Source organism: Oreochromis aureus, linkage group 20 (genome assembly GCF_013358895.1).
Source record: "Oreochromis aureus strain Israel breed Guangdong linkage group 20, ZZ_aureus, whole genome shotgun sequence".
NCBI lineage: Eukaryota > Metazoa > Chordata > Actinopteri > Cichliformes > Cichlidae > Oreochromis > Oreochromis aureus.
Genome location: NC_052961.1, coordinates 36581400 through 36653488, shown reverse-complemented (window position 1 = coordinate 36653488; position 72089 = coordinate 36581400). Strand labels below are relative to the sequence as shown.

At 42.4% G+C, this 72089-nt stretch overlaps 1 protein-coding gene across 4 annotated transcripts; it reads left to right on the top strand.

Annotated features, from left to right (window-relative positions):
• The first annotated feature begins 24268 nt into the window (after window positions 1-24268).
• On the top strand, window positions 24269-69361 carry arhgef10lb (Rho guanine nucleotide exchange factor (GEF) 10-like b). Of its 4 annotated transcripts, none has more exons than XM_039604911.1 (21): window positions 24269-24435; window positions 29889-29997; window positions 31294-31397; window positions 33863-33940; window positions 34275-34328; window positions 37771-37887; window positions 42775-42867; window positions 46202-46372; window positions 47017-47162; window positions 48114-48280; window positions 53093-53208; window positions 55253-55380; window positions 55501-55601; window positions 56125-56246; window positions 63745-63831; window positions 64156-64373; window positions 65076-65233; window positions 65357-65499; window positions 66587-66758; window positions 67308-67424; window positions 68123-69361. In XM_039604911.1, the coding sequence occupies exons 2-21, from the start codon at window positions 29901-29903 to the stop codon at window positions 68707-68709; spliced, it is 2976 nt and encodes a 991-aa protein (XP_039460845.1). In that variant the 5' UTR covers window positions 24269-24435; window positions 29889-29900; the 3' UTR covers window positions 68710-69361. The 4 variants fall into 4 exon arrangements, with proteins under 4 accessions (XP_039460845.1, XP_039460843.1, XP_039460844.1 ...); XM_039604909.1 differs by having other exon boundaries at window positions 34275-34454; XM_039604910.1 differs by lacking the exon at window positions 24269-24435 and adding an exon at window positions 29075-29300 and having other exon boundaries at window positions 34275-34454.
• The last annotated feature ends 2728 nt before the right edge of the window (window positions 69362-72089 follow it).

The following is a 72089-nucleotide window of genomic DNA, read 5'->3' as shown; positions in this document are numbered from 1 at the left end:
GATAACCAGCCCCTAATTGCAGATAGACAAGCTTCTACTTTGGACAAGTTTTAACTTCTTTACAGGAGCAACAGAGTCCAATAATTCAAGAAGTATGTTTTTGAAGTTCACAGTCAGTGTCCACACACAATTCATGGATAAAAATGGGATCCAACACAGAGAGATGTAAAGCAATGCTTCAGGGCTAATATGACGAGAGGACCTGAGGGGTGATTTTCCTCTCTCAGAAGATGGAGATTTAGGAATTAAAACAAATAAATAAAAATAAAATAAAATTGCTAAATGGTCTAAAATAGGTAAAACACAATTTTCAGTCACCGATACTTTCAGTCCATAACCTGAGAGAGAGGGAGAGAGATCTGTTGTGGAACAGCGGGGACGCTGAGAAACCAGGACTACATGTTTCAAACTAACAGTGTGAGGTGTTCTGCAGTAAACTGAAATAACTGACAGAAGGACCTGAGGTGCTGCATTTTCTCAGTAAGTGAAATGTGTGTTTGTAAGCTGATTAGTAACTCCTTGGCTAGCTCGCTAAGATGAACAGTCAGCTGTCTGTGCAAGGTGTGGTAGGTAACTAATCAGAATGAATATACCCTGACTGAAGCAATCACTCTGTGCTTGAATGTTCATTAAAGTCAGTGCTGTAGTTCAGACATTAACTCTGCTGCTCTGACTGAACTGAACTGAAGGATGTTCAGACCTGCAGCCGAAGATGAGGCAGTGAAACGGTTAACATGAACAACGGAGAAAATCCACAGGCTGCTCAGTCACTAACTACCAATCATTATTGTGCTTTTATTATAATTATTATGATTATACTGCAAGAATAACAGGCTGGACTAATCTTCAGCTCCTGTGCAGAGCTGATTATTAAATATGTACAAACAGCAGCATGTTTCTGTCTCCACATCTGTAAGGACAGTAACAAACTTGTACTTCAAAAACCCCTCATTAATCATTAACATTCTCACAGGATTCTTCACTCACAGACTGCCTGTAATATCAGTCTCAGGTTCAAGTCGATGTCTCAGTTTGTTACTAATACAACTGATGTCCACAAACTAAAAGAAACTGAATTAAAAATAACCAGTATTTATGTACTGAAATTAACTTACAGTTATTTGGCAACTTAAATTAAAATTTGTTTAATTATTCCAGTGATTAATAAACAAATTTAAAGTACTGTGTGTATTTTTTTGTACTGAGTTCAAGTAAAAAACAAACATTATTCTCAACTAGAAAAATTTGCATTTCCTGCGAAAATGCTGTGTGAATGCTGTAAAGCTGAAGCTGTCTGCTGAAAACAGCTGAAAATCGCTGAAGAAGCTGAAGTCAGTATTTGAAAAGTAGTTGAACTTGTAATCATTTTGCTCAAGCATAACAACTTAGCAAAAATGCAATAACTTAGAGGAAAAATAATCACTTGGCAGAAATAGTACAACATAGCAGAAGTATGGTAATTCAGCAGAAATATTTAGCACAAAAATAACAACTTTTAAGAAGTGGTGTAACAGTATAACATAATATACAGTAGTATAATAGTATAACTTAGTAGAAATGTAACATAGTAGCAGAAATAGTATAATTTAGTAGAAAAGTAATAACTTAAGCAGAAATATTGGAAAAGCAAAATGGCCAGCTGAAAAAAGCTGAGGTTTTCTCAAAACTACTTGTTGTTCAACTGTGAAAAATTGGCAGAAACATTAGAAAAACAAGAAGGAACAGCCAGCAGATACAAAAATTACAAATATGGACACACATGCACACAACTTTTTCCCGCCCAAACAGCTGCACCTGCTGTAGCCCTTGCACGCACACACACACACACACACACACACACACACACACACACACACACACACACACACACACACACACACACACACAGAGAGAGAGAGAGACAAAGAGAGACACAGGCTTTCTGCAGTGTATTTCTCATATAGAGGATTTCCCCTCGAACAAATGGCAGATACACAATGGTAAGGCAAAAATGACATGCCTAACAATGTTTACAAATATGTACACACACACATAGAAACACAGTGACACATAACCCACATCCAGAAAGCAATGTTTACAAACATGGATACAAACATAAACACAGACATAGAAACATACACACACACGGGCACACAGAGACACACAGAGAGCATGGGGTGTCCTGTGTGTTTCTATGCCAGTCAGCCAGTCTGAATCTGCTCAATTTGAATCCACCGATGAAATGCTGCCCCCAAAGAATAAAAATTGGATCTCACACACACACACACACACACACACACACACACACACACACACACACACACACACAGCAATTCTGAAAATATTCAGTTTTTTTCATTTGAGATTCTTGATTTTAGACATTTAAAATACATAATTCCACTCTTCCAGTGGTTTAAAGAATATGAACTATTAATACTTATTCAGATGATTCAGATGTGTTCTAGCTCTAAATTTTCTTTTGCCGTTAGACAGTTTTTCTTATGTACATTTTCAAGCTGTTCAGCTAGTTTCCAAGTTCTTCTGTGTGAATTTCAGTTCTGCGCTTTGGCTGTCAGGTGAATGTTTCAGTGTATTTCAGCCCATTAAACATGTTTTTCACCAAAGATTTCAGCAATTATAAAAATTCAACTCAAACTATTCAGCTATTAGCATTCACACTGCATCTACAGGAAATGCATCTTACATACCAGTTTCAGTTACTGTTGTTCATATTTCAAATTGTATTAAAAATAATAACATCAATATGTTATGTTACTGGATTACACTTACTGGACTTGTGGAAGTATTTTGAGAACCATAAGGGACTCTTCGAACTGTTTGAAAGAAAAAAAGTCTTTAATATAGATGGAGACTCATGTAGATATATGAATGAGTTTATAAAATTGAATTTCTATCATGGTATGCTGTGACAGGCAGGACGTAGGACCCAAACACAGGACTCTTACGTGGAATGAAACTTAATTCAGCAGCTTTTCTAGCTGGAAAAACATTTTCATTAGAGATAAACATCACAGGAGGCAGGAGTCTAACACAGGACGGAAGTGACGGACAAGGTAAGCGACTCATGTTGTAACTGACGTCAGACGCCGGAGATTTTGGCGGAAAATTAAAGCGAATGGTAGTTTAGAATTGAACAAATTCCTTTAAGCTTCAGTATTACCAAATACACTTATCAATTGTCTTATAACTAACAATATTTGTCTAAATCATCTTCAACACCCTGGAGAACAACGGGGAGAGTTTAAAGGCTCTCCAAGATTACATTGATCAGTGCTTCCAGGATCTCGTGATGAAGAAGGCCCAGTGTGCATCTTCCCCAGCCAAATCTGAGACGCCGTCGTCGAAAAGATGTCGCCCGGCAGATTCCCCCGGCACAACATCGCCAGCCGGCAAAGATATTGTCGACATACTGGAGTCAATCGACAAACGATTGTCCAGTTTCGATGCAAGGCTGTCCTTGGTGGAAATTCTTCACCGGGAATTTAAATCCTTGCGAGAATCCCTGGAGTTCAGCCAGCAGCAGGTGGAAACGCTCGCTGCTGAAAATGTCTCACAGACAATGTTACTCAGCTAAATAGAGAAAATAAAAAAATAAAAGAGACAGTTATTGATCTACAAGCTCGTAGCAGGTGTGACAGTCTTGTATTTTCTGGTATTCCAGAAGTCACTGGAGAAGACGCGGAGACTACGGTGAAAAGCTTCATCAAAACCCACTTGAAGCTGCCGGAGGACACGGTGAAGAACATCGTCTTCGATAGGGTGCATCGCATCAGCCCCATGCGGGCTGCGACCGGGAGACCACGTCCTATCGTGGCCAAATTCGGCCACTTCAAACAAAAGGAACAGGTGAAAAGTTGCGGCAGGGAATTAAAAGGAACGGACTTCAGCGTGAACGACCAGTTCCCCAAAGAGATCCTGGAACGATGCAGGGTCCTCTTCCCAATCCGACGCGGCTTCATCCAGAAGGGGTCCCGCGCTGTCACCGGACAGCGGGCACTGGACCGGCTGTACGTGGACGGACAGCTCCACCGCGACCCCGACATCACTCCGTGGCTGTATTAACTTCACACCAGATAAGAATCCGCTACACCCTTTCCCCATCCACTCACACTAACTTGCATTAACATCTGTTTAACTTACCAGTATCAAATCACATCTTAAGTGTGATATCATAGCAGAATTTACACCGTCACTCTCCGTCAATGGTTTGATTGGAATGTTTCCAGTTTTGTTTTCTTCTCATTTTTTCTTCTCTCTTTTTCCCCCTCTTGTTTTTATGCTGCTCACCCTTGTCCTTGGTTTCTTTCTTTCTTTTTTCTTTCACTGCTTCGATCACCTGCTTCCACACTCATCCACGAACAACATCCTTTATTTTGACACATACGCACAGCACGATCACGCACAGTCATGCGCTCAACGGCAGCACATTTACATCAGTCACACAACGCACACAGACAAACAGGATACACACACTTAAGTCAAGCGTACTCATATTAGTAAATATGCACACACATAGTCAGACTCAGGGAGCATCTCGCCACACATTCTTTCTCTCTCTCCCTCTCTTTATTTATGAACAAGTGATGTATTCTCTCCACCTGTCTAAGCAACACACACAGCATACACCCCTAGTTATACACAGACATCTATGGGTGCACTAAGATTCGTTACATGGAATATAAATGGAGCTGGCTCCAGAGAAAAGAGGTTAAAAAAACTACAGGCAGATGTTGTCCTTTTACAAGAGACCCACAGACCTCTTAGAGGTTCGAATGAACTTAAAACACTCGAGTTTCCTAATGTGTTCTCAGCTTGTTATAATTCTAGACAAAGGGGAGTAGCAATTTTAATCCATAAAAATATTAATTTCACAGTACTCAATACAGTTATAGATCCAGAGGGCAGATTCTTAATCATTAAACTATCTATACTTGATAAAAAGCTATGTATTGTAAGTGTATATGGTCCAAATGTTGATGATCCCTCATTCTTTCACGGTTTTTTCAGTGCACTCTCTGAACACTTAGATGGCACACTTGTTCTTGGAGGCGACCTCAACCTTGGTCTAAATGAAGAAGTGGACAGGCTCAACACAGCAGGAACTCAGCGTAACTGGCAGTCCACAAATATAATCAAACAGTATATGAGCGACTTTGGTCTTTGCGATGCATGGCGCTCCCTTCACCCCAACAGTAAGGAATATGCTTTTTTCTCACATGTCCATCACTCCTACTCTCGTCTGGATTATTTTTTGGTCAGCAGCTCACTGCTGAGTGACATTTCAGACACTGAGATTCACCCTATAGCTGTCAGCAATCATGCTCCTGTATCTTTAACACTAATGCACAAGAATAATACTACGCCAAGTAAAAACTGGAGATTTAATACATCACTGCTTAAAGATGAAGACTTTATTAAATATTTTTAAAAAGAGTGGACTTCATATTTAGACTTTAATGACACTCCCGGAACATCAGCTTCTGTTCTATGGGAAGCAGGGAAAGCTGTGGTGAGAGGTAAGATAATTTCTTTCTCATCACATAAAAAGAAAGAAGAAAACAACAATATTCAGGAATCAGAAAAAAACCATCAAATCCCTAGAAGAAGCCTACGTGTCCCACCAAGATCAGGAAACATTGAACAAAATACGCAAAACAAAACTAGAATTAAATGAGATAATTGATAAAAAAAACAAAATTCTTAGTACAAAGACTACGCTTACAAAATTATGAACATGGTAATAAATCCAGTCAATTTCTAGCAAACCAGCTAAAAATAAATAAATAAAAAACAACTTTATGTGCTGTTCAAGATTAATCTGGGAACACAGTATATGACCCGAAACAAATAAACAACATTTTCAGGGATTTCTATAAAACGTTGTATTCACCACAAATAAACCCATCTAAAAAGGAAATTGATCAGTTTTTAGACAACATAACTCTTCCAAAATTATTAGACACTCAAGCAATGGCACTGGATTCACCACTGACATCAGGTGAACTCCAGGAAGCCCTGATAAGTATGCCCAATAATAAGGCTCCAGGTCCAGACGGCTTTCCTGCAGAATTCTACAAAGAATTCTGGACGATTCTAACACCAGTTTTTACAGAACGTTGTTGAAATCAAAGGGCAGACTTCCATCAAATATGAATTCTGCAAACATTAATCTCCTGCTAAAACCAGGCAAAGACCCTGTATATCCCTCAAGCTATCGTCCAATATCCCTTATAAATGTAGACCTTAAAATAATCTGCAAAGCTCTCTGAAAGAGACTAGAGAAAATAACCCCCCCCCTTTTAATTCATCCTGACCAAACTGGTTTCATAAAAGGTAGGCACTCATCAACAAATACATGTAGATTACTTAATTTGATAGACTACTCATGCAGTAAAAACCTTGAAACTACAATATTTTCTTTAGATGCAGAAAAAGCATTTGACAGAGTTAACTGGAAATTTCTGTTTGCAACTTTACACAAATTTGGTTTTGGAACCTCTTTCATTAACTGGTTTAAAATAGTATATAATTCCCCAACAGCTTATGTCAAAACAAATGACCAAACATCCTCCAGCTTCTGTCTCCTGAGGGGCACCAGGCAGGGATGCCCACTCTCCCCTTCACTGTTTGCAGTTTTTATCGAACCACAAGCAGCAGCAATTAGACAGAATTCAGTAATTAAGGGCATAAAATGCAAGAACGTGGAACATAAAATCAGCCTTTATGCGGATGATGTGTTACTTTTTCTCCAAAACTCACAAACCAATATCTCTGGGGTGATTGCATTGATAAACTCTTTTGCAAGAATATCAGATTACTCAATTAACTGGTCAAAATCTGCAGTCCTTCCGATTAATTGCTCCTTCCATAATTCTTCTTCTACACCACTGCAATCGGGAAATATAAAATATTTAGGTATTAATGTTTCTCCCAAGCTTGCAGATCTAACTAAATTAAACCATATCCCACTTTTAAAGAAAGTAGAAGGCGATCTGGCTAGATGGAAATGTTTACCCATATCACTCATGGGAAGGGTCGCCGCTATAAAAATGATGGTATTACCAAAAATAAATTATTTATTCTCAATGATCCCAACTAAACCGCCACAAGATTGGTTCAGATCTCTAGATTCATATATGTCCAAATTCCTTTGGAAAAATAAACCCCCACGTATAAGCTTAAAAACACTACAAAAGACCAAGGATAAAGGAGGATTAGAACTACCTAACTTTCAGCACTACTTCTTAGCCAGGCTTCAATTTGTCTCAGGATGGCTAAAACATACCCTCTTAGATGAACCTTGGCTAGATGTAAAACAAGCACTTTGCAATAATCTAGAGATTTCAGACCTACCATTTATCAGCTCAAACATCCAACGACATGAATGCTTCAAAAGCGTCAGCATCAGCTCTTCTCTGACAGCATGGTGGGAGTTTCTGAAGTTGACAGAGTCTTCATTAATCCCATGCAAACGTACACCTATCTGGAACAACCCTGACATATTACAAAACAATAATATGATAAACTTTTCAGATTGGAGTGGTAAAGGAATCAAATATTTAGAACATATACTAGAAGGAACAGAATTTATTTCTTTTGACAGACTAGTTACACAATATGGGATCAACAAGAAAAGATTTTTAGAATATCAACAAATTAAATCCATAGTAAAAAGGAAATTTAAACCGGGTCAAGTTGAACTACAAACACCACCAAGTGTGGTACAATTTCTTACTCTTAAAACCCCCAAATTACTTTCCAAAATATACAGAATGCTTTCTAAAACAGATGAATCAATATCACTTCCTAATGCAAAATGGGAAGCGGATTTATCAGTTAACTTAGACCAAAACTTCTGGTCTCAGATTTGCTTAAAAACCTTTCATTTAATTAGAAATCCCAGTCTTCAATTAATTCAATACAAAATACTACATAGAGTGCACTATACAGGTCATCGGATGTTCAAGATGGGCTTTACGTCTACCAACAACTGCTCACACTGCCAAACCAATTCACAGCGGGGCTAGGGGAGGGTCTGTGCTGACGGGCGTGGGTTACTGACCTGGTAGCCTGGCTGCCCCTGGGTGGGTCCGGGACAGGCGTGGGATTCTGGGGGTGCTCCGTCTCTGGGCTGGGGCCCTGGCTGGGCCTTGGGGGCTTGGGTCCTGGTTGGTGTGTTGCCGGGGTTGTGGGTGGGTGGGTGTATGGGGGCCCAGCCCTGGCGCAGGGTGCCGCCAGTGCATTGAGCCACCTGGGGGGCTCTTCAACTGGTGGTGGAGGCTGTAACATCTTGCAGGAGGTCTCCTCTCTTCAGGAACTCACTCTGCAGGAGGGGGAGATATAGGAGAGGTGGAGGAAGATCTCAGCCTGGGCGTCTATTGTCTTGTGTAGTCTGGAAGATGAGTGGATGACGGGGTGGGTGCAGTTTTGTCTGTGGTGGGGTCGGGTGGGCTGTCCCGGGCTCTGTGGGGTCAGGCGGCGCTGCTGAACTGGGCCCCGGGCCCCCTTTCCCTGGCGGGTTGCAGAATATCGGGGTGCCTACTGGGGTCAGCGGTTGAGCTGGCCCCAGGGAGGGGTCACTTGCCCCTCCCTTCCTTCCCTCCCCATCTCCAGCTGCCTCCCTCTTCCCGCTCGACCACAACCACCCACACATGCAGGGCCTTGGGGTAAAGATGTGTCACCAGGGTGCAGGGGAGGCATCCCCCCCTCTGTCCCCTTCTGGCTGCCTGTGCCTCAATTTTATCCCACAACTTAGACATTCACATTACTCACACTCTCATAACACATACATATAGGATCTTGGGGGTGGGCACGCTACACGGCATCCAAAAGACCATCAGTGTCATGTCTCGGCTGTGTGCAGGCAGGCAGAGAGGAAGGACCCAAGATGCAGGACTCACGGAAGCGAAAGTGAATTCCGAACAAACAGCGTTATTGCAGGGGTTACTGAACAGAAAACTAACTATACTGAAAAACAACTACACTGGGATGATGGCAAACAGAACACACAGGGAGTGAGGGCAGAAGACGTTAACGACGCGACACCGAGTAGGGGAAGACACAGACACTAAATACAAGAGGTGAACGGAGCGAAGAGGAAACAGCTGGGAGACACGGCTGACGCTGATTACACTGACGAGACAGGGAGAGCACAAAGCTGAACGCACTGACATAGGACACAGACATACAAAATAAAACCGGAAGCACACGACAGAGAGACACAGACGCAGACTCATAAGCAGGCATCATGGACAGAGGGACAGGCAGAGAAGACTAAGCACAGGAAACCTAAACTAAACATGAGGGCACGAAAACGAAACCTAAACCAGAAATAATAATAATCATCATCATCATCATCATCATCATCATCATCTAGCTAAAGAAACAGAATACATTTATAATCAAAACAGTATCACCAGAGAAGAACTAATGCAAAACTAAACCAAAACATAAGAAACACAAAATGCTGGGTCGAACCGACCCAGGACCGTGACAGTACCCCCCCTCAAGGGCTGGCCCCAGACAGCCCAACAGAAACACAAAACTGTCCAAAAAACAGAAAACAACCCAACCAGGGCGGGTGGCGGGGGTCCAGGAAGGAGGGACGGAGCCCAGAAAGACCCAGATGGTCAAGTTCAGGAGGCCGACTTGGAGGCCGACAGTGCAGGAGCCCAAAACAGTGCAGTCCCGGAGGCCGACCGTGTGAAAGGCAGCGGCAGTGGGGCAGGTCCGGAGGCCGCCCACGCAGTAGACAGTGGCGCCGAAACAGTTCTGGGGGCCGACCGTGTGGACGGCAACAGCGGCGGCAAGAAAGCAGTTCTGGGGGCCGACCGTGCGCATGGCGGTGGCGGCGGCGACAGAGCAAGTCCGGAGGCCGGCCACGGTAGTGATGATGCCCAACAAGCAGCCTGACAGATTACCGATGATGTTGAGGTTGCAGTTTGGGACCTGAAGGTGGCGTGGCCCCCGCAGCACCAGGCGAGGTGGAGGCCGAGCCAGACGAGGCAGAAGCGGAGGCCGGGCCAGACGAGGCAGAAGCGGAGGCCGGGCCAGACGATGGCGAAGCAAACGATGAGGCTGGACCAGACGAGAATGGCGCTGCAGGCGACGGCATGGAAACCGGAGATGGCGGCGCTGCAGGCGACGGCGTGGGTGAAACAGCTGCTGCTGCCAGCGACGCTGATGCAGCTGATGAGGAGGCTGCTGCCGGCGACGCTGATGCAGCTGATGAGGAGGCTGCTGCCGGCGATGCTGATGAAGCTGCTGCTGCTGCAGGCGGCGCTGAAGCAGATGAGGAGGCTGCTGCAGGCGGCGTGGATGAAGCTGCTGCTGCTGCAGGCGGCGCTGAAGCAGATGAGGAGGCTGCTGCAGGCGGCGTGGATGAAACTGCTGCTGCTGCAGGCGGCGCTGTAGCAGATGAGGAGGCTGCTGCAGGCAGCGCCGTGGATGAGGCTGCTGCTGCAGGCGACGCCGTGGATGAGGCTGCAGCTGGCGAGGATGATGAGGCAGGAAGCTGGCTAGGTTCTCCTGAACCTCCAGCTGACGAGGCAGGAGGCTGGACGGGCTCCTCGGGCCCTCCAGCTGACGAGGCAGAAGGCTGGACGGGCTCCTCAGGCCCCCAGTGAAAACAGTCTCAGAACCAGTGGGCACCGGGGCCCCTGGCACACACAGGACAGAACCAGCAGGTGCGGAGACCCCTGGCAGAGACAGAACAGAACCAGCAGGTGCGGAGACCTCTGGCAGAGACAAAACAGAACCAGCAGGTGCGGGGACCTCTGGCAGGGACAAAACAGAACCAGCAGGCACACGGGCCTCTGGCAGGGACAAAACAGAACCAGCAGGCACACGGGCCTCTGGCAAACACACAGCAGACTGCAGCTGCACAGAGCATTGATTCTGCTCAGGCAGCGACGGCCAGGTGCAGTCCTCAGCTGGCTTCTTAACCTCCAGGGGTCCAGAGTCTGCTGGGGGCTGAAACCCAGCCTCTGGGGAGGCCCTGGAGTGTATCTCAGTCTCAGAACTGGCCAGCTCTTGAGGAATGTTTACAGCCCTGTTGGGCATGTCTGTCTGCTTAACACAAGTGAGAAAAGAGGGCTGCTCAGCAGGAGACTGGGTCGATAAAGGCTGAAGTGACGGTTGTGGTGTGAATGAAACTAGTGAAGGAGCAGATGATTGAGCTATAGGTAACAGAGTAGCTAACTGGGCAGCTGACTGAGCTGAGGGCAGCTGAATAGCTAGCTGGGCTGCTGAATGAGCTAACAGTTGAAGTGGTGTTTGTAGTGAACGTAATGCAGGGGGTGGTATTGGCTCCCCTGAGCCTCTAGGGCTCGGTTTAACCAGCTGAATGAGTTCAGAAGAAACAGTTCTGCTTAGGCTTCTCGGCTCTAAGAGCACAGGGCGGAAACAGCCCGTTAAGTCTCCCTCTCCATTCTCCATTAATAGGTTCAGCAGTACATGTCAAAACTGAATTCAAACTGTCCGGGGTTGGCTTGGTATCGACAAAAAAGTTCTTAGTTGGCTCCAACAGAGGGTGCACAATCAGAGTTTTGCCTGTACATTCTGATTCTTCAGCGGAAAAAACATCAACGTAATCAGTCAGGGAGTCTTTTCTTTCTACAGGGCCGGGGTGAATGTCCATGGAACAAACCGCCTTCACCTCACTACTCTTAGCCGTGAGAGGAAAACAGTCCCCATTACTATTCGCAGGTGAAGCAATAGGGGTACAGTCAACGTCACTCACCATTGCCTGCAGTTCTGACGAGTGATTGGGCTCCGGTTGTAGTGAGGAATGACAGCGGTGGCGCCGCTTCCTCCTGGCGGCAGGGGCTGAGGCCACAGGAGAAACTGGTGATGATGGAAAAAAGACGTCCTCGTCCTCGTCCTGCGACCACATCGCCGCCAAGCAGGAGGCAGGTGAATTAAGCCCTGAGCGGCAAGTAGTGGAGCTCTGTGGCCGCGGTGCGGAAATGCCTCTCCCCCGTGACGATTGCTGCTGTGCGGCGGATGACTCCGCGGAGAACTCCGTATGTTGTGGCAGCTGCCGATGCGACGGCTTCGGCGAAGAATACTGGGCGCGGGCAAAGGCTGCAAGCTCCCAAGCTTGTAACACCTCATGAGTTTCATGCAGCTGGTCCATCAAGGCCATGTATTCTCTGAGCTGATGCAAATGAGGATTCCCCTCCAGGATCGCCTTGATAGCGTTAATTCCAATCGCCATCACCTTAGCATCCGTTGTGTGGGAAATCCGCTTAACCAGACATTGAATGCGGGAGATATCACACTCCCGGGACGAGCCCGCTGGGTCCAGGTTGTGGTCGCGTCGTTCTGTCATGTCTCGGCTGTGTGCAGGCAGGCAGAGAGGAAGGACCCAAGATGCAGGACTCACGGAAGCGAAAGTGAATTCCGAACAAACAGCTTTATTGCAGGGGTTACTGAACAGAAAACTAACTATACTGAAAAACAACTACACTGGGATGATGGCAAACAGAACACACAGGGAGTGAGGGCAGAAGACGTTAACGACGCGACACCGAGTAGGGGAAGACACAGACACTAAATACAAGAGGTGAACGGAGCGAAGAGAAAACAGCTGGGAGACACGGCTGACGCTGATTACACTGACGAGACAGGGAGAGCACAAAGCTGAACGCACTGACATAGGACACAGACCTACAAAATAAAACCGGAAGCACACGACAGACAGAGACACAGACGCAGACTCATAAGCAGGCATCATGGACAGACAGAGGGACAGGCAGAGAAGACTAAGCACAGGCAACCTAAACTAAACATGAGGGCACGATAACGAAACCTAAACCAGAAATAATAATCATCATCATTATCATCATCATCATCATATAGCTAAAGAAACAGAATATATTTATAATCAAAACAGTATCACCAGAGAAGAACTAATGCAAAACTAAACCAAAACATAAGAAACACAAAATGCTGGGTCGAACCGACCCAGGACCATGACAATCAGGGTGTACAACCTCACCCCTGGCGTCGTTGCCCACCTCTCAATTTTAAATACACGTAGACATTGAGGGCTATCAGGAGGGGCTATGCGCTTACCTGCTGCCCTCTGGCAGGTAGCTCCCTGCCCTCCTGGGTTTTAAATGCACCTTAGAACACACATGCATCAACACTACATATGAGTGGGCGGAGGGAGGTTTGGAGTCTTCACACACCCCCATTCTCTGCGGCCTGTTGGAGCGGGGGGGCTGGGAGGAGGAGTTGGCTGTCCGATTGGGGTCTGGATTGTGGGGCCTCCCTGCTGCTGCCAAGTCGGGGCAGTCTGCTTCTCTCCACCCCAGGGAAAAGGGTAACACTACCTGGGTCTGGGTGCAGTTTCCCCCTCCAGGGGCAAGGGTACCTAGACCTGGGGCTTAGAGTACGCTTGGGGAGTGTGATTGTGTGTACAGTGTACAGTGTACCCTCCAAGGTATGGAGGCCTATCTCCCCCCACCACTTCCCCTGCCAGTGGCAGACGCCCTCAGACATCGGTGCATTGGTGGTTCTTTGTGTCCGGGGATGGGCGTCCAGGTACACACCGGCTCACTCCTTGGTGGCTGTGGCACCCCACACCCTCTAGCAGATCATTACACGAAGGAACCTTTTAAATACAAGCGCGGTGTACACACGGGTGCTCACACACACAAACTACACCCTTTTTGGCTCCTACCTCAAAGCACACTGTGCGCTGTCGATCTTACGTGCTGCACAATAATGTTTAATATTTAGTATTTACTGTTATATTCCCATATGTTGTTTGTTATGTTGCTCTTTTTTTCTTCTGCTTGTTTTCTCTTTTTTCTTTCTCAACAGGTGATCCAGGTGATTGATATATGTATTTTTTGTCTGCTTATTTTGTTGGTTTTTGTTTTTTGCCCTTTATCCCCGTCCCTCTTCCCCACTGTTTTTCTTTCCCTCTTTCTTTCTCCCCTTTCTTTTCCCCAGTCAAGTCTGTCCCGTATTTAGCAAGTGAAAATAAAATAAAATAAACAATAAAAGGTGAGTCAAATAGACCATTACGGCAAGGCTGGGATGGTCCATTTGGTAAAGTAAATCCGTTGGGCATCTTTCTTTGCCTTTAGACAATAATTCTGATGGCAAAAGAGCCAAACGGGACAGGCAAAAAAAAAAAGGGAAAAAAAGAGATAAACGTCACAAAAAACAAACCAAAAACTCAAAACTCATATAGAAACTCAACTGGACCCAAGAAACTCAAAACTAAGAAACAAGAACTAAGAAAACAAATCAGGAACTATGAACAAGAATTAAGTAAAGAACACGAAGGGAAAGAAAAAACACCCAGCCCACTGAAAACTAAAGAAATCCCAAAAACATGAACAACAATCATAAAGGAACATATTTACAGTTACTGGAACACCAGTGCTGGGTCACAGACCCAGTAGGGTGACAATTTCAGTTTCAAAGTCAGTCAGTGTCTTTTGGTCTGCAACAACAGCAGAACAGACTTTTAAGTCTTTTGAAGAAGCCCCTTTTCTTCTTCTTCTTATTGATCTGAAGGTCTTTGGACTTCATACTGGATTCAGGTTCAGGAAAAGGTTCCTCACAGGGAACATCAGAAACTGGCCCAATTTCTGAAAGAGATCCTTCGATCTTAAGATCTTCGCCTTTAACACTGGACTCGGACTCGGCAAAGGGTTCCTCACAGGGAACGTCAGCCACTGCCACACTTTCTGAAACAGGTCCTTCAATCGTAAGGTCTTCAGCCTTCAGACTAGATGAACTTTCAGCAAGAAGTTCCTCATAGGGAACATCAGGCTCTGGAACACTTTCTGAAAAAGATCCTTTGGCTGGTGGAACATTTGCCATTGAAAGACCGTCAGAGCGCTCTTCATTTGTGTTTTTCACATCAGGAAGACTTGAAGGGGGCTCAAAGATTTCAGATATCCGGATCATTGCTACATCAGCAATGGTCTTCAGCAACACTGGTGCAAAGTTTGCAACTTTGATAGACAGAATTTCTGGAGGAAATTTCTCCCTGATCTCCATCAGGAGTGACCATATTGTCTCGGATGGAGCGGGTGAAGATGGCCTGTGTTTCCATCGCCGTGAGACTCTTGGAGACACGATCTAAAGTGGCCTTGGTGACACTCGTGGAGAGGATGCTGAGACTCTGGGAGGCCATGTTTAGGAGGGGACGAGGAGGAAGCTCCCAGAAGCCCTGGAGAACATGGGGAACTACCTGGATCACTACCTCCTGCGCGGTGAGCAGTTTGGTGTTATGCTGTTCCTGCTGCTTCTTTTTCAGGATTTCAATGTAATCCTTCACCACGCTGAGGAGTTTAGGTGTTCTGTAGAAAAACATTATAAGAATTATCTTTTAAACATATTCAAAGCATCACTTAAACATTGAAACACTGTAGGTGGACTGTTAACCCTATAATGCTGTTTGTATCATACTTGATACATGAGTTTCTGAGACCTCTATCTCATCAACATGATCAATACTTGCCATAATTTCAAAATGTTATGGACAAAACTCTTTTTTTGTCTTAAGGTGGCGTTCCCTGAATTTTCCCTCAAAACTACTTGTTGTTCAACTGTGAAAAATTGGCAGAAATTGTAAAAAAGCAAGAAAGAACAGCCAGTAGATACACACAATTACAAATATGGACGCACACACACACACACACACACACACACACACACACACACACACACACACACACACACACACAGGTGCTTCTGCAAAGTTATTAGAAGTTCAAAAACTTTTTCAAATACTGACTTCAGCTTCTTCAGCTTTTTTCAGCTTTATATTTTCTGCTGTATCTATGACAGTCAAATAGCCTGGATCTGCTCAGTTTGAATCCACCAATCAGAGCTGCTGCTTCTGTCTGCTTCATCAGGTTGTGTAGTTGTTCGTCTCAATACAGCTGCACCCCTTGCTCACACAGACAGAGACACAGGCTTTCTGCAATGTATTTCTGACATGGAGCATTAACATAACATCTTAGCAAAAATTTTGTGACTTAAGAGAAACATAATAACTAGTCAAAAATACTATTATTTGGCAGAAACACTAGGAGATATGAAGATATGACGATTCGAAAATGCCTCTCATTGGAGAATTCCAGCGGTGATTTCGAGCAAAGTCTCCATCGAGTTTCTATGGAGAGTTTTCAGACTTTGTGTTGCTCTGAGGAGATTTGCCAAAACTCTGTAACTCCCACAAAAATGAGAGTGATATTTTCTGAAAGCCAGCAAAAATACCTACGTTTTGATGTATAATTTGTGGGGGTTAAGTGAAAATCGAGGGAGTAGCAAAAAGTTGTTCGGACATGAAGAGAAAATTCAGAAAGGTCCAGTGGGCCACTCTAAGCCAACTGCATAGCAACCATAACAACACATGTATTTTCTGAAAAATCACAATGATGCAACTGAAAACCTAAAGAGGGATAAGATTAAAATGGCAACAGATATGAAAAAGCTGAATCATACATGAATAGCCCAATAATTTGAGAACATTTTAAAGTTTGAATGGTTGTTCTAGGTGAAAGTATAATAATGTATACTTTATTGATCCCCGTGGGGAAATTCCTCTCTGCATTTAACCCATTCACTCAGTGAGGCAGTGGGCAGCCATTGGGCGCCCGGGGAGCAGTGTGTAGGGACGGTTACCTTGCTCAGGGGTACCTCAGGGTAGCTGTTCAGTGGATTCGTGTAATTCTCAAACACGTAGCCTAAAGCAGATAACTCGTAAGCTGGAGAGGAAATGGCGTGTCACAAATTTAGAAGATCATCATTTAGCCTGGAGAAATAGTTTGTTGCTTTATAAGAAAGCCCTCCGTAAAGCCAGAACATCTTACTACTCATGAGTGATTGAAGAAAATAAGAACAACCCCAGGTTTCTCTTCAGCACTGTAGCCAGGCTGACAAAAAGTCAGAGCACTGTTGAGCCAACCTTCCCTTTAATGTTAACTAGTAATGACTTCATGAACTTCTTTAGAAATAAAATTTTAATCATTAGCGAAAAAATTACAAATAATGATCTCACAGATGTAACATTATCTACAGCTACTTTCAGTACCATTGATATTCATTTAGACTCTTTTTCTCCAATTGATCTTTCTGAGTTAACTTCAATAATTACTTCCTCCAAACCATCAACGTGTCTTTTAGACCCCATTCCTACAAAACTACTCAAAGAAGTCCTGCCATTAATTAATGCTTCAATATTAAATATGATCAACCTATCTCTAATAATCAGCTATGTACCACAGGCCTTCAAGCTGGCAGTAGTTAAACCTTTACTTAAGAAGCTGTCTTAGCTAATTATAGGCCAATCTCCAACCTTCCTTTCATATTAAACATTCTTGAAAGAGTAGTTGTCAAACAACTAACAGATCATCTGCAGAGGAATGGCTTATTTGAAGAGTTTCAGTCAGGTTTCAGAGCTCATCACAGCACAGAAACAGCTTTAGTGAAGGTTACAAATGATCTTCTTATGGCCTCTGACAGTGGACTCATCTCTGTGCTTGTCCTGCTAGACCTCAGTGCAGCGTTCGATACTGTTGACCATAATATCCTATCAGTGTTGGGAAGGTTACTTTTAAAATGTATTCCATTACAGAATACTGAATACATGCCCCAAAATGTATTCTGTAACGTTACTCAATGAGAGTAACGTATTCTGAATACTTTGGATTACTTTGGATTACTTTAGGCGTTGAAAGGCTGCTCCAACGGAACTTATTTTTTCCAGAGGAAAACACGAACACAGTGTACAGTCGAGTCTTAATAGCTTACTTACAGCTGGGCTTGTCAGGCACTCTTCTTGGCTGCAGTGGTTATTATTATATTTACATGCTTCCAGCTCCCGTTTTTGCTCCGTGACAGCTCGGACTTTTCTTTTCTCTCCCTCCCTCGCTCACAGACACATAAGTGTATGGCAGTCCATTCTCGCTGCAGCATGGACTACACTGCCCATGAGGCTACATTCTTTAGGGCCATGCCTGTAGCATTCTGCCTTTTAGCTTAGCACAACAACAACAACAAAAAAGCGCTCTCTCACCCAGGAAACACGCAGAGAGAGAGAGCGCGTCACCCTGTAACCATGGCAACCGTAACGCTGCCGCCTGGAACAACAGAACATAGCTGTCAAACAAACCCAAACAGTCCTGACTCGCGAGAATATGAAACAGGAAAGTACCGCCGTGTAATCCATTTATTTCACCAAAGTAACTGTATTCTGAATACCACCTTTTTAAACGGTAACTGTAACGGAATACAGTTACTCATATTTTGTATTCTAAATACGTAACGGCGGTACATGTATTCCGTTACTCCCCAACACTGTATCCTATTAGAGCGATTAGAACATGCTGTAGGTATTACAGGTACTGCACTGCAGTGGTTTGTATCATATCTATCTAATAGACCAAGTTGTGCATGTAAATGGAGAGTCCTCTTCACACGCTGAGGTTAATTATGGAGTTCCACAGGGTTCAGTGCTAGGACCAATTCTATTTACATTATACATGCTTCCCTTAGGCAGCATCATTAGAAGACATAGCATACATTTTCACTGCTATGCAGATGACACGCAGCTCTATCTGTCCATGAAGCCAGATAACAAACACCAATTAGTTAAACTGCAGGAATGTCTTAAAGACATAAAGACCTGGATGGCTGCTAACTTTCTGCTTCTTAATTCAGATAAAACTGAGGTTATTGTACTCGGCCCTGAAAATCTTAGAAATATGGTATCTAACCAGATTCTTACTCTGGATGGCATTACCTTGGCCTCCAGTAACACTGTGAGGAACCTTGGAGTCATTTTTGACCAGGACATGTCCTTCAATGCACATATTAAACAAATATGTAAGACTGCTTTCTTTCATTTGTGCAACATCTCTAAAATTAGAAATATACTGTCTCAGAGTGATGCTGAAAAACTAGTTCATGCATTTATTACTTCTAGGCTGGACTACTGTAATTCATTATTATCAGGATGTCCTAAAAACTCGCTGAAAAGTCTTCAGTTAATCCAAAATGCTGCAGCAAGGGTACTGACAGGGACTAGAAAGAGAGAGCAGATTTTGCTTCTCTTCATTGGCTCCCTGTTAATTTGAATCAACAAAATCCTACTTATTAGAATAGAATAGAATAGAATAATCCTTTAATTGTCCCACAAGGGGAAATTTGGTTGTAACAGCAGCCAAAAAGACACATATACAAACTGTCAATAGAAAATTGTATTTTTTAGTCAGTATAAGCTTTTAATGATATAAGTTTACTTGTGATAGACAGTGTTGGGAAGGTTACTTTTAAAATGTATTCCACTACAGAATACTGAATACATGCCCCAAAATGTATTCTGTAACGTATTCCGTTACGTTACTCAATGACAGTAACGTATTCTGAATACTTTGGAATACTTAATATATTATCATGCTGTTTACAACTACGTGAATGTACTATTGCTGTGATTTATTACTGTTACTGAAGGTCCGAAACGTAGTAAAGGGACCTCGGGCTAATACGTCGGGTTCGTGTCGGGCTGGTAGCCGAAAACTAGCTTTACTTTGTTGTCTGGGTCAACTTTGCTTGCGGGAGACAGAGAGAGGCGTTGAAAGGCTGCTCCAACGGAACTTATTTTTCCCGGAGGAAAACACGAACACAGTGTACAGTTGAGTCTTAATAGCTTACTTACAAATGGGCTCCTCAGGCTCTCTTCTTGGCTGCTGTGGTTATTATTATATTTACATGCTTCCAGCTCCCGTTTTTGCTCCGTGACAGCTCGGACTTTTCCTTTCTCTCCCCTCCCTCGCTCACAGACACATAACGGGTATGGTAGTCCATTCTCCCTGCAGCACGGACTACACTGCCCATGATGCTACATTCTTTAGAGCTATGCCTGTAGCAGTCTGCCTATTAGCTTAGCACAACAACAACAACACAAAGGCGCTCTCTCACCCAGGAAACACGCAGAGAGAGAGCGTCACCCTGTAACCATGGCAACCGTAACGCTGCCGCCTGGAACAACAGAACGTAGCTGTCAAACAAACCCAAACAATCCTGACCCGCGACAATATGAAACAGGGAAGTACCGCCGTGTATTCCATTTATTTCACCAAAGTAACTGTATTCTGAATACCACCTTTTTAAACGGTAACTGTAACGGAATACAGTTACTCATATTTTGTATTCTGAATACGTAACGGCGGTACATGTATTCCGTTACTCCCCAACACTGGTGATAGAATGCTGCATGATGATCATTTCCTAGCTTAGAACTGATTGTACTTTTCATTGTTTTGGACTGATTGTTCTTTATAAAACATGTTCTGATATTTATCTGAACCTTCCCACAGCGATAGTAAGAAGTCAAACAAGCAGTTCTGACCACACACACACACACAATCACATACGCATATGCTCACGTCACTGAACAAATGTATTCATTTTTCTTCTGTATAAATAAAGGCAAGTGCAAGAGCAGAGCGCGCACTTCACAGGGCCCCCACTCTGATGTGAGCGTTCTGTGAAACGCCCTTGCAAGTTAAAACTGCAGCGTCTGTGTGTGTCTTCACTCTTAGACTCTCAGCTGAAGAAGTGTCATTTAGAATAAATCTCTTGACACAAACAAACAGTACACAGGACACAGAACAGAAACATACACAATTTTTCTTACATATTTACATTAAGGACAATGGTTACTATATGCAGAGTACTGTACAGTTATTAAATTAAATAAAAATAACTACAGATAAGAGGCAAACCAGGTTGTAGTGCGAATCGGTTAATTAACTTATTGCAGTTAAAGCACTGATGTAAACATCTATGTTTGTTGGGAGCAGTTTTGATTGTACAGTCTGACAGCTGCAGGGAGGAAGGACCTGCGGAAACGCTCCTTCATGCATCTAGGATGCAGCAGTCTGTCACTGAAGGAGCTCTGCAGTTCAGCAACATTTACATGCATGGGGTGGGAGACTCTGTCCATCAGAGATGTTATTTTGGCCAGAGTCCTTCTGTCTCCCACCACTTGCACTGGGTCCAGGGTGCATCCCAGAACAGAGCTGGCCTTCCTGATGAGTTTATCCAACCTCTTCCTCTCAGCTGCCGATAAACTGCTGCTCCAACATACCACACTGTAAAAAATGACAGATGCCACCACAGAGTCATAGAAGGTCTTTAAAAGCGCTCCCTGTACTCCAAATGACCTCAGCCGCCTCAGCAGGTAGAGTCTGCTCTGACCCTTCCTGTAAAGAGCATCAGTGTTGTGGCTCCAGTCCAGTTTATTAATCAGGTGAACACCCAGGTACCTATAAGAGTCCACTATCTCAATGTCCACTCCCTGGATGTTCACCGGTGTCAGTGTGGTGGGTCTGCGTCTCCGGAAGTCCACCACCAACTCCTTGGTTTTCCCGGTGTTGATCAGCAGGTGGTTCTGCTGACACCAGTCAACAAAGTCCAGAGTCCACTGTCTGTACTCTGAGTCGTCCTCACCTGTGATGAGGCCGACTATGGCAGAGTCGTCAGAGAACTTCTGTAGATGGCAGCGTGGGGAGTTGATGGAGAAGTCTGCAGTGTAGAGGGTGAAGAGGAACGGTGCCAGCACAGTTCCCTGTGGGGCCCCCGTACTGCAGACCAGCGTGTCAGAGACACAGCCCTGCAACCTCACATACTGTGGGCGTTCTGTGAGGTAGTCCAGTATCCACTGGGACATGTGGTGGTCCACTCCCAATAGCTCCAGCTTGTCTCTCAGAAGTTGTGGCTGGATGGTGTTGAAAGCACTGGAGAAATCAAAGAACATGATCCTCACAGTGCTTCCAGGCTTCTCCAGGTGAGTCAGAGCTCGGTGCAGGAGGTAGATGATGGCGTCCTCCACCCCAATGCCAGGCTGGTAAGCAAACTGCAGCAGATCCAATGAAGACCTCACCAGGGGGCGCAGATGGTTTAGAACCAACCTCTTATATGTAAGGGCTCAAATAATGAGGCCCCATTTTATAATAAGGACCTATTAGTACTGCATCAGCCCAACAGAGCACTTCACTCTCAGACTGCTGGATTACTTGTGGTGCTAGGGTATTTAGAAGTAGAATGGGAGGCAGAGCCTTCAGCTTTCAGACACCCCTTTACTTTTACGATTGGTCTTACGATTGACGCACTGAGTGTTTTTTTTCACCAACCCATTTCACTTGCTATGTGTTTATATACCATGCTGCATTTAATCATTAGTTATTATTAATCTCTGGCTCTCTTCCATTGTGTCTTTTGTCCTATCATCCTCCCATCACTTCCAACCAGTACCTCCCTGAGGCTGGTTCTGCCAGAGGTTTCTTCCTGTTAAAACAGGGTTTTTCCTTCTTCTCCTTCATCTGATTGTTGGTGTTTTCTCTGTATTATAGTGGAGTCTTTATCTTATAACATAAAGGGCCTTCAGGCGTATTGTTCAGCAGTTTGTCCACCAGATGGCTCTCTGCAACCTCCAAGCAGACATCCATACTTTCCAATGCTACAACAGGTATTTGGGACCCCACAGACATAACAAGCAGCTGATGAGAGCATAACTTCATCCAACAAATGTTAATGGGTGGCTGTAGCTCAGGTGGTGGAGCAGGTCACCTACTAACCAGAAGGTTGGTGGTTTGATCCCAGTCTGCATGCCAAATATCCTTGGGCAACAGAATGAATGCGTGTGAATGTCAGACAGAAAGCACTTAATAACAACATAGAGAAAAGTACTTTAAGCACGGTGTGTAGAGTGCTCAGAGTACAAATGCGCTATATAAGAACCAGTCCATTCTGCCCGAGGTTTCTTCCTGTTAAAGGAAGATTTTTAGCATATTCACCAAATATGCACATAATCAGTCAAAAGCCAAGCTGAGGCAGTAAGTTTTAAGTTTGTTTAAAGATTTCAACACTTCTGGCTGCTCTCAGGGCCTCCAGCAGACAGTTGTAGAAGCTCAGGATGTAAAAGCTTAAAGCTGCCTCTAAGGCTTTTTGTTCTTTATGTTGGAATGTGGAGCAGATTTGTGCTAGAGCCAAACAGGTTCAGATGTGAGCAAAACGTATTTACTGGAGCCTAGAGACTAGAGAACTGGTGCAATATATTCTCTCCTTCTGATCCCAGTAAGCAGTCTGGTAGGGTTCTGCATTGGTTGTAGCTGATGTAATACATTTTTTTTATTTTATTTTATTTTATTTTATTGTTATATTTTATATTAGAGAGCAGATTATTACACTGATCAAGACTGCTAGATATAAAAACATACATTAAGTCCTTTGTGCTGCTCAAAGAGAGAAAAAGCATCTTTAGCAATATTTTGAAGTTGAAAAAAATCAGATTTTGTGATAGACCCCACATAACAGGTTTCATGGTTGATTGGTCAAGTCCTAAACAGAGTTAATAATATGAATTTAAGGAGAAAAGAAGAGAAAGAAACACGTAAGTTGTTCGCTCTTTTTTTATAACTTCGACAGTATGTTGTGTCCAGGTGTGGATGACTTTTGAGCACGTTCAGAGACCCGATCGTCTTGGCTCCAAAAGCTGGAGCTGCAGTGAGTTTGAGTGTTAGGATGACCCGTGTGACTGTGAGGCTGCTCCTCCAACCCACAGCAGCAGCAAGGTAAGTCATTACAAAAAAACTATAAATATGCTTACTCTGAAAACTGCATGTGAAATCATTTAACAAGTCTTCACTAAAGTCATCGCCTCTGTCAGTGCGCCCCAGGGCAGCTGTGGCTACAGTGTAGCTTGCCATCACCAGTGTGTGAATGTGTGTGAATGGGTGGATGACTGAATGTAGTGTAAAGCGCTTTGGGGTCCATAGGGACTAAGTAAAGCGCTATACAAATACAGGCCATTTACCATTTAAAGAATTAAAGTAGATTTAATATATTTTGCATGACAGAAGGTGCTATAGAAACAGCATTCATGTATTATTGTGGTTGGAGTTGTGGTTGGAAAATTTCCCAAAATGATGAACTGAAAGAGAGAAACTGCAGAGTTGTTCATAATTCTCTTTAATTTTTTCATTATAGGCAGATTCAACCTTTGTGGAAAAAGTCCAGCAGTGTAAGGATTAGCTTTAAATTATTCATAGTTTTTCAGCCCAAAAATCACTTTGCTAAGGAATAACCACATCTCTTTTAAACTTATGTGTGAATCAACCCGAGAATGATGAAAAGAGGAAGTGATTTATTTCTGGCAGTCCCTCACCATGTCAGCACTTCTGTCTTCTGCTTTTGTCACCATGTGCTATACTTACTGTTGGACTTTCGCTGTTCAGCTCAGTGTTTTGAAAAGGGTAAAATGCAACTTGTGTAATTTGACTTAGTTAGTGTGGAGAATTTGTAAAGTTCGGAATACTGAATAAGGAGTTCATCAGCTGAGTCAACACAACACGGAATCTCTTTACTTTGGATAAATAAAGTGGTTTGTGTGTACAGAAGGTAGGTGTCTTAAAACTACATACAAAGGAAGTATGAACAATTGCTAGAGACATATATTTTGATTATATTTCTCTTAGAGAAAACATGCAACCATAAATATTAATGTTATGCTTTTTTATTAGATTTGTCAATCCATGTTTTAAGATGTTAAAGTTCATTTTTGTCTGTAGTTTCTTGCCAAGCCAAGTTTAGACCTCAGAAAGTGTCAGGTACAAATACATTTGCTTCATTGTGGATGTGTTTCTTTTGAGTGATGGCCCTCTACCCTCACATAAAAGTAGCTTTCATTTAGTTAGATATAACAGTTTCCCACATGAACCACAGTCATTTATCTGCCAAATGGAAGGTTTGTGATTTGATCCCTAAAACAAAGTGTTGAAAACGAGTGTTGTTGAAAATGATGCATCATCACTGTGTGTGGGATGCATTGACTGTCTGAATGTGACTTGTTAAATGTTAAAGAAAATCCCAAATAAATCAAACTTGCACATTCGCTCAGGGTGAATGTATGTAAACTTCTGTCAACTACTGTACGTGTAGAAGTATTAATCAGATCAAACTTTGCAAAAAACCTCAATATTGTTAAGTCTATTTAACAAAGACCTAGACAGTGGTTTGTTTCCCCGGTATGTGGGAAACCTACTAACATGTGTCTTTAGCTGTACTTCTTGCCGTATTGTGTGGTGTTTATTGATATAAGTTATCAGGCGCGTCAAAGTTAAACTAATGCTGTGTTTCTGCCTCCTGATGTTCAACTGTCAGCTGCCTGCAGACGTGCCGGGGCTCAAAGACCTTTGTGCTGCAGGAGAGAGCTGGCTTTGTGTATCAGTACACCTCACTTTGCCCACATCAGACAGACCTGTGACACTAACGTACACTGTTAGCCTTTGCAGTAATTTCCATAGCTTAGTACTGCAAAATCAACAGTAAAAAACTCTAAAGGATGTTAGCAGTTTAGTACTGTAATTTGCATGTAATTGTGGGAAAATTCCATGAGATTACATTATTTTTACGGTAACTCACCGTACTCATGGAAACAGCTGTAAAATACAGCAAATGTAACAACTGGTGATGTTACTGAGATTATACTATTACACCATCCGGATTTCTGTTGTTTTCTACTGTAGATCTAAAAGTAATTACTTAAATCCTCATTCAGAGTGTATTACCATAAAATGTGATTCACTGTGAAAGTAGTATAACATATAAACTACAGCATAATTTTTAACTTAAGGAGTAAGTTGCAGCCACACTAAAATTTAATTCCTTGAACTGAATGGAACCTCATATATTAATAAATGTATTTGTTAAGTCAAACAATGTGAAACATTAGTAATACTATTAATTAATAGTATACTTGTAAGGTTAGTATTGTGATAGAGTCGCGTATATTTTAATTATACTCTTGTAGACATTATGACATTATGCTAGTACAATTATGGTGAACAAAAAGTACATCTAAAAGTTAATTTCAAGAATACTGTTATGTACTAAAACGCAAATAATATATAGTCCCAAGAAGCATTATTAGTATACGTACTAGGTAAGGTATACTTGGGAAATATAATTGAAGTATACTTATTTTTGTATGGCCAGCAACAAATACTAATGGCTACATTTAGAGTAATGTTTAAAAATGACTTAATTTAGCAGGGTGTTCCTTTTTCTCTTCTTATTCTTTCTGGACCTTCATTTGTTTTGTATAAGGTGGTACTTTTAAGACACCTCTGCCTAACTACAGTGAACTAACCTAATAATATGCTCTGCACATTATCACAGTTTAGCGCGTTGGGTTGTGTTTTTAAATCAATTGTTACGTTTTCAAAGCTTTTAATGCGACAGGTGCGATAGCCGACACCACACCTTCACCTGACGTACAACGTGACGTATGACGCACACGTCGGGTATTCACTTTCAAAACAACAATGGGGATAGAAAATATTGCTCGAGTGGTTAATGCTCCTTTCGCTGGTTGCCAACCACCATTAAATAACAACAAGAAGAAAATATTGATCTGCTTCTCTTAGTTTTGCACGTTTAAGCCGCAATTCACACTCAAACAAAGCTGCAAAGCAGGAGAACAACATGACCATCAACTATTCTGTGCCACAGATCCAGTTCGCTGCAGCACAGAGTGATGATGAGACCGTTAACATGTGCAACTTAGAAGTAGTCAGAGGTAACTGGATGTTCAATCGGGTAAAATGCAAGGTTGATTGGATTATATCTGAAGATCGTATGCTATTCGTGATAACTCTGCTAGACTCCAAATTGCTCGTCCATGCGGGAGTATCCCAAAATTAAATGAAACCACTTAACACTTTTTCCTAAAACGGACTGACATGGGACACATTAAAGTTGGATCGGAACCAGCTAATCAGTCTGAAGGTAAGTGTTTTTCACTTATTCGAGAGAAGTCCGAAATGCGTTCTTATTACTGTTTGTTTTGACTTTTAAGCTACCCTACCAGGATATTTTCATTCAAATGCTAAGACAAAATGTCAATAGCTATGAATGTGGAGACTCAAAAGACTAGTTAGGTAATAGTTGCCGATGGATTTATGAGACTTGATAGAAACTTGGACGTTTGCAACAGGTGAATCGGTGAACTACCGAGGTTGCGCCCAAATGCTTAAAGCTGTTAGCTGGTCAGTGTTTTCAGGTGTGCTTGTACTACCTGTACGGTGCGGAGTGCTGACTAAGTCATGTTAAACCCATTAAAGCGTCGAGCTCAAATATCTTTTCGTTTTTGTGCACTGCTCTCTTGTCGGCACACATTTTCTGTTTATTGAAGCCTTTTGTGAATAATTTTGATCATGTAAAAACTGGGAATTGGTCCCTATTGACAATACTCTTATTTTTGCATTGTATATGTCATTCAGGAAAGGTAATTGGTCACTGAACTTTTGCAACTGTGTATTTCTAAATTTTGTGGCTTCAGTGCACGCAAATTTATATTGTTCAGTTTGCATGTTAAAAGCCTGCCAAGCACCCCAAGGCTGATTATGCTTGGTAAGAAGTCATTTATGAAATAGAGCTGATTAGACCATATTAAAATTTCTGTTTGGCACAGGAGCTTTTCGTGGGACACAGGTATCCAGTCTCTGTTTTGTTAGCTCAAATCTCTGTAATTTCCTTTATAAACCAAGGTTGTTGGACATGTGTCTCAGTGAATCCAGCAAAGTAACAATATCAAATTTCACATTACATATTACTGATCAACATAGTAATCTAGCTACACCAACAGCAAAAATACTGAAGTCAATACTGTAAAGTTTAACAGCAGAACAAACTATAAACTCCAAAATAACCATACAGTTGATTCATCTCCGGTAATTTAACTGGGCTGACTCTTTGTTAGGTGTGTTTAATGGGCAGAATAATTCCCAATTATGTACAATTATAATATGTTAAAACGGACTTATGTACATAAGGCCATTAATAATTAACTGTACATAGCTATTTGCTTTATGACTATCTAGACAGTGTGAAGAAGTGAAGTATTGAAATTATTTTATGTTGCATAATGACAACATGTTGCCCCTATACATTTAAGGACAAAAAGTTCAATGACCGCCACCTGCTGGATGGTGAGTGCAGAGGGGCGTGTAATTGTTGAGCTGGACAAAGAGAACATCTTTGCTGATGCAATGTCAGTCTTCTTTGGTTCATTCTATGTATTGAACCTGGAATACCAGGAGTCAGCGTGTGCAAGGTTTTTGTAAGGATAAACCCTGAAGAGGGAACAAAATGTACCTCCAAGGTTGGGACAAGCAGAAAGACTGGGACCACTGTGAAGCGAAAGGTTGTTCACATTAACCCTCATGTCACAACTTTCCTCCAGTGGCTTACTGAATTTGAGTGGAGAACTTCAAATTAGGTAACTGTTTTTGCCATTTTAATGAATTTCTTGTATAATTTAAGTGACCAATGTGTTGTTACCTGTGTCTCCACAGATGATCCATGGCCCATGCTTTCTGGACATTTACACAAGATGAGCAACAATGAAGACAAGCTCTCTTGCCATCTTGCAAGACGCTGTCTCTGTCCAACAGGTTTTTTGAGTGCAACAGTGTTGATTTTTTTTCCTTCTTTTACCCGTTTGTTAAAAATTATTGCAGCTACTTACACTTTAATTGTCACATGTATTGGCTCACCCTACAAATCAATGAACTCAGTCCACAAAGCAAGATCAGGGTTCAGTGCAGGTCAGTCAAGTTCCTTCACACCACACACGCTCATCCATGTCCTTGTGGACCCTGCTTTGTGCATTGATTTGGTGGTGTGAGCCAGTATTTTGGACAAAGTGTATATAAAGGCAGAAGTGTGGGGCTTGATATTATATTCATTACAATTCAGTTTATTTGTATGGTGCCAACAAAATGAATGCCAAGGCACTTCACATTGTAGGTTTAAGACCCTACAAAATATAACTAAGAAAACCCAACACTTGAGCATATGTTGTCTGCCATGATATGGATATGACATAATATCGTTATTGTTTGTACAACCATCTGAGAAAATAATGGATTACATGGTTTAGTAAAACAAGTGCTTCCTCAATCAAAATATGTTTTCAGTTCTTTTCAGTTTTTGATTTTGGAAATGTGTATTTCTGCAGAGGAAAATCAGAACTGAAATAAAAAGTGGTGTAAAGCACATGAATTATATTTTGTGTGTGTGTGTCTATCTATCCATCCATCCATCCATCCAGTTTTTTTGGAACCCTCCAGTCTCTTACAGTATGTTACTGTTAACTGAAATTACGGTAAATTACGACCTGTTAAACAGTAAATGACCGCCTGTTGGGAACGGTATCCTCTAGCAGAGATGAATATTTCTGGTACTGATGATGCGTGATAACGGTAAGTTACTGGTTAATATATTGCAGTTTATTACCTTGCAGCGGGCTTACAGTGACATACCGTGAATAAACGGTAGTATACCAATTTCTTAATCACAGTATGATGTTACTTTGTTGACGTAATTTACGACATAACGACATAACGGTATCTCACTGGCGACAGTGACGCCAGTGAGATACCGTAAAAAAAAAGCTACGGTGCGTTACCATAATTTGTCCAAGAGTATTATACCACACCAGCAAAAAACGGTATCATCCTGCAGAACGGTAAGCTGCCGTAACACGGCGTCACGGTATGACGCTGGCAACAGTGACGCCAGTATGTTACCGTAAAGTGGCGATGAAAAGTCTAACAGTGTAGTGCTAGTCACTTCAGCTGTTTGTGTCTTCCATCTTTGAACAAACTGCTTTTTATTCTGACTGTTAATCAGATAATCTAAAATGACTTCAGATAGATATGGTGTTATTTGTCTTTTGCCAGAAATTAAAAAAAACAAAACAATAGTATTTTGATACAATACAAGTGGTTTCATTTTTTCTGATTTGAATTTGAAGTAACCATGGTTACACATCTGTTCTTGCATTGCAGGTTCAGTAATTGATGAAAGCAGCAAGGAACGGTACGAAGGAGGGTTTAGGAAGAAGAAAGTTAGCGATGATTCGCAAAGTGTCATTCCTACAGAGAAAAGACTCTACAGGTATAGAATTGGAGCTGGGATTAATACTAAAATAATTAATTGATGATTAAAAATGAAAATGAAAATGATAAAGTTCTTTAAAAAGTTTATGGCCTGAGTTGTGAGTTTGAAGTTTTCTAAGATTCAAGTCTATGATGTTCATTTTGTAAATAATGGGCCTATTTGAGTCATGATTTAGAGTGTGGCTACCTTGTAACTAATAACATGTCACCATATGTGCAAACGTCCTCTGTCACAGCCAGCTCATTACCAGTCACTTTTGGATCCAACACCAAGGGTGCCAAACCAAGGGTGCAAACAATAGTTAAAAAAACAGCTGATGTCACCATTACTATTTCTACTTTTGTACAGGGTACGGCAGAAACCTGTCAACATTCTTTTTAACATTTAGCATATAGAATAATAAAAATTATCAATACACGCCTTTGGAACTTAATGTCTGGGGTTCAATTCCCAACCGGTGCTGTATGCGGTAAGGCTAGACCCCCCATGCTAATGTAGCCTATCTCAGATATGAGTGGGAAAGAGATAGCTGAGATACCATCATGGAAGAACAGGCCATTGCACGGTGTGTACCCCTGGCAGGAGGTGGCTGACATCCAGAAATCCTACCAGTGGCTGGACAAAGCTGGACTGAAAGACAGCCCAGAGGCACTAATCATGGCAGCACAGGAACAAGCTCTGAGCACAAGATCCATAGAGGCTGGGGTCTATCACACCAGGCAAGACCCCAGGTGCAGGCTGTGTAAAGATGCCGCTGAGACAATCCAGCACATAACAGCAGGGTGCAAGATGCTAGCAGGCAGGGCTAGTGGCCGGCAGACCAAGTGCTAGCAACATCAGAATGGAGGAACATGAAAAGCTGGAGAGGTACCAAGGGCTGAGAGAAGAACTTAAGATGTGGAGGGTGAAGGCAACAGTGGTCCCAATGGTAATTGGAGCACTTGGTGCAGTGACCCCGAAGCTAGGCAAGTGGCTCCAGCAGATCCCAGGAACAACATCTGAGATCTCTGTCTAGAGCGTAGGAAAAGCTAAGATACTGAGCAGGACCCTCCAGCTTTCAGGCCTCTCGTTAAAGACCCGAGTTTGAAGGATAAAGACCGCCTGCAGGGGCGAGGGGGGGAAAGTGTGTATGTGTGTATGTGAGTGTGTGAGATTTATAATAATAAAATGCTTATTATATGAATAAAATATTCAGTAATAGTGATGGAAAAGAAGACAATAGTTAATAAATGAGCCAGGAAAGTCAGTAAATGACTTGTGATGCAAACACTGTCTGGTTGTTTTATTTTGCAGGTGATGGAAAAGATGATGCAGGTTACATGGATGTGTCTTTGTGTGAGGTAAAACACCCTCCACCACAACTCTGCCCCATGCCAGAGGGACTCAGCAGTCAGCAGGTGTGCATGTGAGCATGTGTCCACTAATCTGTATCGAGGGGCGCTCCATTTATTGCGACTTATTTAAGGCTGATGAAACTGGATTTTCCTGTGATGCTCTGATGTCAGTTCACTATATATTGGTCACTTTATTAGTTGAATAAACCCAACCTAAAATCACCCACTTAGGAACATTGTTACTGTTTTCTGTCTTTCACAGGAACTCTGTATTTGATCTTATGGTGGCAGACTATTGTCTACAGCTGAGGACAGAATTAAAACATAACAAGGATTGTTTTTGGGGAAAATTACTGTGTATTGTGTAGGGGCATTTCTTCACCAGGAGTGATGTTTAGAAGACAAACTTGGAAGACAAAGCGATGACACAGACCCAGTTTTGCTGCTGACTGCTTGATGTTTTCTCTCAAAATCTTCACATATCATCCTTCTTTCTTCATGATTCCTTTCACCTTAATGAGATTCATGTCCAGATGCACTAAAGCATCTCCACAATACTCCCATCGCTGTGCTTCATCTTTCTCCAAACATAAGCAGCATCTTTGTGGTCAAAGAGCTCTAGTTTTGTCTTATCTGACTAAAGGATGCACTTCCAGTATGCATAATCTTTCTCCAGGTTGTCCTTAGCATACTTTAGTCTGGCTTGACAGTGTCTCTTCTGCAGAAGTAGAGTTTTTCTTGGTCTGGAATCAGGCAGTCCATTTTTATGCAGAATTTAGTGTTTATCTTCTTTCCTTCTTTAAAAATACACCTCACTGTTCTGGGGTCTTTGGACACATCTCTCACTAGTTTTCTTCCCAGAGTCTTCCTACCTCTGCCAGGCTTGTTCTGTACTGTGGGGCTATCTTTGACATTTTTGATACTTCACACTTGGAGACGCTGAGATGACTTTGTATACCCATCTCCTGCTTTGTGAGCATCAACAATTCTTTTTTCCAAGTCTGAGCAGATTTCTTTTGTTTTTGCCATGAGGCTTTCTCAGGTGAGAAGCTCAAACCCTGCTGATTTTTTTTTTCTAAAATAATTGTTATTGAGTGCAAAAAACAGTTTTTGTTTTTAAAATAAAACTAGTAGGTTTAGAAATGCTATGTTGACAATCCCTTGCTCTCTTAAAACACAAACTTCATAGGGGTCTAATAATTTAGTCCTAATCCTTTAGTCGTCACCCTGCCAGGTGGGTGGTCAGGTAGCATAGATATCCAAGTTTGGGAATGTGATAGCTTGAGATCAAGATGACATAGAAGCTCCAAATCAATACCATAGGTGTATCTACTAAAAATCTCAGGTGAGTTTGAATGTCAGTGACCTCGATGTTAAGGTCACAATAAGTTTTCTGCTAATCGTATGAATGCAATAATAAGGCACGGTCAATATCATAGATTTGTCATACATGTGTCTATAGTAGGAGGCTGAGGGGTAGCCAGTATTTTAATATTCAGTTACTTAGTAGATGAAAAGTCATTGGACAATCGACTGAAAGGCAGTTTCAGTGCCAGGTGCTTCTGTGTTATTCCATGACATATTCAGCACATAAGAGCAATTCATGCCAAATAGTGAAAAAGTTATTATTCTGTCAACAACAGATGATTATCCTCAAAACGACTTTGAAAAAGACCTGATTTCACAGTTGTGACCTTAACCTAATGGAGATTTGTATATGGACTGGTACCTGTACGGCACTTAAAGTGTTTCTTTTACTACAGGTCACATTCATAGTTTTCTAGTTTTCACACACACACACACACACACACACACAGTTGCACAGCTACTGATTGATGCATCAGGTGCAATCTGAGGTTCAGTAGCTTGCCCATGGACATTGCAATAGTGTATTGAGGCAGCCTGGGATCTAGTTACCAACCTTACAGTAGATAACTACTTTATGCTACTGAGCCACAGCTACCCACACTTACTGCAAGGTGAAAGTTATTTAAGCATTCTTAACATCATCATGTTTTCTAGGATGTTTAAAACAAATTATTTAACATGAACTGCTTCAAATAAATATCAAACAACTGTGGTTGAAGTTTAGTAAAATTTGTCCTGTCTGTTGTTCTATATTTTTTCATTCATCTTGACTCATCATCTACAAGTTTTCTAAAACTGAAACTGGTTCTAAAAAAATCTGTTTGCGCATGTTTTTATTTAGTTGTTTATATTTACGGTCATTGGTTTGCTGGGACCATTTCACTTATTCATGATATTTGTTTGTAGCTGTTGCTTAGCTGACACTTACTCCACATGAGCATGGCTTTAGTTTTGTTAGAATGGAGTGCCATAAACTTGGGCTTAAACTGCTTTCTTCATTTTACTAGCTTGTCCAATTGATAATGTGCCAATAGAGTTTGTTTGTAGTTCACAGAATCCAAAGTGGTGCTGTTAAAACTGTACGTTAATGTTTTACTAACTATTAATAACAGTTTATTGCAAGTTGTTCCTAAAGTGATTTTTCCCACTGCTTCGTTCAGGTTGTCAGACGTCTCATTCTCAGATCCATTGTGCAAAGTGAGAGCAGCTACTTGGACTCTCTCAAACGAATCCTTCAGGTGAGACACGTTTCTCTTCAGGTGCTGTCTACTGCATGTCAGTGTGGAACTGAATCACGAATTTTACAGTTTTTATATTATATACAAATTTTGCATTTTAATATAAAGGTTAATTATAAATGTTCTGAGCACATTTTGGTAACTCACTCTAAAACTTTAATTACTTTATACTTAAGCAGAAAAAACTTCAGCCATTGTGAGTCATTATTTAGCTGATGAATTCATCAAGGATATCAAAATGCAAAGTATACAGTTTAAGCACTGTTTGGGTAACCTAACAGAACCATAACCACAGATATGCAGTATACCAGACTGTTCTGTCTTTGTCCTTCAGGAGTACCAGAAGCCTTTGTTGGAGACACAGACTGTGATTTTAAACCCTAAGAAGGTGCGTCAGATCTTTCACCGCCTGCACGAGATCTATCAGTGTCACTGCATGTTCCAGATTGCCCTTGCATCCCGCGTGGCCGAGTGGGATCAAAGTGAGAACATAGGCGACTTGTTTGTGGCTTCGGTCAGTTGACATTTTCTTCCTAATTTCTCTTTTTAATTTCTGTCATCCTTCACCTTTGAGTGAAGTGTCCATCACCACACTACTGAAGTCTCTTTCAAGTCATTTAAACTCCACACAACGTGCCCATAACACAGTTTTTGTAAAGCTGAAGTCTCTGATTCTAAGCCAAGGTAATCTCAGTGATGTATTAGGCATAGGGGTTGTCAGACCATCATGGCTGCACTATTTCCTGATTTTAGTAACATAACATTATTATCTGATAGATGCCTCTCTGCCTGACAGACATACTGAAATACAGAAGGTGAAGGCATTTATGGAGCAAGATCGTGGTCAAAAGTTGATTTAATTTGAAAAAGGTATTTGAAAGTGAAATTCTAAATTTTTATGTTTAAAAGAAAGTGAAAAAAACATGAATTGTTTTATTTTAAATAAACTATTCGTTTTCATGCAAGTCTTTTTTCCAATTTATTTTTAGCTTTAAATTCACTTTTCTTTGTTTCAAATCTCATTTGAACTCATCCAGTTTCAGACCCTTTTTTCAGTTTCCCTGATTTTGTGGTGTGAGCGTGTATCAAAGGGGAGGGGCAGAATGTAGACTAATGATTGACATCTCCTGTTGTCATGGTTAGCACTTTGTGACAGGCAGAGGTTGGACCCAAATGCAGGACTTGTAACACAAAGTGATGAATGAAAGGAGGCAGATTTACTGCTGTAAACTTAGAAACCGAAACCAAATACAAAACTCTGAAACTAGAAACTAAGAACTCGGAACAGGGAGTATTGCGGGAACCGAGGAGCACAAAGAAACCCACAGCAACATGGGATGACGTGACAACAAGCAGAGAAAGACACAGAGGATAATGAGAGAATGGAAAACTGGAGGAAACACAGCTGGAACTAATCAGACATAACAGGACAGGAAAGAAGCAAAATTGAACATAATGAACACAAGATGATAGACTGTCAAAATAAAACAGGAAACACACTGAGACACGCAGATGCAGAGAAACAGACATGAGAACATAGCCGAGTAGGGAGAAAGAAAAGGAAGACCTAACATGGACACAGCAGATAAACGAACATGAAGACAAGGGTGACAGACACATGCAACACGGGAGGCACAGTAACATACACCCACATAGCAAGCAGGTCTGGCCCGGATCTGGTATCAAGCCGGCACTGCTGGCTGACTTCTGGCATGATAAGACGTATGTCATCCAGATATGGACCAGGCCTGGCATAGATGGCACTGTCTATGTGATGGCATGCCACATCTGGCTCGATTGTGGTTTGGTTTATATGGCCCAGGCTCATAGAAAACAGGTCTGGCCTGGATCTGGCATCAAGCTGGCACTTCTGACTGACTGGTGTCTTGGCAGAATGTATGTCAACCAGATGTGTGCCAGGTCTGGCAATGATGGCAGTATTTATGTTCCTATTTTCCTATTTTAGGTAGAAGACGTTTGAGGGGATAGGTTAATTGGATAATCCAAATTGTCACTAGGTGTGAATGTGTGAGTGAATGTGAGCGTGAATGGTTGTCTGTCCCTGTGTGTTGGCCCTGCGACAGACTGGCGACCTGTCCAGGGTGTACCCCGCCTCTTGCCCTATGACAGCTGGGATAGGCTCCAGCGCCCCCCGCGACCCTGGAAAGGATAAGCGGAAGCGAATGGATGGATGGATGGATGGATAGGTAGAAGACCCAAATGTCATGTTGCAATACTATACTGCTATGGTAGCCAACGTTTCAAATGCAGGTTTGAAAGGTTTGTGAGTGTACACTTTATCCAAAACCTAGTAACGGTTTACTCGTTGTTGCCAGTGGGTGGGTGTAGCTCAGGAGGTAGAGCAGGTCACCTACTGATCAGAGGGGTAGTGGTTCGATCCCTGGCTCCTCCAGTCTGCATGTCAAGAGTGTGAATGTGTGTGAATGTAGTTAGGAAGCACTCAGTTTAGAGAAAGTGTGTGATTGGGTGAATGTGGCATGTTGTATAGAGCACTTTGAGTAATCCGGGAGACTAGAAAAGCGCTAAGAGTCAGTCCATTCACTGTCTAAACAGCGTTTCCTCATGTTACTTTTGCACTGTTTTGCATGTTCTGGCACATGTTGATATTACATGGCTTGATTAAGGTACACATTAGGCTGACATCTGGGGCCAGAGCTGAAACTGTTCTGGGCCAGCACAGGGCCACCAGTGTGTCTACAACACACCCGTAGCTGCACACCACTTACACATGGCCCACATACCGCAAAGAATGACGGCCCTCTGGTGGCCCAGATCAGGTTTGCCAGAGGTAATCCACACATGGGCCAGCACAGGACTACTAGTGTGTAGGCAACTGGCCTTGTGCTGGCCCATGTGTGAGCCAGCACAAGGCCGTCATTCTTTGCGCTATGTGGAACATGGTTAAGCACATTGTGTGGGCCAGATTCGGGCCATACCAATTTTGCTATGTGGGCAACTACACACCAAAAACTAAATATAACACAAGCAGAAAACTAAGAGAACCAGAAATACCAGTGATTAAACTAGGAACCTAAACAATGCCAGATAAAGCCTAAGGAACATAGAAACACTGGGTCACAGACCAGGACCATGACAGCTGTGTCATGCTCATTACAAGTTAAAAATGAGCATTTTAGTTGAAGATGCCGCTGGCACTAGCAAACAGGTACTAAACACGGTTTCTCATTATTCTATGAGGAACTATATAGATGAATATTTGTAACATACTGATATACATTAAAGAGGACATGCTCTTAAATCTGACATATGTTATGTTAGCTAACTAGTGACAGACTCGATAATTCAGAGGATAATAACGACACAAAAACTAAAAGTCAGTTTAAGGGGATCACTTTTATGCTGTCCCTGGCTGCAGCAGTGAGTTTTATGTTAAGAAGCTGAGGCTATACTGTTCACTTTCACTGTCTGACTCTTTAGCAGTAAGTGGCTGTTTGGCTAACCGAACGCAAATGGGGAAAATCCACCCGTTAGCCGTAATGTTTGGGTTTGTAAAGCACTTTATAAATAAGAACAGTCATTTTCAAATAACCTTTTCAAATGAATAAAACTTTTGACCCTGATTTAGCTCCACAGTGAATAAGTCTGTTAGAGTGGGAGCTCCGTTAGGTCTTAAATAAGTGTTTCAGAGGGCAGTCAGAATAACCTATGATAGCTAATGGTTTGACTGAAAACTGTGACTCGTTAACCATTTATTTGCTTTGTAGTTCCACCTGTTGAATTACTGTGAATCTTAAAATACAAATATTGTGGAGAAGCAGAGTCCTCATGTCACAATGTTTCCTTCACAGTTTTCAAAGTCCATGGTACTGAACGTGTATAGTGACTACATCAATAACTTCACCAGCGCCATGGCTCTTATCAAGAAGGCCTGCTTGTCAAAACCTGCTTTCTTGGACTTTCTTAAGGTGCTCACACTGCACATTTACACCACATTGTCAAATGTGAGAAATGACAAATGCAACCGATTACATGTTCCCTCCCTTCAGGGGAGAACTAAGAAGAGTACGATTGTTAACTGGATTTAAAATCTAACTTATACCAAATGATAAACAAGTGTGACCTTTTTAAAAGTGCAGTTTAAATAAAAATAATGTGAAAAGCTGTAAAGGGAAAAGGGTGGCATGGTGGTGGAGCTGTTGGTGCATTTGTCACCTTGCAGCTAAATGTTTCCTGGTTTAAATTCGAGATGAGGCCTTTCTGTGAGGAGTTTGAAGGTTTTCCATGTGCCTGTGTGGGTTTTTGCCAGGTATTCCCATTTCCTTCCACAGTGCAAAGACATAGACTGAAGGTTAACTGGTGATTATGAATAGGCCATGAGAGTGAGACAGATGAATAAAGTGCTATCGGAATAGCTAAAATGTGACCTCCAGTGGAATCAGCTATGAGTAAGTACAATATCAGAACAGGGTGTGCTGATATGAGGAATTATGGAAATTCTAATGTTTTGTTAAAGTTCCTATATCCTGAGAATACATGGTTTATAAGGTTATGAGATTTTTATGAACTTTGAAGTGTAAAGTACGAGTTGTGAGCACCTGAAGCCTCTTACTGTCAGCATTGTTCCAGCCTTTTGGCAAGAAGACGGCCTCCCTTACAAACCAGCAGCAATTTCCCCTTTTTTCTATGTTGAAAGCAGGTAACTGAAGACCATGACTGCCCACTTCCAGAAGTGGAGTCCAATATTCATTTCATCCATTGACATTTTAAAAAGTACTTGCATACTTTTAAGACTTGAACCAAACTTAGGCGGAGATGTGGTCTTTGGGGTCTGCTACAGGGTAGGTGTGGAGCAGCGAGGCTTACGGGGCAGCTGTTCTTATCTCCCTGTTTTGTGTCTCCGGGGCTCCAGCACCCTGCCACGGTCCTGGACGGACATACCACATTCTGGTAAGGTGTCATGCAGACCCTCGTTCACCAATCCCTGGTTCTCCCCGGGGCATTGTTGGAGGCAGAGTGGGTGGAGGTTAGATGTGTTCACGGGGATATTCACAATTACCCCAATTGTGCTGCTGCTATTACAATACAACGGTAAAATGCATAGAGTAAAGGCTGTAGTTAGCTCGCACCTGTCGCATGCCCTAATTCTGGGAACCAATTGGCTGCGATTCATCCCACGGAAGATTTTCCACCGGACTAGTCTGGGATGACACCCTACGCTCAACCTTTGACCAAGTGATAGAAATTGATGGTCACTCAATGCGCCCTGATGATGCGCGGACCGCACTTCGTATTGTTAAATGATAGGCTTTATCGAGCCACCGGGAAATGATTTTCCAGACAGCTCATTATAACCCCATGGCAGGGCATATGGGATATGAGAAAACTCTGGAAAGAAGAATGGCCCAATTTTTTTGGCCAGGGATCTGTCTGGATGAGCGCCAATCATGCAGTGTCAGGTGGCATTTGTGTGGGTGAAAAAGGCCCTCTGGGGGAGCCACTGCTCCACACGTCTAACTTTTCCCTCCCTTTCATCCTGCAGACGGAAGCCTCGAACAGACTGCTGGGGGCTGTTTTGTCCCAGCAGGTAAGGGATCACCTGGTCGTGTCTGGCTATCCCTTCGTTATTACCTTCTGGGATGCTCATTTACCCCACTGCAGTGGCTCCACCGCATGAAGGATGCCAACGCCCAGATCACCCAGTGGTATCTGGCTTTGCAGCCTTAAAATTCAAGGTGATCCATAATCTGGGGGTGCAGATGGCAGTGACCGATTTCCTCTCCAGCTGGGGGGTTGGCAGTAAGTTGGCTGGAGCAGTGGGCTTTCGGGGCAGTGCCAGGGAGGCTGATGGTGCCAATCAGCTATGGATCCTTGTTACCATAAAGATTTTGTGTGGGTCAAAAATAATAAAGGAAGGGAAAAAAGGAAAATGTGCAGATAAATAATTACTCTTAATGGGAAAGGAACTACTCATTCCAAGATGGCGGCGCATACGGACATATGCTGCATCACAGCGCTCCCAAAAAGTCGTCAGGAGCTGACAGACATTTGCCTCAACCTGAACCTGGACTTTACTTCAGATTGGACTCATAGTATCCCACCCGAGATTGCAAGATCACTGGTCGCTCTGTGGGTTATTGTTGGACACAGTAAGCGACATAGAAGGTGGAGGGAGACAAAACAAAAGCAGGGATGCAGAATTGGCTATTGTGTCCATCTGTGAAAACAATGACACCCCCCCACTTCCATCCATCTTCCTCACCAATGCCAGATAATCAGATTTACTACAACCATTTTGCCCGGGAGTTTTGTCTGTTGAGTGTGACCAAATCCTGATTCCATCCGCAAATCTCTGACGCCTCAGTTGAGCTATCAGGTCAGACCCTACACTGCCAGGACCACAACAAAGACTCCGGTAAGGGAAGGGGTGGTAGTCTCTTTGCATATGTACTACAGGCCTGGTGCCATAACAGCTGAATTATAGACATTCATTGCTCACCAGATGTAGAGGCCATGTCTAGTGAGTGCAGGCTCTTTTTATCAATCTTGCGAGCTAATGGTAGTCATAGTTACCATTATTTACATTCCCCCGATGCTAACGTTAGCTCAGCACTCAACCACCTCCAATTTGTCATCAGTAAACAGCAGAGAGAGCACCCTGAGAGCATCCATGTTGTTGCCGGGGACATTAATAAGGTGTATATGAAAGCTGTACTCCCCAAATTCCCCTAACGTGGTAAGTGTCCTATCAGGGGGGACAGGACACTGGACCATGTGTACAGTAACATCAAGCAGGCCTAGAAAGGGACACCGCAACGCCACCTAGGACAACCTGACCACTTTTCTGTGCTCCTCATTCCTGCCAACAACCCCCTGAGGAAACAAACCCGTCCAAGCACCTGGACCACTAAAACATGGCCAGATGATGCTGTCCTCCAGCTACAGGACTATTCTGATCTGACAGACTGATCCATCTTTGAACAGCAGGACCTGGAGACCTTCACTCAGTCTGTCCTTTTGTACATTAAGTGTTGTGTAGAGGATGTGACAGTGACCAAAACCATCTGGGTTTTTCCTAACCAGAAACCTTGAATGACGATGAAGTACAGACTCTGGTCAGAATTCGTAACTCAGCCTTCAGCTGAGGGACAGTACTCTGTACAGCACTGCCAGAGCCAACCTGAGGAGGTAAGAGGAGACTGAGAGTGGTGAACCCCAGGAGAGCTGAAGGCCTCCACAATCATTCCCATCCCCCAAAACACTGGTATAGACAGCCTCAATGACCTACAGCCCTCTCATCTGTGGTCATGAAGTGTTTTTGAGCAGATAGTGTCTCAGCACATCAGAGACTGGGTGTCACCCCTCACAGAGCGCTGAGCCGTCTGGAGAAAAGGAAGAGCTACATGAGGATGCTCTTCATGGACTACAGCTCAGCATTCAACACTATAATCCCAGACACCAAACTGGACCACAGTCAGATTCCCCCTTTCCACGTACTCCTGAATCCTCACTAATTTCCTCACTAACTGGCCCCAGTCAGTCAGACTTGCCTCCCCTCTCCCTTATGCCCCTACTGTTACTCAGCACCAGATCCCTGCAGGGCTGCGTTCTCAGCCCCCTCCTGTACGCTCCTGTACACCAGTCCACCTCCAACTGACTTCATCGTCAGGTATGCTGATGACACCACCTATGGGCTCATCTCTAAAGGAAATGAGTCAGCGTACAGGGAGAAGGTGGAAAATTTCTCCCGCTGGTGCTCAGAAAATCATTGGCTGCCCTCTGCCGAGGCCATCACCAGGTCCTTCTGTCTCAGGAAATCTAGGGCACTCACAGGTGACCCCAATCCTGCCCACTGACCCACCAATCTGAGCCATGATCGGCGTAACCCTCACCACTCAAGCCACTCACACACAGACTTTACTCAGACCAAGTCCTCTTGCACGACTTCCAAGCACTTTGCAACCTGTCCTCTAATGTGTGCCTTTTCTATTGAATGCCTTTCTCTTGTTTTGCATATATTTGCATGTATATATATACATGCAATATATACAATATATATACTCAGGACCTTACTGCGAAGTAACAGTGCTAGACACTTCACCACTATGCCACACTGAAAGAAAGAAAAATACATAAAATAAAATTCATGAACATACAATCTGTAGTTTTTTAATAGTGTTGTCAGTGTGACAGACTATAGAATATTTATGAACTTCAACTGAAACATACAACTACAGCATCTGCATGAATATCTTTATTGAAACACATATGGACATTATTCTCTGTCTTCTCAGACAAACAATACAAACAGTATAATGTGCCAGAACTACTGTTTGGCCCCCTGTGCTATTTAACTATTAGCTATTTAAATCATTTTAAAATCCAGCAGCACAAAATCCAGTCAATTTGAGAGAAGAAAATCCTCTATATGCCTAAGAAACAGTCTGCTTTGATGATCAACCTTTTCTGCTTTCCTGAGGAACATCATCTGCAGTGCATTGAAATCTCAGAATAAGGAAGGAGGAAATTGTGCATCATCCACTGAGATCATCAGCAGACTTTCAATATTAAGAGTTAATACATATTTGAAAATGACTCAGCTCTGTAGTGTTGTACAGCAACCGTCGAAGACGAGGTAATCCTCCCCATTCTTCCCAGCATGCTACATAAGGCATATGGCATTATTCCATGTGGACCATAACCAAGTGGTTGTAGGATCTGTAACTGACAGTTACAACCATTTACCTCAAGTGATCAAGTGATCTTGTAAAATACAAAACTTTGTTTTGAAACATGAAGCACTTCCTATTTTAAGCTCAGTGGGAAAAAAAAATCTGTTTTCTTTCGAACTTTAGAGGAAGCAGGCATCGAGCCCAGACAGAATCACCCTATATGGCTTGATGGTCAAACCTATTCAGCGCTTCCCACAATTCATTCTGCTGCTACAGGTGAGTGACTGATGACACACCACATCACTCTGATCCCTTGTTAGCATGTCTCATCCTCTGCACTCGTGGGTCATGACCATGGAACGCATGCTGCAGTGTTCAGGTTACAGTTATTTGTTTATCCAAATCTTACAAGGCAAGCTAAACAACCAGTTGATGAAATACAGTTTAAACAGATGACTTGCATGCTAAATAGGAAATGCTGATCTTTTAGAAAAGATGTGTGGTCAAGTGTACATGTCACTTCATACTGAAACTTATCGACTCTTCTGGAATACTGTAGGACCAAAAAAGTTACACTGAAACTTTCTGATGAAAGGAAGTGAAAGGCAGTTCTCCCCACTGTCTACTCCAGTGCACTGTGCATTCAGCAAGTGTTACTGTACCAGAAAGCTGGTTTTTCAAAACACCATTCAATAAAGTGAAACGAATTGCATGGTAACAATGCAACAATTGTTGTTCTAAAAAGTCTCCAGCTCCTCTATAAACTGGTCAAAATCCACTATTTTACCACTCTGTATGGATGAGGAGGATGTGGCAGATCTTATTTTGCCCCATTGCCTTCAAGCAGACAATATTAAATATTTAGATATTAAAGTTTCCTCCAAGCTGACAGAGTTGTTCAGCATGAATTTCACTCCCTTGTTTAAATTTATCTCAGAGGATTTAAACCGCTGGATCAACCTACATATATCACTTAGTGGAAGGATAGCAACAGTTAAAATCCAAAAATTTATAATGTTTTGCCAGTGATCCCTGTATCTCCTAAAACTTCCTTGCTCAAATCTATTAATTCATCTCTGTCAAAATTTTGTTGGAAAAATAAAACTCCCCACATAAAATTTTGCAAAAACAAAAATCTCAAGGAGGTCTAGAAGCAGCAGATATAGAATTATATTATTTAGCTAATCAGCTAAAATATCTTATTAAATGGTTACAAACTGATCGAGCATTATGCCGAGACATACTTTTATTGAATCTCCCATTTATCAGACAAACTACCAAGAAATGCCTGTTTTCACAGCATATCCATAGAGTCATCTCTGTCAGTCTGGTGGAAATATTACCAACTCCACAGCCTCACCATCTCCTCACTCTCCTATTTGGAATAATCGAGACAATCAACAACAACAAAAACACCCATTAAACTTCACCTTTTGGAAAATCAGAGGAATTACACATCTTTGTCCTGTTATCCCAAAATAAGACTTTTATTAATTTTTACAATTTAATTCAGGTCTTTGGCAATGACAATTCACAGTTTCTTGAGTACTTTTAATTAAAATCGGGGTAACTTTAAAAAACAATGGCTTCACGGAGGAAGTGTTACAAATCGTTGGTTCAGAGAGAGGATGAGTTGAGGGGCTGCACTAAACGTGATATAAGCTGAACAAAGACTATTTGTCTGTCAGTCATTCTGCTCTAGTCCAAAAATAAAATAAGGACTCAACAGAATGGGCAGACTTTAAATGATTAAATAATATTTAATCTTTCCTTTTTTAACCCATTCACTCATCTAGTTTAATGTAAGATTGTATTTGGTGAAATACTATTGTGAAGCTAAAGCTTTTCTATATTTTTTGTCTTTAGAATGAGTTCTCTCTATGGATTATTAAATACAGGGTGGGCCATTTATATGGATACACCGTAATAAAATGGGAATGGTTGGTGATATTAAAGTCCTGTTTGTGGCACATTAGTGTATGTGAGGGGGCAAACTCCTCAAGATGGGTGGTGACCATGGTGGCTATTTAGAAGTCGGCCATCTTGGATACAACTTTTGTTTTTTCAATAGGAAGAGAGCCATGTGACACATCAAACTTATTGGTAATGTCACAAGAAAAATGGTGGTGTTGGTTGTGCTTGGTTTCAACGTAACTTTATTCTTTCATGAGTTATTTACAAGTTTCTGACCACTTATAAAATGTGTTCAGTGTGCTGCCCATTGTGTTGGATTGTCAATGCAACCCTCTTCTCCCACTCTTCACACACTGATAGCAACACCGCAGGAGAAACGCCAGCACAAGCATCCAGTATCCGTAGTTTCAGGTGCTGCACATCTCGTATCTTCACACCATAGACAATTGCCTTCAGATGACCCCAAAGATAAAAGTCTAAGGGGGTCAGATCGGGAGACCTTGGGGGCCATTCAACTGGCCCACGACGACCAATCCACTTTCCAGGAAACTGTTCATCTAGGAATGCTCGGACCTGGCACCCATAATGTGGTGGTGCACCATCTTGCTGGAAAAACTCAGGGAACGTGCCAGCTTCAGTGCATAAAGAGGGAAACACATCATCATGTAGCAATTTCAAATATCCAGTGGCCTTGAGGTTTCCATTGATGAAGAATGGAGCCACTATCGTTGTACCCCATATACCACACCAAACCATCACTTTTGTTGTTCCAACAGTCTTGGAGGATCCATCCAATGTGGGTTAGTGTCAGACCAATAGCGGTGGTTTTGTTTGTTAACTTCACCATTCACATAAAAGTTTGCCTCATCACTGAACAAAATCTTCTGCGTGAACTGAGGGTCCTGTTCCAATTTTTGTTTTGCCCATTCTGCAAATTCTGTGCGCTGATCTGGGTCATCCTCGTTGAGATGCTGCAGTAGCTGGAGTTTGTAAGGGTGCCATTTGTGAGTAGCTACTATCCGCCGAAGGGATGTTCGACTAATGCCACTCTCCAGTGACATGCGGCGAGTGCTACGCTGTGGGCTCTTGCTGAATGAAGCTAGGACAGCCACTGATGTTTCTTCATTAGTGACAGTTTTCTTGCGTCCACATTTTGGTAATTCCAACACTGAACCAGTTTCACGAAACTTAGCAAGCAGTTTGCTAACTGTAGCATGGGAGATGGGTGGTCTCGTAGGTTGTCTTGCATTGAAATCTGCTGCAATGACCCGGTTACTGCATTCACCAGATATCAACACAATTTCAATCCGCTCCTCACGTGTTAACCTCTTCGACATGTCAATGGCTGTGAACAAAGAGAAACTTGTAAATAACTCATGAAAGAATAAAGTTATGTTGAAACCAAGCACACCATTGTTTTTCTTGTGACATTACCAATAAGTTTGATGTGTCACATGGCCCTCTTCCTATTGAAAAAACAAAAGTTGTATCCAAGATGGCTGACTTCTAAATGGCCACCATGGTCACCACCCATCTTGAGGAGTTTGCCCCCTCACATATACTAATGTGCCACAAACAGGACTTTAATATCACCAACCATTCCCATTTCATTACGGTGTATCCATATAAATGGCCCACCCTGTACTCGGTCACCATAAGATATGTTATATGAACAGTCTCTGCTGTGTTGCATCAGGACATGTTGAAGAACACTCCAAGGTCCCACAGTGACCGGCTGCCCCTGCAGCTGGCTCTGACTGAGCTTGAGACCCTGGCCGAGAAACTCAATGAGCAGAAACGTGTGGCTGATCAGGAGGCTGAGATCCAGCACTTAGCTCACAGCACTGGGGAACGCAATCTCAACAAGGTGACAACTATGCATTTATTTATGCAAACATAAGCTGTTCATGAAACTAGTGGGTAAATTTGACATAATGGTATGACCACATATATTCAGGAGTCACCAGAAAGTCCATTCACTTTTCTTTGTCCAATCAATCTATAAAAGCAAAGCTCCAGTTGTATAGATGCAAAGAATAAGCTTCTCTTACATTTTTGAAGATGGTGTAAGGAGAATCCACAGTCTGTGGGAGAATCTAATTTGATAGGCTTTATTTGCATTACCCAGCATGAATTTGCATGGATGTTTGATTTTTGAGTCATCTTTCATTTTTCTAGCTGTCTTTTGAAAGTACATTGTTGGATGGGTTCATCCTCTGGCGTGTGTTCAAGCTAAATTCATTTGTATTACTCATGGTATCTCTGGGCAGCTGGGGAAGATCAGAAGTTCTCTATTCAAGCTGAATTTAACACCAGTCTGCCCAGTAACCAATGGGTTACCTAATTATGGAATAAAATCAATGAGAAAATTTGTTTTTTCAAGGAATTTGATATTTTCAGCTAATCGGCACCATGCCAAACTGTCTGCAGATATGAAGATTTATTTTGTCAGCTCTTACCTTGTGACATGAATCTTATTATTTTGTAATCAGTGACCTGCATTGTTTTTAGCTGCTGAACTCAGAACAGAGGCAGCTGATTCATTGTGAACTTCTTACTGAGATAGTTTTTGGGGATAAAGGTCAAGTTATCAAGTCAAAGGAGCGGAAGGTCTTTCTCATCAACGACACCCTCATTTGTGCCAACGTGAACCTGAAGTAAGTACCAAACCTCTTTAATCCCAAACTTTACTCCTAGGTGTTACTGAATATCCTGACTGGTGCTATATGTATAGTGACCAAAGTCATCTTGCGGTGATTACTGTTGTGAATTGGCACTATGTGAATAAAATAGAATTCAATTAAAATTAACTGAATGGTTGGAGTGAATTTGCAATTACCTAGCTTTTATTATTTGGGACATTATACAAGTTCCTCTCAGAGCTTGAACAAGTACTGAAAGAAACCCATGTCAACTAAAAATATTGGTGTTATTATTGGTTTTATCTCCTAATTATTATCATTTATTTATTTATTATTTACCAGGGGAAACTGGAAATGTATTCTACTTAAATGGTTCAACATTCCCCTTGCTTTGGCTCTGCTGCCACAGGGACAAATACTTTTTTGGCCAAAGTGTCTTTGGACAAGACACTAAATACGGAATTTGCCCTGATACAGCAATTGGTGTAGCACAGTGTGTGCAATAGTCCTTAGGCATTGATAAACGCGCTTTATGAGAAGGCTTGTGACTGGGTGAATGAGATTTGCAGTAGAAAGTGGTTTTAGTGCAGGGTTGAGTAGAAATAATATATGTATTGGTACCAGTCTGTTTACCTGCATACGTAGATGACTAAGGAGCTTGGAAAGAAAAGCGTCTGGACTTCTTTGAGCGTCTGGACTTCTTTGAAAGAAGTCCAGACGCTCAAGCTCCTTAGTCTACGATGACCTGGATGACTGAGAACCTTCACAGACATACTGCATACGTAGATATACTTCCAACACGACCAACACAACCCCTCAGTTGACTTATTGAGTTAATAACCATCTTTACATATTTTAGTAAAGTGTCAGTGAATCTAGATAAGCTGCAGTTACGCCATAGCTGTTGTGTCCTGCTGAGACCCCCAGTCCCTTGTTGTAAATATTTGCAATGTATTTGTCCACCAGGGGTCCCCCTGACATCAACACCCTGGTTCCTGTTGGTCCTAAGTACACGGTGAAGTGGAGTGCTTCTCTGCTGCAGACTCAAGTGGTGGAGGTGGGGCAGGATAGTCTGCAGGGCAAAGATGGTATCATCACAGCCAGATGTCGCAACTCTACTGCCAGCATCACTGGTACCATATCCACATCTCATTATCTGAGCCACCACACAGATTGCTGTGTAGTATACTAAAAGCAAGCAAAATTTAAGAATTTGATTTGGAATTATTCTAAGCTATCTGTTATACAGTACTGTGTAAAGGTCTTGAGCCAGGAGTCAGACAGCAATAGTTCAGAAGGTCTTTCAAAGTTTTTCTTTGAACACTGGCTGCTTTTCACCCATCTTCAGTGCAATACCTGATATTTTATCAGGGAATGCTTTTTTATTTGTTAGACCACATTACACTAACCTATAAATCACTCAGTGGGAAGGTGACTGCCAGGAAGCCAGGTTGAAGAAAGAGGTGGATGTGTGACAGATTCCTGACTGATTGCAAGCTGATGGGTGGCTGTTATGTGAGGCCCCAGCCTGTGTTGTTGATGATGCAACCAGGATTTAGGAAAACATAATATATTTATACCTTTTATTTTTTTTCAGGGATCTATAATTATGACAGAATCACAACAGTGTGCCTTTCTATAGAATATTGATATGAATATATTAGTACTATCAGTGTTATGGTGCCATGGCATTAACGTCATTTTAACAAGATTAACGCTGACAGCACTAATTGAATATATGTTGGCAGAAAATACTAATACAGGCTGTGCACACTGATCAACCAGACGGAAAGTGATGCTTGCGTTCTATGATTATTGCTGACTTGTATTTCTGAACATGAAAGCATAAAACAGTTATTTCATAGCACTGCTAATGTTCTTATATAAAATGGAAAATCAAAATGTAAATGCGCTCTGATTGCAAAACAATATATACACTACCAGCCAAATTATTTAAAACACCCCAATTTTTCCAGTTATTTATTGTAATTCAATCCAATGAATAGCTTGAAATGGCGCAAAGGTGAGTGGTGAACTGCCAGAGGTTAAAAAAGAGGTAAGGTTACCCAAAACTGAAAAATAATGTACATTTCAAAATGATACAAAAAGGCCTTTTTCAGGGAACACAACATGGATTAACAATTTAAATTGTTCTGCAGCAACGGAGGCTGATCAAGCCTTGAAAGCTGGTGCTACTAATTCCTACAGTTCCAACTTTCCTGGATTACTTCCAACCCCCTCTGTCTGCATAAAAGCAGTGTTGGAACACACTGTGGTACCATACCTTCGTCAGCATCAGCTGAACAGTATTGTACTGCAGACAGCTGAGCTGCAGTTTTGACAGGACGAGTTGCAGCAAGAAAGCCAGACGTCAGAATAAGACAAAGAGGTTTGTCTGGGCCATGAAACACCGACATTGGACTACTGAAGACTGGAAGAAGGTATTATGGACTGATGGTTCAACATTTGAAATCCTCGGTTCATCACATAGGATCTTTGTACGCCGACGAGTTAGTGAAAGGATGGTTCCACAGTGTGTGTCATCAACTGTCAAACATGGAGGAGGAAGTGTGATGGTCTGGGGCTGTTTGCTGATCCAGGGTCAGTGACTCGTACAGAGTGAGAGGCACCCTGAACCAAAACAGCTACCACAGCTTTGGTCAGGGGTTCATCCTACAGCAAGATAATGACCCAAAACATAAGTCCAAGCTGTGCCAGAACTACCTCAGGAACAAAGAACAAGATGATGAGTTTGGAAACATGGAGTGTCCAGCACAGTCTCCAGACTTAAACCCCATCGAGCTGGTTTGGGATGAACTGGACAGAAGAGTGAAAGCAAAGCAACCTACAAGGTCCACATTTATGGGAACTTCTGCTACAGATATGGGAGAATATTTGATTTCTATTGTAGAAAGAATGTCACGGCTGTGTTCAGCTGTTACATCTGCCAAAGGAGGCTACTCTGATGAGTCAGAGATTTAGGATAAATTTTGGTCTATAAATTGATTCCATGATTTCTTTTTTAACTCCAATTGCGTATTTGTACTATGCTTTCATTTCAAAATGTGCAATGACACATTAAACCACATAATTTTCAATAAAAACTGGAAAAACTGGGGTGTTCTAAAACTTTTGACTGGTAGTTTGTGTATGTGTGTGTATTTCTACCAGAAATATGTGACGCTTCATTCTAAATATTTCCAACAATTAATAAGGTCAGAGAAAAGCTGCTGTAAGGAGAGAACCACAAAGCTCTAGCACTGTTCTTAAAATTACTGGTAATTCTCACCATTTACACTTTCCCAATAAATTAACAGTCCTAGTGGTAACAATCACAGTAATGCCTGCTTACTAGTATATCACTTTTGCGATTTATTTCAATAATGTGGTCCAAAAACTTTGTGCTGTGAAAGGGACATTCCAAATCCAGGTACATGTCCCACAAATGAGTGTCCAACGTGCAGTATTTATTTATTTAGTCAGTTAGCTAGTTAGATAGATATAAGTGCAAAAACTTCATGTGCTGACAGGTAAGAGAGAATTAACTGTCATTCGCATTCAGCCTGGTCTTAATAAGCAACCATACAAACAGCGCTCCCTGCAACCTGCAACTTTTTTTAAACTATGCAAACGAGAGATTATTAAGAACTGATACCAATTTTATACATTTTAATATTGTGCAATTGTGCAATCAAAGCAACATCATCATCATATGATCCCTTAACCTAAATGTAGGGAATAAACCACACAAAATTGATTACTAATGATGCATGGATTGTATCATTTTAAAATGCAGTAAATTGCCCACTGCAAACTGCCTGTATGTTTTTAAACTCTGCTGCGCTCTGCACATCTCTGATAAATCTCTGCAGTAATTTTAGGGCCAAAATAAACTTTTACAGACAGGTAGGAGAGCCCAGAGTGTAACTTAAAATGTGCAGAAGTCATTTCTATATGGAATGATTTGACAAGTAAGCACATGCCTGCTTAGTTTATTTAGGTCCACTCAGTCAGAGAAAACTCACATTCCTTTTTTTTTATGTTGGGGTAACTCTGAGAGCATGTACTCTCCTCCTTGAAACAAACTGTTGGTTTCAACTGACCAAAAACTGACTGTCAAGCAGGAAAACATGGAATTCACATTGTAGTCTAGACAACATTTTTTAGCAGTCTTCCAATGTCAGGGTTAGAGGTGACTTTGGGTAGCGCTGTCGTTTGGTGTTCGCTCTGTCTGCAGTAGAAGAGTATAATTTCCTGTTCTTGTTACAACACACAGTGGCATTTTTGAGTAGCTTATCTGTGTAGCCAGTTGAAATAAAACCTATATATAACATATCATTTCATAGTGTAAACTTCTATCCGTTCGTCCTGCTTAGTGTGTCAGATGTTTAGTTACTTCTTGGCCTCCTTTAGCTATAACGATACTTGTAATAAATGTAGTCTATTTGCAGCTCTGGAGGCCAGGATCACTGAATTACAGACTTGGCTTTGCACGCTTGAAAAACCCATAGCTAGCCAGCTGGTGCAGCTGAAGGTAGCGAAGGCCCCATCAGCTGTCCCCCAGCAGATTATCCCAAGCAGCCGGGAACACATGATGGCTGGGTGATGGTAAAGAGGAAGCATAGCCTTAAACAGAAGCTCCTGGTACACCATCAATCCATTCATGTGTCTAACCATTTTTCCCCACTTAACGACACACCCGCCGGGGGTCAAACTCTGGTAATTGGCGATTCTGTTCTCAGACATGTGAAGCTAGAGACACCAGCAACCACAGTCAATTGTCTTCCAGGGGCCAGAGCAGGCGACATTGAGGGAAATTTAAAACTGCTGGCTAAGGGTAAACGTAAATTCAGTAAAATCATAATTCACGTCGGCAGTAATGACATCCGGTTACATCAATCAGAGGTCACTAGAATCGATATTGAATCGGTGTGTAACTTTGCCAAAACAATGTTGGACTCTGTAGTTTTCTCTGCTCCCCTCCCCAATCAGACCAGGAGTGACATGTTTAGCCGCATGTTCTGCTTAAATTGCTGTCTGTCTGAGTGGTGTCCAAAAAGCAATGTGGGCTTTATAGAGACTTTCTGGAGGAAACCTGGTCTTGTTAGGAGAGACGGCATCCATCCCACTTTGGATGGAGCAGCTCTCATTTCTAGAAATCTGGCCAAATGTATTAAACCCCCCCAGCAATTTTTCACACCAGCCTATTAATCAACCAAAGAAAGAGAAAAAAGAGAGAAAAACAGAACCTACTTGACTTACTGGTAAAACTCTCAAATGCACACCTTAAAGCAGATAACTCATAAGCTGGGGAGGAAATGTTGTATCACAAATTTAGAAGATTATCATTTAACCTGGAGAAATAGTTTTCTGCTTTATAAAAAAGCCCTCCTCCCCCTCGCTAGAAATGTAACTACGCGAAAAAGACCACAACTATTGCGACTTGCTTGTTCTGCATCTTTGAGTCCTCCTATGCACTTCCAGCTATGTTTTTTCTGCAGTTTTTAGATTCAGTTTTTAGGTTTCTCTTCAGCACTGTAGCCAGGCTGACAAAAAGTCAAAGCACTGTTGAGTCAACCATTCCTTTGATGTTAATTAGTAATGACTTCATGAACTTCTTCACAAATAAAATTGTGTGTGTGTGTGAGACACTGGGTCTGGGGCTTGTTGAGCTTGGCCCCTTTGGGTATGGTTATGGAATGTAGGGTTACTGCTTTCTACTGCTAGATGTTGCTGCCCTCTCTGGGATGCGTGTGCTTGTTGGTTCTGGGGCGTGTGGCTAGATGTTCTGGCCTCCCTCGGGGTGGTGATCTGCAGTGACTCGGGCATCTTCGGCACTGGGGGGGGGGACTTTCCCGAGCACCCACCATAAGCCCCCTCTGGTGCTGAAGACGCCTGGTACTAAGATGACGTAGATGCTAAATGTGACCACGTATGTGTTTCAGGTAAAGTATTGCTCGGCCCTCCAAGATTGTATCAGGAATTGGAGGAGCTGCAGCATGACCTGGCTGTAGTGGAGGAGGTCTCACTGTTGGTTGGCACGCTCCACGGAATCTACCAGGTAACAATATTTATTATTTTCACTTTCCTTTATGCAGCAGGTATGTCTTCCTAACACTGTTTTGAAAGCATGTGAGACAAAAGATCACAGGTTGTCTGCTGTTGCATTGATAAATCGACAGATATATTGATATGTTCCTTCAGAATCTTTTTTAAAGATAATGTAAAGTAAGTTAAAAGATATTTCCGTGACATCTATTAGGTCTTATATTAATAGTCTGAATTAAATTATAATAAATGTCAAATATCTTTTTTTCTTTTCTCTTGTCCCCTTCATGAAAAGCACTTGCACACAACATTAATCTACACATTTAAAAAAAACAACTTTTTCTTGCTCTCCGAGGTCTCAAGTACTGAAGAGGTTTAGGCCACCGAAAAAAAAGTGGGTACGTCTTTTTTTCTTCTTTTCCAGAATTCTGAGATTAAAGTCAGAATTCTGACAAAAAATAATTCTGAGGAAAAAGTCAGAATTCTGAGAAAAAATGTCAGAATTCTGAGGAAAAATTTAGAATTCTGAGATTAAACTCAGAATTCTGAGATTAAAGTCAGATTTCTGAGAAAAAATTTGAATTCTGGGAAAGAAGAAGAAAAAAAACGTGCCCACTTTTTTTTTTTCCAGTGGCCCTAATCCTCTTCTGTACCCAAGAGTACACCTTCCACCGCCATGCTGAAAATAACTCCTCTATTGGGTTTAGAAAGGGAGAGTATGCAGGCAGGAAGATGTTAGAAAACCTTGGGTTATTAGAAAACCTTGGGTTATTGGTAAACCAGTCTCGAACCAGAGCAGCTGACGTTATCCCAAACAAAAATGTAGTGAGGCTGCTCTGGCTGTACTGGTTCCCTCTAGTCCTGCTGGAACATATGTTGTCTCAGACCATCAAGAAAAGCAAGGAGAAGCATAGTGTTATAGTAGGGTGACCAACCGTCCCCTTTTTTTGCACTTGACTTGTAAAAGCCTATGTGGCATTTTTTATTTCACCATTCATTAACTGCACAGAGAAGGCATCATTTAAATATGTCAAAGTTTTCTATAAGCAACCAGTATAAATAAAGTTTTTCATGACTGAGCCAAGTTTCCTCTTTTTTGGAAATCAAAATATGGTCACCCTATTTATAGGGTCCTAGAATGGCATGGCAGGGGAGTACCCCTCGTTGGCTGATGGCGGCGCACAGAGTGCCATTCCCTCCATGCTGACCAGGGGCATTTACAATAGCCCAATGGCCAATTATGTTCCTCCACCTCCTCCTTCAACTCCTCCTCCACCTCCTCCTCCTCCTCGACCTCTTCCTTTGCATGTCTTTGGATCCATTGTTTCAAACCTGAATGAGCTGACTTTCGCCCTTTTGTCTATCCATCAGAGTTTCTGATTGGTGTGTGATACATTTTGACTCCTAGTGTTGTGCTAATTGAGCTAAAGCTGTGCTGATGTGAGTTAACATTATTGACTGCTAGTGCTTTCTAAGTGACCGCATGGTGTCAGTACTGACAAATGTAGGGATTTGTGTGTAGAGTTTCGCAGTAATAGTTCACCACATCTGACTCATGTGGTAAAGCAGGGGCATAGTGTTTATAGCTCAGGGAAATGGGTGTGTTTTTTGGAAAGAGGCATTATGGTTTTGAAATTTGGGTTCACAAGATAGGTTATAGTGTTTAAGCAATCGAGAAAAACTGTAATACTTCTTTGTACAATAATTGTTTTGTTTAACCAGTTAAATATAAATATATAATAATAGCAAGCTGTTTTGGACAGGCAGCTATAACTGCATAAATGCCTACTATCTCAAACCAGGCATATATATGAAGAACAATAGTACAGGACAGACTTTTAAGAACAAGGGTGATGTGCAGATGTAGTAACTAGATGAATAAAGCTCTCACTTTCAATTCAATTCAAGTTTTACAAAATTCACATCAAGGTGCTGTATACTGTAGGACCCTACAATAGTATAGAGAAAATGGTATGACTCAACAGCTATTAATGACCATAAAACTATATGGCTGAATAACAACAACCCACATTCTCCGTTTGTATTCTCCATGCCAGAATCTGAATACCACAGTGTCTCAGGACTGGTGTCTGGCGCTACAGAGGCTCATCCGTCTAAAGGAGGAGGAAATCCAAAACGCCAACAAGTGTCGCCTACGCCTATCTGTTCCAGGCAAACCTGACAAGTAAGTGTCAAGCGGTCCCTATCCAAAGCAGACTTAGAGAAGGGGCAGCGAGGTTTTACCAGGCAGCGGTGTGTGAAAGTGTTTGAATATTCATGTGGTCATGTCTTCTATGCCTGACAGGTCTGGTCGTCCAGTGAGCATCATGGTGGTCTTCAACACTCCCAACCCCTTCAGTAAGATCTCCTGGGTGAACCGTCTTCACCTTGCTAAGATAGCCCAGAGTAAGTTCAATTCTGTGTGTGGAGTGTGGAAATGGACTGCTGCGTGTATAACATTTTGATACTCTGAGCACTCAGATTCACAATCCTTTTAGATGCCATTTTTGTTTCACCTAAAAATGAAATTGTGTTTCACACTCCAACCAGTTAGTAGTGCTGATAAATGCTGTAAAACCAATAAATAAGATGAGTAGAAAGGTGTTACTCTAACTGAGCACGTGAATCAAGGACAGAGTCATAGTCACTCAGATTCACTCTGAAATTCTAGGCCTCTTAACCGTAAATAACAAATTTAGGTTAAAATGAAATTGAAATTTGCAGCCTATTCATGCTGAGACATGAGTTTGACATTATATGACCAATAAATCATCAAAATAATTTTCCATTTAATTTTAATTATAACTTGTATTTCTCTTCAACTTTAAAGTTACTACATGCAGCAAAGTCTGCATTTTGATAGTTTCATAAGGTTGTTAGTTTTTGTCTTTAATGTTTGTGTGTGCGCGTGTGTCTGTTGTTTGGTCAGGAAAGGAAAACACGTCAGGTTGGGAATGTGCTGAAGAAGATGGGAAGACGAAAGCTCTTTTAAGCTGCCCACTGCTTACCTGTAAACTTTCGGTTTTCTCTTCCAGAACACACACTCTGAAGGTGAGAGGAGAGCTGTTGCTGATGACAAATACGGTTGTTGAAAAATATGTTTCACTTAGAGTGGGTGTTTGATTAATCTTTAATTACATGAAGGAAATCTGTGGTTATTCAATCTCAGCTGGACTATCCTGACCTTCTGCTCTATCAGCTTCACCAGCTCTTCCCCTGCGTTGCTGCATGTCCACACATTCCTCATAGCTTGAACAGTTGCCTCCCGTGTAGGCAACAAACTACCCATCAATGGTTTGTTGCTATGTGTGGACCAGGGCTGTGCAGAGATGTTTAAAGGGGCGGGTGCTCAAAGTTAAAAAGGGGCACATAGAACCAGGCTGAATAACAACAATCCACATTCGTCAAGAATCTGAAGTGGAAGCGCATCATACGATATCACTGTCATCAGGTGGGGACAATGCAAAGCAAACGTAGCCTGTGTTTCACCTGATGGGGTACATTGTTGGTGTTGAGGGGCTGCTGCTGCTCCTGCTGCTGATAGTGCTGGAGGGCAGGGCTGTGTTGATCTGAGACTGTAGACATTAAAAAGTCCATAGGAGAGATGGTAGCTGATTAAACAGGTGTTATGAGATAATAATAAAATGCACAGATTGGTGACAGCACTTGGAACCGGCCGTCTGCTGCGCTGCTGTGCTGACCAGCTAGCAGGTGTGTTCACTTACATCTTCAACGAGTCCCTGGCGAAGTCTGTGGTCCCCACATGCTTCAAAAGATCCACCATCATCCCGGTGCCCAAGAACAGCAAACCCTCATCCCTGAACGATTACCGGCCAGTTGCGCTGACCTCGGTAGTCATGAAGGTGTTTGAGAGGCTGCTGAAGAACATCATCTCCTCCTCCATCCCAGACTCCACAGATCCCCTCCAGTTCGCCTACCGACCCAACAGATCCACTGAAGACGCCATCGCCCATGTCCTGCACACCACCCTCAGCCACGTGGACAAGAAACAGGGTAACTATGTGAGAATGCTGTTTGTTGATTACAGTTCAGCGTTTAACACAATAGTGCCCAGCAGACTGTTCACAAAGCTGAGGGACCTGGGACTCAACAGCCGTCTGTGTGCATGGGTGTTGGACTTCCTCACCGGCAGAACTCAGGTGGTGAGGGTGGGTGGGTGTGTCTCGACAGCATCACCGTCAACACAGGAGCACCACAGGGTGTGTGTCCTCTCGCCACTGCTCTACTCCCTCTACACTTCGGACTGTGTGGCCACCCACGGCTCCAACACCATTGTGAAGTTTGCTGACGACACAGTGGTGTTGGGTGCCATCTCCAACAGCGATGAGGCGGCCTACATGGACGAAGTGAAGAATTTGGCATCATGGTGCCAGGACAACCACCTCCAGCTGAACGTCAGCAAGACCAAGGAGCTGGTGGTGGACTTCAGAAGGAGTCAGCACAGAGACTACAAACCCATTTTCATCAATCGAGCTCCAGTGGAGAGGGTGTAGTCCTTCAAATATCTTGGTGTCCACATCTCCTCAGACCTGACATGGGCTGCCCACATTCAGGTCCAGACCAAGAAGGCTAGGCAGCGCCTGTATCACCTCCGACAACTAAGGAAGTTCAGGGTCTCTCCAAAGATCCTCAGGATCTTTTTTTTTTTTTTTTTTTTTTTTTTTTTTAACCTGTCCCGTTTGGTTCTTTTGCCATCAGAATTATTGTCTAAAGGCGAAGAAAGATGCCCAACGGATTTACTTTACCAAATGGACCATCCCAGCCTTGCCGTAATGGTCCATTTGATTCACCTTTATTGTTTATTTTATTTTCACTTGCTGAATACGGGACAGACTTGACTGGTGGAAAGAAAGGGAGAAAGAAAGAGGAAAGAAAAAAACAGCTGAGAAGAGGGACGGGGAAAAAGGGCAAAACCAAAACCAACAGAATAAGCAGACAAAAATACATATATCGATCACCTGGATCACCTGTTGAGAAAGAAAAAGAAAGCAAGCAGAAGAAAACGAGAGTAATAAACAACATCACAAAGATATATGGAATATGACAGTAAATACTAAATATTAAACATTATTGTGCAGCACGTGAGATCGACAGCGCACAGTGTGCTTTGAGGTAGGAGCCAAAAGGGTGTAGTTTGTGTGTGTGATCACCCGTGTGTGCACCTGTGAGCATGAACGCGCTTGTTTTTAAAAAGGTTCCTTCATGTAATGATCTGCTAGAGGGTGTGGGGGGCCACTGCCCCGTCCTCCAGGGCATGAAGCAGGTATGGAGGAGATCAAAACTCCAGACATCCAGAGGCCCCAGAACACAAGAGACCAAGGAAGACCAACAGAGGGCAGCCGCGCCACTATCCCAGAAAGAGCTGAGGAGAGTCCCAGATGAGGGGTCACTCAGCAGCCGCGGAGCAGAAGCCGGGGGTTGCAGTGACGTGCCCGTGAGATCCGCCGGCAGCCAGCTGTGCCTGAGTGACCGAGCCCCGGGCCGAGAGGCCAAGGGCACCCCATCCCAGTGGCCCGAGCGAGCCCCAAGCTCCAGGCCCCGATAAGCAGCCGCCAAGGAGTGAGCCGGTGGGTACCTGGGCGCCACCCCGGACACAAAGAACCACCAACGCACCGATGTCTCTGAGGGCGTCTGCCACCGGCAGGGGAAGTGGTGGGGGAGATGGGCCTCAAACCTTGGAGGGCCTGAGATGTCCCCAGAGAGGTGGCGTCTGATACCCAACCTGACATATAGACACAGACAAACAGGCACACACAGATACAAACATCTATTCCCACCCTCATGCTCTCATATACAATTACTCAACACTCACCCAACGTGGAGACAGACATAGAGAGACACTGTACTAGAGATGGACCGATCCGATATTACGTATCGGTATCGGTCCGATACTGACGTAAATTACTGGATCGGATATCGGCGAAAAATAAAAAATGTAATCCGATCCATTAAATATCAAAAAAGCACCTCACAAAACTTGCGACACGGCGTAACTCGGCTCATAACCGTAGCAGTCAGAGCAGTGTGCTCACATGATAGAGCGGCTGTGTGTATTTGTAGCCTCTCTAGCAATCCAGCAATTCATCTCCGAGGAAGTTATCCCAGAGAGAAGTAAAGCAAGTGTGTAAGTTCATCTCTGAATGTTTGTAAAGCGTACCTGCGTTAAGCTTAACCACCGATATATGGAGCGTCTGCCTCTCTCTCTCTCCCTCTCCTGCCGCTACTTCATGAAACTCCTCAATGATCAGCTGATCGGCTTTTCTGTCGCAAGTCCGTCTCTCTTGCTTGTTTTTGGCCCACTTTGCACCAGAAAGAGGAAACCAGCGGCTGAACAACAGCGGCGCGTTTAACCTTGATAAGCTGTTGTTAGAATGTATTTAATATTACTTTCTACACCAGGATCCTTTTCTACGTAGCTGACGGCTGGTAACTGTGCAGGGGCGGATCTAGCAAAGTTTAGCCAGGGGGGCCGATAGGGCATTAACAGGGAAAAGGGGGCACAAAGACTTTTTTTTCTTATTCTCATTTAAAATGTCTAGCTTTTAATAAATAATTATCTGAATCTTACACCCAAAGTTTTAATCTGATGTAAAATGTATAGAAGTCCATTACTGTATATAGTAACTGTTAAGTCTAATATACCCTAGTAAGCTATAGTACTTTTTCCTTTGGGAAGGTACGATCTGTGCAGTCTGCAATTCTGTAGAAGAAAGATGTTGAATCTATTTAATTATTCTTGAAAAATAATTTATTTCTGTGCATTTTTTTCACACTGCATCAAATTAAAGTTGATTATGTCGATTAAGCATCATGAGGTGGAGGGTGGGGGGTGGTTCCCTATTTTTTTTGCTGGGAGTTTGCAACCCTATTAGTTAGGTTGCTTAATATTTCTGCTAAGTACTCTTTAAAATACCAGAATAGGGAGGATGGAGTAGGTTTAAGTTTATTAGATTGATCAGTGTTGCTGAACTATGAAATATTTTGGGTGCAGTGTATTTTTTACATACAGGTATAACAGAATAGCTTTAGTGTTGTTGTTTATTTCAACTTGAGTATGAACTTATACAAAATGCAGCAAGATATTAAAAAAACAGTTTTATTGATTAAAAAACACACTATATCGGATTAATATCGGTATCGGCAGATATCCAAATTTATGATATCGGTATCGGTATCGGACATAAAAAAGTGGTATCGTGCCATCTCTACACTGTACACACAATCACACTCCCCAAGCGTACTCTAAGCCCCAGGTCTAGGTACCCTTGCCCCTGGAGGGGGAAACCGCGCCCAGACCCAGGTGGTGTTACCCTTTTCCCTGCGGTGGGGAGAAGCAGACTGCCCCGACTCCGCAGCAGCAGGGAGGCCCCACATTCCAGACCCCAGTCGGACAGCCAACTCCTCCTCCTAGCCCCCGCTCCAGCAGGCCGCAGAGAACGGGGTGTAGGAAGACTCAAACCTCCCTCCACCCGCTCATATGTAGTGTTGATGTATGTGTGTTCTAAGGTGCATTTAAAACCCAGGAGGGCATGGAGCTACCTGCCAGAGCAGCAGGTAAGCATATAGCCCCTCCTGCTAGCCCTCAATGTCTACGTGTATTTAAAATTGAGAGGTGGGCAACGACGCCAGGGGTGAGGTGTACACCCTGATGGTAATTTGGAATCCGTGTAGCGTGCCCACCCCCAAGATCCTATATGTATGTGTAATGAGAGTGTGAGTAATGTGAATGTCTAAGTTGTGGGATAAAATTGAGGCGGAGGCAGCCAGAAGGGGACAGAGGGGGGTTCCTCAGGATCTTCTATACAGGCGCTGTGGAGAGTATCCTCACACAGAACATGACAGCGTGGTTCGGGAACAGCTGTGTGAAGGACCAAAAAGCTCTCCAGAGAGTGATCCGTACAGCAGAACGCTGCTGCAGGATTGCTCTCCCCCCACTTCAGGACACCTACACCAGGAGATGCCGGACTAGAGCAACGCAGATACTGAAGGACCCGTCCCATCCTGGCAACAAACTGTTCCAACTTCTACAATCTGGTAGAAGGTTCCGCATCATCCGGGCAAGGACAGAGAGACTCAAGAAGAGCTTTTATCCTCAAGCCATCCGGGCCCTAAACCAACACCCCCCCCACACACACACACGCCCATCTCACATCATCTATAATTGACTGAGACTCTCCTCCAGACACTCAATTCCTTTAACTTCCTTTAACTTTAAATATGTTTATATTGTCCATTCTGTAAAATAGTCAGATGTCTATTCATATTAATGTACAGAATTCACCTGCTGCTGCTTCTACTGCACATTCACCCAATGTATATACTATATATATATTTATAATGTTATCCTCTACCCCCCCATGTTTTTGCACATGTCGAGGATCGTGTCAGGATACATTTCACTGTGTGTTATACTTGTATAACTATGCATGTGACAAATAAAGAACCTTGAACCTTGAACCTTGAACCATAAGGCAACAGATTCAAAAACTGTGGGAAACTAAATAAACCAGGCTCTGCCTGTGACTCACTCTTTGCCTCTCTTCCTCCTTCCATCTCCTCATCTCATCTATCACTCTCCACTTGCTGTCCATCTAAGTACAAGGCACAATATGCATGTATTAAACTATTATTTAATTATTTACACTAAACAACTCTTACACATAATCCCTAATAAGGTAATGATAGAAAAATGTTACACAACCAAAACATTGCAGTTGTGTTTATTATTGTTTTTATACTTGAGTAATAATTAAAAAAAATCTACACACACACACACACACACACACACACACACACACACACACACACACACACACAGTAACATTTAATACCTTCTTCAGAATACTGTATATACTATGGCCACAAGTTTGCACCACAGTGCTGATCTAGAATCCTTCCCTTATTATTTATTCCTAGTGCTATAATAATTATAAAGTAATAAGAATTAAAAAAAAAACAATAAATACAAAATAATGTATTTATTATGATTCAATTATCTTGACAATTTGTTTTGACTTTCTGCCTGCACTCTGTACCTAAGTCGCAACAGTCGCAACAGTTTAAACATTATTATGTTTAAACTGTTGAGATAAAATATATATATATATATATATATATATATATATATATATATATATATATATATATATATATATATATATATATATATATATATATATAGCCACTGACATAAAGACAAGAAAGCTCCTTACCATGCATGGAGGGTTTCACCCCAAGTCCAGCACCCTGAGGCTGTATGCTAAGCGGAAGGAAGGGGCCGGGACTGGTGAGTGTCAGCACCACAGTCCAGGATGAGACAAGAAACATCCACAAATACATCACGAAGATGGCCCCAACTGACAGCGTGCTCAGTCAATACCTCAGGCAGCAGAAACCCAAGAAAGAGGAGGAAGGCGAGGAACCATCATGGAAGGACAGGCCCCTGCACGGTATGTACCACCGGCAGATAGAGGAGGTGGCTGATATCCAGAAATCCTACCAGTGGCTGGACAAAGCTGGACTGAAAGACAGCACAGAGGCACTAATCATGGCAGCACAAGAACAAGCTCTGAGTACAAGATCCATAGAGGCTGGGGTCTATCACACCAGGCAAGACCCCAGGTGCAGGCTGTGTAAAGATGCCCCTGAGACAATCCAGCACATAACAGCAGGGTGCAAGATGCTAGCAGGCAAGGCATACATGGAGCGCCATAACCAAGTGGCCGGCATAGTGTACAGGAACATCTGTGCCGAGTATAACCTGGAAGTCCCGAGGTCAAAATGGGAGATGCCCCCAAGGGTGGTGGAGAATGACCGAGCTAAGATCCTGTGGGACTTCCAGATGCAGACGGACAAAATGGTGGTGGCTAACCAACCGGACATAGTGGTGGTAGACAAACAGAAGAAGACGGCTGTAGTGATCGATGTAGCAGTTCGAATGACAGCAATATCAGGAAGAAGGAACACGAGAAGCTGGAGAAATACCAAGGGCTCAGAGAAGAGCTCGAGAGGATGTGGAGGGTGAAGGTGACGGTGGTCCCCGTGGTAATCGGAGCACTAGGTGCGGTGACTCCCAAGCTAGGCGAGTGGCTCCAGCAGATCCCGGGAACAACATCGGAGATCTCTGTCCAGAAGAGCGCAGTCCTGGGAACAGCTAAGATACTGCAGAGGACCCTCAAGCTCCCAGGCCTCTGGTAGAGGACCCGAGCTTGAAGGATAAACCGCCCGCAGGGGCGTGCTGGAAAGTATATATATATATATATATATATATATATATATATATATATACACATATATACATTATGAGTGATACTGAGTATTTTTAGCCAAATCTAAATCGACAAAGATGGAGGAGATTAGAAAGCATTTGACTAAATAAATATGTTAATTTTTAACACATTATTGTATTAATAAATAAATTGACCTATGACTAATTTTTTTATCTGTTCTGTTTCATTAATTAATTATTTGTTTAGAGATGATTTATAATATTATTAATGTTTCAAACATGTCTGCTCTGTTTGGCCAGCTGGAGGCAGCTCTTCACAGCCCATCTCAGTCCAGACTGCTTGGTTTCTGCACTGCCAGCACATCCTTGCCACAGGGTTACCTTTGGGTGAGTTCAAGCTTTTACTGTGCAGAAAACATCTTTTTATTCAGTATTCACCTCCTATGTGGATCTGTATATTAGAATGCATTATTCATTGCGGTTTCTGTTTTATGTCTGTATAACCACCACGGTGTTAGCTCTGCTGCTGGGTTAAGCTTGTCCCCTGCTGTAAGAATTTATGTATAAAACCTTGGCTGTTCAAATCTGTGCTTTTGTGACACACTGTTATTGGTACATTACGGATCCATGGTATAATTACTTAGACTGTTTTTTTTTTTCTTTTTTGTTTTGTGATAAGCTAAGCTACTTTTCTCCTGTCATGGTCTTCAGGTTGCTGGTGGAGGTGGCAACTCCAACCATGGGCAAGTGGAGATTTTCTCTCTGAACCGAGCCAGTGCTCGCTTGGTCAAAACTCTCCCACTGAGAGCCCCAGTCCTTTGCCTGGAGTATGTGAAGGAGCCGTGCCCCAGTACAGAGGAGGAGACTGAGAAAGCCCAAAGGGCAGCCAAGACAGGAAACATAATCTGTGTTGGCTTGCAGGACGGCAGGTCAGTCTTTCCCAACACAGCACATTATTTAGTTTTATAGCTGTCAGAACATTAACTATTGTTTGGACAACAGTTTTGTTATGCTTGACTAACGATTTGTAACCTTAGGTAAAAAAAAGAAGAAAATTCCCCGAAATATTGAACCATTTTTTAAATATCATCTATTTTCTTTCACCTCATTGACCAGTTTTTAGGCTGGGATGAACCCTCTTTTGTCACTTAAGAACTGCTGCTAAGATAAGCCAAAATCAGTTATTTTTGCTGCTGACATATGCTTCAGTTGCTCATTCATGCTGAGGTTTGCACCAGTCAGTTTAATGCTGATTATGCCATTATTATTTTTTTCCCCAGAAAAAGGATGCCTAAACCCATTTTGTGATTTTTATGTTGATAAAAACTGAGAAAATGTCTAACTCTGCTGTTATTTGATTTGGATTGCACAAAAAAGGCTTAACAAAACAAGTTGATTGCAAAATACATTCTTAAAATAAAAATAAAAATATCAAAGACAGCCTTAAAACTTACATGAAAAGCATGAAATCAGATAATGACATTCAATTTTCTTATGTATCTCTTGTGAGCAGATTGTATTATGAGATTTTGAAGGACTAATGTAGAGCTAGGTTATTTTGTTACAGCAGCAACAGCAACAATCTGGCCCCATGTGTAATATGTGACTTTTCTGTCTCCTTGTCTTTCCAGTATCCATGTTCAGAGCAGTGTGGACACAGCTGTTCAGTGCCTGCTGACCTTAGTAAACCCTGACAACTGTCCAGTGCTCTGCCTCAAACATTCACTGTCGTTCCTGTTTGCTGGACTGGCTAATGGCAAAGTAGCTATATACCACAGAAAAACTGGAGGTGAGTTGTCACAGTTACCACTCTCACATGATGCGAGTTTGCATGTCAGACTAATGAGGTCATGCACTAGTGTAGTAGGAGCTCAAATTAGGTGCTAAACCACCAACTAATTCTTCCTGTCAGAGCGACTGTGGGATGTGGATTCATGCAGGCTAATGTCTCTCGGCTCCAAGCCGGTCTACTGTCTGCTGGCACTTGAAGACACTGTGTGGGCCAGCTGTGAAAACCAAGTCACTGTCATACAAGGAGACAGCCTCTGCATGCAGGTATATTGACTATTCAGTATGCACACTGAGAACATTTTAAATGGGCCTTTAACACTTTCCCTTGTGCTCTGTGATGGATGTGTATACTGGTGCAATGGTGGATCCATGTCAAAATGACCAAATAATGAGGCTGGCATATTTACAAGCGATTCCTGTGAACCAACAGAATCATCTAACTATTGCATTTCAGACATCTTTTTTTATACTCTTGGATCTATAATCCACCACAAATGCAAAACTAAAATAATCAGACCAGCTCAACAGTCCCACCTACCTGCTGTTCAAAGCTGCTTTTTAAGGCAAATAAGACAAAAAGGCTTGTTTCAGAGAGACAATGAACTGACAGGCTATGTCAAGGCCCAGTGTAGGCTCAATAAGGATGACCAATTCTACAAGAGAAGATTAAAAATGTAAGTATTAAATGCGTTTGATGGGTCAGCATCAACAGTAAACCACATTTAGGAAAATACTGCCTGGATTGGATTCAAACTCTAATTCCCAAAAAGCTGAGATACTCTGTGAAATGTATATAAAACAGAATGAAATGATTTGTTCTCATAAATCCATATTTTATTCCCAATAGAGCACCAAATATCAAATGGTTGTCAAAGGTCTGCCCAATATTGACCAGAGATATTATTTTTGTTTCTCTGTTTTGAATTGAAATGCAGTTTAAATGCTTTATTTTTTTTCCCAAAAGATCAAAAGAGCTCGAGTTTACAATATTCACGTCCATGTCTATTATTTAATTCTGTCCCCCACTAAAACCCTTTTAATTAAAAAAACATTTGCGCTTTGGGACGAAGTTTCCTGTGTGATTAAATGCAATTAATCGTGATTAATTAATCACAAAGCCTGTAATTTATTAGATTAATTTTTTTTAATCGAGTCCCACCCCTAGTAAATATGTATTCTCAGCACTACATATTTACCCGAGTACTACAGATGACTACAGACATTCATGTACCATGTTTTCTTAAAAAAATATTTTCCACAAAATGAATCATATGACACATTTTGTGGAACCAACTGACATATTTTTTTTGACAGATGAGCTGCAGATTAACCCTTTCTTTCTGTACTTCAGAGCTTTGAAGCCCACTCGGATCCAGACTTCAGTGTTAGCTACATGGTCCATTCAGGTGGAGGTGTTTGGATGGCCTTCACCAAAGGATCCTCCATTCATCTGTTCCACACAGAGACCTTGCAACAACTGCAGGAAGTCAACATCTCAACACGTACCAACTATCTGTCACCAGGCAAGGCAAAAAAACATACTGTGACCGAGACAGACGGGCGTACCAAGAAAACAGCATGGCAGGGCAACCTTGTTCCTTCAGGGAACAGAAGTTGGCAGAAGTTGTTCTTAAATGATGCATTTCTGTTATATACAACTTGCTTCCCATTCTTACGAACAATATGTAAGTGCTGTCTATCTAACATTCACACATTCAGTTACATAGTGTCATCACAGGTTATCTGCCCTAATGGCATGAATAGAGATGTCTTCAGCCAAGACACACAGGGGTGTGATATCCCATACTTTTTGTGTTGTACCAAGTGAAGCGACTGAAAGGGAACAAGCCCATTTAATAAGTATACAGTTTACTGTAAACTTTCCCTTCCTGTTAACTTTTTCCTTAAGATCTCCATCTGGTGAGGCTGTAATTTGAACTGAGCTGCTCAGTGACAGAGCTCAGCCCGAGTTCAAATTTTGGCAGACTACACACACACAGTGTGGTCAGGGCTGGGCAGGAATAAAACATGTACGGTTAGACTAATGTAATGGTTAAATGTTTGTTTTCCAGGTCACGTTTGTGTATCCAGCTTACTGATCTCTCAGGGTATGCTGTGGGTGGGGACTAGCCAGGGTGTCATCATCACTTTCTCTGTACCGACTCTTGAGGGTATCCCAAAGATCACAGGTCAGAACATGCATCAACGCTCCTGCTCTCCGATGTTTCTGTGACTGAAGTTTAATGTACACACAGCATGTGCTCATTACTGGTTGAACATCTCAAGATCTCTTGTGATATACAATATATCCATGTAGCATGATGGCCTGATGATGCACATGTAATCATGAAGGCTCTCACCAAAACAAAGTAAACTCAATAAACAGGAAACTGAACCATGAAAGCACCAAGAAACAGGAGATATGCTCTATTTAACAAAAACTAATATTAATTCCCTCAAAAGAAGTGTAGCCATTATTTTTTAAATATGAAATCTATGAAAAAACTGCTATTTCTATTTGCTTCCTAGTTTATATTATTTGTTCCCCTATTAACTTATTATTTAGTTTTGTATTTCAGTTTATTGATGTGAGATATATAACAAATAGTCCTGTGCATATGCTTTGCTTTGGAAAAAACTCTACCTCTGTGGGTCTCAGTGAAAGTTTTTTAAAACTTCTTCCCCTTTTAACTCAAACTCCACTAAAACTGTGGACCTGAAATGTTGATGACTCTCTGCGGGGTTGCAGAGATTTAGGTCTATTGTACACTTAATGTTTGTTCAGTTTTAGGTTTTTTTTAGTCTTTTGGAACACATTTACTTCTTTCATGTGTTAGTCTGGTAAAATGAGACAAGGTGAACAGATGTACAACTTTTATATCCTCAGGTAAAGCGATGACATCGCTGAATGCTCACTGTGGTGCTGTAGATTTCCTGGTGTCAGCCTCCAGCACCCTGGCCTCTGACTTGCTTCGACGGGATTCCATCTTCAACATTAGCAAGGAGAGTGCTAATGGCGAGGGAGGAGGAGGTGGAGGGAATGTTGAAGGAGAAAGAGGAGAGCAGAAGCTGGAAAATAGCCGCCATACAGAGAACTTAGAAACTTCTCCGTGGAAGCAGGACAAACCTAAGCATCTCCTATTGCAGTACCACCTCCATTCCACCTCCCAGCTTCCTGGGAAGCTGCTGACAGCTCAGCCAGAACAAGGGAACCCAAGGGCCTCTCCAGATCTCCAGATGGAGGACGGCTCCATCTATGAAGTAAATGAGGACCCTGATGTTTGGTTGAGAGGGCGGCCACTGGAGTTGGGGAAGGAGGGAGAGGCCAAACGTAACAAAGTCACTTCAACAGCCATCTTCTCTGGAGGAAGAGGATACCGCAGGATAGGACTGTCATCATCAGAAGAAACCTGCTCAGATTCCAGTGAAAACACACTGCTCGTGTGGCAGCTCCCTCTCACGCTTAGCCAATGACAGCTTTCTTTGTCCTCAGTTACTCTAGTTCTAAGCACATGTGATTACTCTTAGACTAGGCACTTTTAAACATTTTAGGTTGATTCTAAAGTCAAGGACATATCACCTTTGACAGTTGACAGTTAAAATAAAAGTAACATTACTTAAGCCTACAGATGACCACAGATGACAGTGGATACTAGGTGACAGCTTTATTTACTACAGTGAGCAGTTAACTGCAGTAATGTTGCATATCACAAAGATGGCAGCACCTGGCATCAGTAGAGAAGAAGAACTCTGTATTTACAGGAAGTCCCCCCCCCCAAAGAACCTGGTTTATATATGTATATAGTAAACAAATTTTGAAATCAGCAATGTTTTTCAAATGAAACTGTACAATGTGATACTTGATGGAACATTTCTGTATGGAAACAGGTTGTATGTATATGTCAGATGAGTGTCAAGCGTCAGTGGCTGCATTTGGACACACATCTCAATGTTAGGCCATACAAAATAGCATATTATGAAAAGAACTTAATGAAAACCTAAATTCAATTCAATTCAATTTTATTTCTATAGCGCCAAATCACAACAAAAGTCGCCTCAAGGCGCTTCATAGGTACAAAGAAAAAGCCAACAATCATATGACCCCCTATGAGCAAGCACTTTGGCGACAGTGGGAAGGAAAAACTCCCTTTTAACAGGAAGAAACCTCCGGCAGAACCAGGCTCAGGGAGGGGCGGAGCCATCTGCTGCGACCGGTTGGGGTGAGAGAAGGAAAACAGGATAATGAAAACCTAAATCTTCATATAATAAAGGAAAAAATATAAGAAAATACATCACAATAAAAGTTTCAATGGTGTTTGTGTGTGTGTGAGAAAGAGAGAGAGCGAGAGAGAGCATGTGTGCGCAGCTACACCATAAATACAACATAAATACACAGACCCAGCCCCCTGACAGTTAATGGAGTCAAGTGATGTCTTTACTCTGAGCTGTTAAGAGTCACTGCTGGAAAGTTCCACCTCCTAATACTCCTATTACCACTAGGATGACGACTTTCTACATCTGCTACAGCTGTTCCTTCAGTCTCGTCACTTCTCAGATCCGATACCAAGTAAATACGGGCCAGTATCGCTGATACCAATACCGATACCGATACTTTTCAATAAATCAGGTGGATGCCTCATTGAATTGCTAAATCGCAAGTAATTTTCATGACCTTAAGTGTTTTTTGTGATTTTTCCTTTTGTATTATTAATTACTTAAAACCCAGGACATAATTAGGAGAAATAATTTATTTATAATTAAATAAAAAATGCTTTATTATTGTGGCGGGCCGTGGTCTGCGATGCTGCTGCAGATGAGGTGGACTCACCTTCACTGCATCTACAATCATGCCTCACCGGCTTAAAACCTGTGCGCTGCTTGTGCTGTTGTTGTTTTTGGTGTTGATGTGTACAGCTGTCAGCAGGAGGGCTGGAGCCATTGAATGTAGGCTACTATTACAGCAACCAGGTGATCACTGTAAGGGTGGACAGCGCGCGGCTCGGGGTGAGCCGGAGGCTGGCGCGCCAGCGGGACCTGCCAAGCTGGAGATGGAGGTCGAGGTGCGCGAGGTGCGCGGGGGTCCTGCCTGAGGGCGGCATGCTGTCCGCTTCGGCACGCAGGCTGCATGGTCCTGCATGCCGTATGCATGCTACTATCGATCCGATACCGATCCCGACTTGGGATCGATACTATCGATATTTGGATCGATCCGCCCACTACTAAAACCCAGCATATTTCTTTCAATAAGTTGTCACCAACAGGGATATTGTGTGGAACTGATGTATCTATAAAGCCAGGGAGGCAGCCGGTAAGGAAATGGTTGCTGACTATGTTAAAAGACTGGCTGAAGCGAGTTGCTAAAGAATCGCGGCTGCTGCTAGCTTACATAGCATTAGCATTGTGCCGTGAGTTGGTTGCCTGTTTACGAGCGGCACCATTGTTTATTGTTGGTCTGCATATGGAAGACTGTTAATGCTTGCATATGGTTTAATAGAAAGCAGTATTTTTCAAGTTGTATGTACAATTGTTAGTGAATTACATAATTTGAGCATTTAAAAATACTCAAGTAAATATTGTACTACAAAGTTTGTGCGCTGCATTGATGTGTTGAAAAAATGTTTGGGATTGTTCACAATATTTGCAGATGTGTGATAACAAACATAATTTGTATTTTGGTTTGTATTTAAAGGTTTTTCACCTATGGCTGACTATGGCCGAAAAGAAGATTAAAGAAAAAAGGAAAACAAAACATCTGCCTGGTCATTGAGTGAAATCCAGTTTCTACCTCATCTACCTGTGGTAGATGCATCAATCCCTTTCAAGCGGGGAAGCTGCACAAACTTAAAGAGCTTGACAGTGAAAAACCGGGAAATCAAAATCTGGAAGCAATGACCTGGAGTCCTGGGAAAAGGGAATAATTAGTGCAAAGAGAAAATTCGGAGAATCCGTCAAGTTGCATGTGCAATTCCCATTAGTAAATAAACTCCAGTTCAAGCCTGAGTATACAAAAATGGCAGACCAAGCTGCTGGGAAGTCAGTTGAACAACTCAAAGGAGTGAGAAGTACAGCAAAGAGATCATTCTCTCGTCTGGTTAATAGCATTACAAGGATGCATGAGGATATGACTGAAGGAGAACTCAAAGACAGTTTCAATAGACTGACAACGGAAGCAGAGAAACTCATGGAGGCCAATGATGATCTAGAGGCCGGTCAGCAGTTGTGCTGACAGAACAGCAGAAAGTCGACTTAGTAAAGACTGCAAGTGAATGTGAGTTAAAACTGAAGGTAATAAAAACCCTAGCCAGTGTTAAGGTTCAAATATTGAGGCGGAATCCAAAAATAATAACCACTGATCCAGGCTGGTGCAATTAGACGACATTTTAATGTACACACGTGCGGAGTCCAAAACACTGCGCAGATTCAGTGTTGAACTATCTTACAATAGTCAGAACAAAGACTTTATAGGGTTGGCAGTCTGCCTGTTGCCAGGCAGACTCAAACAAAGCATACGTCACTCCAAAACCACAAACGTTCAGTTAACTTTGAACACAGTTTTTAACAAAGAACATCGTCTTCGGTCGAACCCAGGTGCTTCCTGTCACCATCCTGCCCAGGCTTATCTTCTGGAACATCAGGTCCACGTTCTGCACAAACCGTCACTCATGCAGGCACAACTTTGCAGTCGCAAGCAAAGCATAATTAACCTCTTACCTATATAAATGAGTCTACCTAATATGTGTGTGTATGTGGGTGTCAGTTTCTGCTGCCCTTTATTTCACCCTCCACTTCATCGGCTGAACCTTGTAACCTTTCCACCAGACAGAAGGCCAGGAAATACACAACTGAAACTATGT

Coding starts and splice junctions, on each gene's coding strand:
- arhgef10lb (XM_039604909.1), top strand. CDS start 29,901: ATGAAAGCAGCAAGGAACGGTACGAAGGAGGGTTTAGGAAGAAGAAAG. Junction 29,998..31,293: donor ACAGAGAAAAGACTCTACAG/GTATAGAATTGG, acceptor TTTATTTTGCAG/GTGATGGAAAAGATGATGCA. Junction 55,602..56,124: donor CCTTGCTAAGATAGCCCAGA/GTAAGTTCAATT, acceptor TTGTTTGGTCAG/GAAAGGAAAACACGTCAGGT.